Genomic DNA, 72,089 nt, shown 5'->3' on the forward strand with positions numbered 1-72,089 from the left:
ACTGGGTAGCATATGGACATTATTAAGTTACAGACTAATAATCACTTCTGAAAATCCAAGAGTTAAAAGAGATGAATTTTACATTTTATCAGGATAATAAATTTCTCAGGGTATCATTCAGTGTAGTACACTGTGTTCTTTGGCATGTATCAAAACCATTAATATTATTTTCCAATCCCAGGTTTTTGAAGTTGATCAAAAAGCTGATCCACAGGAAGAAGTAAACATCAGTGAAGGTACATTTAACTCCAAGAAGTGAATTAAACTGAACTTTATCTTATGTAATGTTACAAATGTAGGATGCAACTCTCCACTGAAGGCATCTGTCTATTGTTGAAGGGATGTGAAGAAAAAAGCCCTTAATGCCACTTTTGATAAAAAAGAGTAAATAAAGTCTGTTTGCAAGCAAAGTGACCCAACTAGTGGGAGATTATTCTGGCTTCCTTAGCATGAAGCAACTAGGAGTTTCACTACTCCCCCCCCTAGATGGGATATCAGCTCATCACAAGGTTACCCCCCCCCCCAGCATTTCATCAGGCTTCCCTGAAAATTATCCGGTACCCAGTTATACTCCTCTCACTTTCAATTTAATGCTACATGACTTTGTATATTCTCCATCAAAATTGCAAGTATTCCTCCAACAAAAGTCTGGGAGAAAATTATTATCAATTGCATTAATGGTTACATAGCCAGGGCTCATGTTAAATTTTTATTTCATTTAGTAGATGAAAGCAGATCAAAGAAGTGCTTGAAAGATTTAAATGAGGAGCTACTTTGTTGTATCTGTCGTGAACTGATAGTATTGGCACACACTTTGCCTTGCTCACACACTTTCTGTTTTGGTTGTATCAGGGACTGGCTTTGGTAAGACATATCACAGAGCATTTTTTTAGTTCTAAAGTCATCTTAACCCATAACCTTTTAACCCCTAAGGGTGATTAGCATCTAATTTCTCCTTACAATATCACCCTTAAATCACACATTAAAGTTGTGAGAATAAGGAAACAACCAGCAACGTAAGAAGTATTTGATTGTGAAACAAATTCTCCTTGTCAGCACCTTTGGGAATGTATAGAGAACAGTATGGAGAATATACACAGTGATGTAAGGGTGTAAAGGTTTAAGGTAAATCTGTTTGGTCATGTGAAATGATTTGACAGCACATTATTCAACCACACACAATAGTAGAATGTTTGATTCAGAAATAACAAAATATTCATAGGTCAAACAGAGTCATTATTTCATAAAAACTTATTAGTTCACTTGTTTTTGCAAAGAAAAGAACCTTCATACAATTGATGTGTAATCTTGAATTGCAAAGGCATAATTTGTGGACTCTATCCTATTGGTTCTTAAATTGAGCTTCTAACCAATCACATTTGTGAATTTTATTTCAGTTTAATTCACTAATGTGAATGTATTCATTGATATAATTGAAAGAGTGCTTAGAAGAATAAAATGGAATGTTAATGGAGCAAAAAGTATTAAAGTTATTTTTCTTGTTTTTTACCTAGTCATTCAAAAGACTGTCCAAACTGTAGAGCAAAGGCTCAACTCAAGTCTGCTGTACCAGTGAAGGTGATTGAATCCTTTACACCCTAACATCAGTATGCATATTCTCCATACTGTTTGCTCTACATTTCCTAAAGTGCTGACAAGGCGAAATTGTTGAACAATCAGAAGGGCTTCCTTAGTCAGTGATTATTTCCTGTATTTTCAAGACCTTAATGTGTGATTCAGAGGTGATATTGTAAGGAGAAATTAGATGCTTGTTACTCCTAGGGTTCTAAGGGTTATCAGTTGGAGGGGTGATTAGAAAAGAGCCTTAAGGTTATTTTTTATGGAACACCAACTTCTTCTTTCTTTTTTGTGAGGTAATAAAAAACAATGTGGAAGGAGAATCTTTTAGTTCATCACAAGTCATTTAAGGCTTTTTTTTCTCTCCACCTCTTCAATTTTGCTTGCGCAGTTAGTGAAAGTTAAGGTGAATTGTATTCTATTAGACTTTCTCACATTATTTAAGGGTCATGTTTTGACAGATTGTGACATCCTAGAATAGGGGTGGATTTTAAACACTGTACTTGAGATGTATTTGCTTGTCTGTCAAGACCAGTCTGTGTCAGGTCTAGATGCATTCTCTACAAGTTTAACATGCATATTTTTGTGCTCTTATCAGTGAACTGCTCTATAAACTTACTCAATGACTCAATTCTTATTCACATGTAAACAATTTTTTTTTCATTTCTGTGACATGCCCTGTGTTTTGCATATCAGAGACAAGAATTTAATTGTAATGATAATGAGTAAGTGCTAAGCTTTCTGTTTGACCTTCCAGGTGCTAGACAATACAATAAACAAAGTAGCAGAAGAAGTTCTTTCTCCAGAGGAACTAGAAGAAAGGCAGCTGAAAATTCAGGTGAGCAGTGATTTGAAAAAAAACCTTCCACTTTTATTGTTGCAGTTAAGTTTTGTATTTGATCTTTTAATAAACAAATTCTTATGAACTGAACATATCATTCCTATAACATTTTTCTTGTCTTTCTAACATAATTAAAACAAGTAATTAACAATAATTATTGTATTTCACCTCAGTGGAGATGAACAATGGTGGATATTTACCTTGCCATTTTGTGGCTCAGTTAATATCCACCAATATTCACCAACACTTTGGTGAATAACTGTTTTGATATATACCATACAGAAACCAAAAAAAATTAGTTCATTTCTGTCAATATAACGAAAAATGGTTGAAATTAATTTTGTCTCTTCACCTGCTTGGCAGTGAATAGTACTTGCTGATCTCTTCTGAACAAAGGAATCAGTACACATGAAAAGCACTATTCACCTGTGTGATATTTTCTGACAAGTGATGTTTGCATGTGTAAGATTCTTTGCGAACTGCTGTGTACAAAAGATTAAAAAAGCAAAATCAAATTTACCAGTATCGCTTTTTCATGTCATTTCACTTTTGGTTATAGAAAATTGCATGTAATATTTTTTTTGTCAATTCTCTGAAACATATCAGATATTTTTGTCTTCAAGATTGTTCTTGTTTGTTTGTTTTTAATTTTTAGCTGCTTAACCCTTTCACTCCCAAGATCTAATTAGTAATTCTCCTTACTATACGCCATACAATTCTTATGACGTTACCGTAATTTCCGGTCGTTTACCCGCGGGTAATCTGTTGATTTTGCATTAAACGCGCGCCACTGCGGGTAATAGGGAGGTGCGGGTTATGTGATAATTTTAAAATCCAGTGGTAGTTGAATTAAAAAAATTATCACCAACATGCGTTTCCACCTCTCAAATGAATTTTATTGTATTAAGAGTGCCGCAAAGCGGCACGAAAACATGATGCCGACTCGAGTTTATTTCACGCATAATTAGTTGCGCGACGAACAAATTGCTATCGGCACGCGTGAAAACAAAACCTTGATGGTGACAAAAATAATCCAAAGATATCCGGCGCATCAGTAACAAATTTCCATTTAACACTAGCTTGAGCTAAGGAGAGAATTTTCCCGTTTTAAGGGACTTTTTAGGCCCAATAGAACCGAAGATATCGATTTTTTTCAGAAATCGCCGACAGTACTTTATAATTCAAGTTTTAATATTCACCCAGCTTTTTTTCAACAAATCAAAATGACGCTGAACGATCGCTCGCACAAAATGTGGCCACAAATTCGCATTCTGTCAAGTATGAAACGTTGAGATTTGGGCATGGGCCGCTAGTGTTTTTACTGTCTTATCAATAAAGTACATGCTAATATTGACACAGAATTGTGCACGCGTCTGAATTTCTTTGACCTTTAAACTCGACAGAGACGCTTTCAAGTTTTCGAAAGTTGGATCAGACAACTTTTAAAAGACTGAAATGTATCACCTTAATGTCACGTTTTCGCCACCAAAAAGTTGAATAACATAACGTGCGGGTTATCCACCAGTGCGGGTAATCTGTTGACTTTTTTTTTCGCCGTATGCAATAATCGGCCGGTGCGGGTAATCGGCCGTGCGGGTAAACGACCGGAAATTACGGTAGTTCAGAGAATTTGGTACTGGATCAACTAATAATCCCATGATTGACATTCTTCTCTATTCTCATCACTTCCCTGCTTGATATTGTATTGATATTGTAAGGAGAAATTCTGTCTTGGTCACTTGTGGGAGTGAAAGGGTTGAGCCTCCTACATGTGACTGGTAGTGTGTTAAATAGCTTTTTGTGATGCTTTCAGTGCTACTGACTCCCACAGAAAAAGAGCAGCATCCCCATCTGTACCTACACCCCATACTCATGACCCCCTCTAAGGACTGCACCCAAAGAGGCTGCTCCCAAGGTAAGTCTGGACAATCTGTGAATTCATCAAATAGGAAATTATAAGATTAAATAAGAAGATTAAATATGAGATGGCAGCTTAACCTGTTCTCTTAAGAGTGACAAGCATCTAATTTCTCCTTTCAATATCACCCCTGAATGAAACATTAAGGTCATGAGAAAGTAGGAAATGATCACAAACTAAAAAACCCTCTTGATTGTTAATCAAATTCTCCTTGTCAGCACCTAAGGAAATGTTTAGAGAACAGTAGGGAGAATATGTATGCTAATGTTAGGGAGTGAGGGGTAAATGTCTAGAGCTCTGAGTTCAAGACTTGGACATGTTGCTGTGTTGTGTTCTTGGGTGAGACACTTTACTTTCACAGGGTTCTTTCCACCCAGGATTATATATGGATACTGCTGTCAAGGAAACCTGATGAAATGCTGGGGGGTAACCTGCAATGGACTGACATCCCATCTGGGGACAACGGGGGGGGGGGGGGGAATGTAAAACCAAAACCTAAAACATCTCATCGACCAACCAGATGAAAAGAAAATAACACAAGCAGCTAATAAGAACTGACAGTGAAAACAAACAAACTGGCTGAGGGGCAAGAAAATGAGAGTGATCAAGATGAGAGCGATATTTTTTTATCCCTCTTCTCATTAGCAGTCAATTTACTATAGTCCACTTTAATCATCATCGGCAGTCCATTGCAGGTGATGTTGACTGAGAAACAGTCACCACAGTTGCTCTTTCTCTCTCCCCCCTCCCCCTGGAAAAAGGAATACCTGATCGCAAGATGGAGCTCATTTCTGAAACAGCGACTGGTGATCAAATCCGTGGCCCTCGTCGGGAAAAGGTCATGAACAGTCTAATATGAGGTTTTTGTTGTACAGAGACGAGGCAAAGATTTCATGCAACATGGAGATGTATTAGCTTATGCTGAAACGCAAGATATTTTTTTAGTGTAAGGGAGAGACTCTTATATTCGTTGCGCGACCTTTTGTTGCAGACGGTTTCAATTTTGGAACAAAGGCTGACGATGACTGAGAATAAACTACGAGAATGCCTGGATAACCAACTGAAAATAACTCTACAGATCAGACCTAACGAGTAGCGCTATGCGGCGTCAGTATAAAGAGACTTGATCATTAGACATGTTCAGAATTCTTTTAAAACTAGTCTTTTTAAGGTAATATTGTAAACTATGAAAGAAATTTTCAATTGAGAGTCGAAAATAGTCATGGATATAGTCATGGGCATTGGTTTAGCTTGACTGTAGTCTGTTATTGGTTTAGCGAGCCTATGCCGCCCTCTTGACCAATCAGGTACGAGCCTCATCAAGATCGAGTGTGTAGTAGGGCCATTCGCATATTTCCAGCACTTCAGGCTTTTCTTTGAGTTATCTTTGGCATTTTGTTATATTTCCTTTATTGGAGCAGTTTCCAGCTGAGTATCAAAAGTGATGCTGGATTGCTTTACTTCGTTATGTGATTGGTCCAGGAAACTCGCGTCACAATCTTAACCAATCAAATGTAAAACTAAAACCAACTACGACTTGGTCACTCGCGTTTTCCCGCGCTTTAAGGAGGTTGCCTGTTTCTACTCTGTGTTCTCATTGGCTTATAATCACGATAACCTTTTTTCTGATTGGCAGTTGTCATCACTTTGGATTTGGTTTTTCGATACTCAGTTGAAAAGTGCTCGACGATTGGCAATTGTGATAAATTTGGATTTGGTCGTAGGACACTTAGTTGAAATTCACTTTTTGAGAATACAGTGGTTTATATCTATGTGTAAATATCATAAAAAGTTACTAAAGCAATATCAGAACTACAAGGAGGTAAATAAACTATTTATACCAACCTTTGCTGTATGTTTGGAATGAGAACTTGTTTTACATTTAGTCAGAGGTTGAAGTAGCTTTTTTGTGAGCTGATTTTATGTGCTGGTGTTCTCTACATTCGATGTTCTTTTGTGTTTTAAATTGTTTTAAGTTCAAATACGTATTCAGTAACTATAGATCTAGACTAAAGAGAACATTATATGTCCGCTGGTGGATACAAGTCAATAATATTTCTCACGAGTGAGAGATATTGTCGACACTCGAGGATAAATTTGTATCAACCTGCAGCTAAGTGATGCCTTCGAAGGGTTGTCAAAAAGATTTGGAGTGACTGGACTGTGATAAAAAGAAAGCAGCACTAAAAAGTTTTATTCCATCATTGTCATGCTTCCTTACCAGTTACTGGCTTAATGTAACAAACCTGCCTTCTGTGTAGAAAGGGCTTATCTAGAGTTGTGACGTATAGGTTTTACATCAAACTGAATGATTCTGCAAAGTAAATGATTCTGAATGAGGTGGGTTCCGTTAGGGAAGGAACAAGCGATGAAAGCTAGTATCACCAAGTGAAGTACTAAGGTATGGGTACATGACATAGAGATAAGGGTAGTAAAGGTGGAGATAGTTCTATTGGACTCAGAAAAAGGAGTGCAGGGTGCTAGACAGTGAGGTCAGTACTCGGGAAAAATTTTTTAAGGGGGTCGTGTGGGTTTGGATCATAGAACGATGCCGAAATAAACAACAACACCTCATGCCTCTTTCACCTTCTTAGCGGATACTATTTTGTCTCTAAGTCCTAAGCAGGACCAGGAACAAACCCCAGTTTTTCATTACTGATTTTGCATCAAGACTATCATCTTTCTGCCAAGGGTCAAAAAGAAATCTTCGCCAAAGTTGTGGGGCCATCTTCATATATCAAATTCAGGTGCTTGTTTCTTAAAAGTACCGGTAACTTAACGGGCCACAAAACCTGTTTTATAGTTAATATTTAAAATATAGAGAAGCGGGTTTGGATACCCTGACCAGTCCATTTTTAATATTTTGCTGATAGCCGGTTAAACTGTATAATTTTCAAACTTCTTTATAGCCCATCTTGATTTTAAACAGAACTGCTCTACAGGCCTCTTAAGTTACCGGGCCTTTCAAGGAAAAGGCCCCCAATCATTACACGTCTTAAACTTATCAATTAGACTAGCAAACCCATTTTGTAGTACTTGTTCCTACAATCAAGTACCAGACTGCAACAATTGAGACCAAGTGTCAAAGACTTTATTAAACTTCCTACTGAATGCTGATAGACCTGTCAATCTTGTGATATTTTTTAAATTTTTAGTTCACCCAGAAGTGGTGGTAGTTGCATAGGTCATGTTTTTTTTTTCCCCAACCCCCATCGATTAATAACAACTGCTCCCTCAGTTAGATTGATTTCCCCTTTCTCAAACTTAACCTCTCTGAATGCGCTGCTTCTATTACTTTCCGTTTAAGGAGGTAAAAGTGTAGCGTTTACCTTTCAAGTAGCCTTCCTAAGTTTGTTATCGGAGCTTAGTTAAGTGGGCGACTCCTCCATCTCTTGTCCCTCTTTTTTGACCCATTATTCCCATTAATTTTTTTCTTCACTGATATTTTTCGATTCGCTGGACGGACTTTGCCGAAAATGAGGGACTGCCCGTAGTCTAGTGCTGTTATCGCCGGTTACACTAAATAAAATGCTGTAGTTTGGTGTGAAATTTTCATAAAGGTTTGAACTAGTTTAAGTTCTCTGAACTCAAATATAAAAGAACATAAACCAATGTTTAAAAAAAAAGTTAATCGTTAACACAGTGACCGAACACAAATCAACGTGATATTCGTTGCGTTTCGTTTACCTTTTTCGTCACGAGACAAAATCATTTTCCAGATTTTAGCCGTTTAAAATGTTTAGAGTATCAATCGATGTATTCTAAAAGCTCCGTCCTGCCATCTTTTCTTTTTAAAATGGTTCAAATCTAAGATTTATAAAGCAACCAGTATAAAACGGTCGGCGATTACTCGACAGATAATTTGCACAATTTACTGTCACGCTAGCAAAATCACCAAAAGTTTGAAGTCCCTACGGCGGAGGAAATTAGGAAGGAACATGCAAGATGTTTTTGTATTTCTATGCTTTCGAACCTCTTACTAATGGAATCAGCCGGAGTTTTTAATGGTCTGGTCTGCACTTGAGAAATATCACCCAAGTAAGAAAGAGTACCTTTAACCAATTTCAGAAAGCTTTCTGACAGGTGCTTTAAATAAATTATGGCGAACCTCTGAATAAACACCTATCAAAATTGAAATCCTTTCCCAACCCTTTAGATATCCGGCACACAAGTTAGGAATACAAACGATTTCTTGCAGCATGCAGTGTGTTACGAGGAGCAAGCTTGTCACCTATTCAAATTTTCGATGTCGCAAGAGGTCAAAAAGAGGAATTCTACAGCTTTGATTATTGAGATGTCTCAATTGTTTTTAAAGGTATTTCCAGAAACCAATGTGGTTTTATTTACTTACTTAAAAAGATAGTAAATGGGCAAAATTTGAGGCAAAACTCTTCTCCGATGCAAAATGCCCTGGACCGCTGTTACATAGACTGCCACTTATTGAAAATAGTGTGGCAGAGGAGAATCGCAACTGAGCGTTTTTTTTTCCCCCTTTAACTTTCACCTAAATTTACTTGACACAATAACTGCAACAATTGGTTGTCTATGTGACCAACTGTGCACCTACCCCTCCCCTAACCCAACATTAACCCCAACTTGTTATTCGTTGACTGTTTTTGGGTTAGGGGAGGGGTAAGGGCGCAATTCCTTTAACATTGATCTTGGTCCACGAGCCGCACCAAATGCGATACGCAAACGAATCAAAATAGGTTACAACCTTTAGAGAGCTAGTTTCCCTTAATATAGGGAAGCAGATTTTACCTTTTCGTTAGTCTCTCGTCACAGCACATGAAAACCAAACATCCGTTAATTGTTTCTCTCACACTTCCTTAGAAACATTGAAATCCAGAGCTGAAGCTATTAAATGCCGCTCTAGAGAACACAAGATCTCTTCTGAATAGATCCGATTCGCTTCTTTTCATAGAATACTGATTATTTCTCGTGTGGTGTCAAAGACGTTTCTCGGAATCCCGAACTCACTAAACGGTGGTAAATGTAGCGATGATAAAATGAGGTAGATGATTTATTTCCAAACCTTCGTAGCATGTTGTTTTTCATGATACAGCGGGTAGAGCGACACATTCCGTCACGCTATGAAATCGATTTTACTACGCAGTGACAGAGAAAGTAGACAAAAGGTGGATAAAATTCCAATGTAAAACTGTCAATCTCTGCGCGAAGATCACGCGATCCTACAGAGATCTGATTCGCTGCTTTAAATAGAATGCTAATACAAGTTCAGTTTCTCAGAATCTCAAACAAAACAGGGCTGTGTTTTTCTCAGCAATTCGTGATGGAGTCGCTTCTAAAAAACCTCAAAGAGCACGTAACATGTTCGATTTGTTTGGATACTTACACCAAACCCAAGACCATTGCTTGTCTTCATACGTTCTGCTGTGAATGCCTGGAGAGACATGCACTAGCGAGACAAAAACAAGGGTTTTATCCATGCCCCGAGTGTCAGGCACAAATTGGCATCCCTGAAGGAAAGCGTTTTGATAATCTGCCGAGCAGTTTTCTGCACAACAGTTTGTTGAGTCTTCTTGCAGTTCGACGCAGTGGCGAAGGAAATGAGATCAGCTGTAGTACATGCCAGAAGAAGAGCGCTGAGATCAACTACTGCTTTGATTGCGAGAAGTTTATGTGCCCTGACTGTGTGAAAGCACACGAAGTGTTTCGAGAAACTATGTTTGAGGGACACAAAGTCACACCAGTGCGACAGTTTCAAGCTTCAGAATACGAGGCCTTGTTGAAAAGGCAGTCATTTTGCTCAGAGAATTACCACAAAAAAGATGTGATTCGCTTTTTTTGCGTTGACTGTCAAAGGTGTGTATGTCAAGTTTGCATCGCCACTGATCACAAAAGCCACGATGTTGTTCCGCTTGAAAAGGCAGCGGACGATGAAAAAGCAAACATCATTGCCCGAGCTGAGCTCGTAAAAGAGAAGAAAGAGGTCTGCCGAGATGTTATTCGTGAATTTGAGAACACGGAACATGAGTTGGAAACAAATATTACCATAGCTAAACGCCAAGTCTCTCAAGCAACCGAACAGATGATGGGAAAGCTTCGCCAACTGGAGCGTGAAGCCATTACTGCCCTCGAGAAGTCTCGCGTGTCAAGGATTGAGAAATTACATTCTGGAAAAGCATCGGTTGTGTCTTTTGAAAAGCAACTTGACCAAGCATTTGAGTTCAGTAACAACCTGGTTGAGAGAAGCTCAAGTTCAGACATAATGCAAAACAAGAAAAATGTTGAAGAACGAATCGAAGACCTCATCAAGACCACAATGCCAGCACTTCCGGTTAGTTCGTTTGTAGAATTTGTGACGACATGTAAACCAGAGAGTTTTAGTCTGGGATTTACGAAATTCTGCGAAACTGATGTGCAAGGATCGGCCGTGGAAGGACTGGATCAGAATTTACAAGCTGGTGAAGAGGCAGAGCTATTAATTTGTCTCAAATCAAGCGAAGGAGAAATCAGAAACACTCAGCACACAGATCGCGTTGAAATACACATAGACCCTGCGGATCAGGTGAGGAGCTTGGTCACGAGTGAAAAAGAAGATGGAAATTTCCAAGCCAAATTTATAACGAAAGTACCAGGTACATATAAAATAGAAGTAAAGATAAATGGACAGAAACTTGCCAAGAGTCCATTTTCTATTCTGGTCAAAGCACGAGAGTTAAATGTTATAGGCAAGTTAGACTTACATGGAGAAATGCTGCAAGGTCCTGCCGGCATTGCAGTGAACAGTAAAGGTGTTATTGCTGTGGCTGATTATCAAGGTCACTGTATCCTAGTATTTGATGAGACAGGAAAGTTTGTGCGAAAACTTGGTTCTTATGGAGACAAGGAAGGACAGTTAAACAGACCAGACGACGTCACGTTCCTAAACGATGACGAGATTCTGGTGGCGGATCAATTTAATCACCGAATACAGCAATTGAATGTACAGACAGGGAACTTTGTGAAAAGCTTTGGAAAAAAGGGAAGTGGAGATGGAGAGTTTAAGAATCCTGCAAGTGTTTGTATTACAAGTGATGGACGTTTTATCGTTGTAGCGGATTTAAATAACAGCAGAATTCAGTTGTTTACAATGGATGGTGAACCTGTGTTTGAGTTTGGAAACAGCGGTCCAGAAAGGCTGGATCATCCACTCAGCTGCGTTTGTTACGAGGAAAAGGTCATTGTAACTGACCGCGATAATAACTGTGTGAAAGTGTTTGATGAGAGAGGACAGTTTTTGTACAAGTTTGGAGAAAAAGGAAACTGTAATGGACAGTTATATCGGCCGTATGGCTTATGTGTTGACAAACATAATAACGTTTTCATATGTGATGGGGAAAATAATCGAGTTCAACAGTTTATATTGGAAGGAACTTTCACTGGAAAGACAAGTACTAATAATCAATTTGGATGGCCCTGGGGTGTTACCACAATGCTCGATGATCGAATTTTGGTCACAGACTTCAGAAAGAAAGAAGTTTACATTCTGAAATGAATGCCCATTTTTGAAAGTAACTATCAATTCTTCGTAAGCAAACCTTTTGCGAATATCTGTAAGTTTTATTGTTTTACTAATTTACGGAAAACTGTGACATGTCACGTGTCACAAGAGAACTTTAAAGAAAATGGCTAGAATCAGCAACTTGCCTTCTAATTTTTTCAAGGACACTTTCAAAGAATTGTTGATTCATCACTTCAGGAATGTGATTGTGTGAGCTTTTATTAAATTATAGTAATAGGACTGAGTGGAGTCCAATTCGGTCTGTAATCATACGAGTAATTGAAAAAATCGGAGGACCGCGAAGGGGGAGTCCCATTTTTCAATCACGAGTTTAAGAAAGAAACTAGAAATCGGTTATACATTTTCATGAAAAGATCAGAAGAAAGGTTCAGTTGCCGAAATGCGCGACAACAGCGCATGCATATGACACGCACTGTCCACTTACACAGGCATGACATGTCAACTGTTCTATTCAATTGTCCAGTTACATGGATGACACCTGCACTGTCCAATTGGTGCTCAAATCGAGCTGGTGATAACCAATCACATGCAAGAATTTTGTTCTAGTTTTGATCGACCACGAAATTGATTTCAAACGAGATTAAGCTTTGTAACCGCTTAAAGATGTAGGAGTATTGTAAAGGCAAAAAAATCACATTTCTGCCAAATAAATCTACAGTGGCACTGATTAATGTTAATTGTTGTTGATAATTTTTACTTATCAACTTTTTTCATCATGTTTAAGTCGATCTTTCCGTGAGCATATTTCGGTAGACTTTTAGTTAAGTTTAATGATGGTAATTTTCTCATCAGATTGAGCATGCTTTTGTATCAATTTTTTTTAATTAACACATTGAGAGTAGCTTGTATGATTAAGCTGTAAACAATTTGACAATTTCATAGTACTTAGTTGCTTTTGGAGGAATTACATTTAATATGTGATGAGAAACCGTGTAATAACTGAGGAGTGTTTTTGATGCATTAAGTTAGCATTTATATTTAGATACTTTATACATGGAGGAGTTTTCATGAATAAGTTCCTTTAAGTATTATGAAAATGTAAATTGATTGAATGAATTACTGATATTATAGGATATTTTCTACTGTATTCATGAATTGTTCTACAGTGCTTATCCTTTAAGTTTGTATAACATTGACCATTGTTAAAACAAATATCTTATTGGATGCATTGGGAAAGAATTTACTTGTTTGATTTTCAAAAGTGTATTACTGTGCAACAAGAATGGCTGCATGAGTAATAGATAAATTTTCTTTTTTTTCTTTGTACTAAAAACTCTTCTTTGGATGAAGTGGGCTATTGTGAATTATTTTTTGACTGTGCCAGCATCAGTTGAGAGCTAAGATGTGAAGTTCACGAGAAACCCTTTCGCATAGCTTGGTTCAGTTTAAGAGCAAAGTTAACCAAAATGTTTTCTTGCAAATTTTCATTCTTCAGAGACAGAGCAAAAATTAGATGAGGTAAAAGGGAGGACCAGGGAGGCTGATGGTTTGGGAGGCATTCCAGCTACACAGCCTCCCCTCGCCACACCCCTAGAAAGAAGAGATATTCCCTCACAACTGAGCATGACACTGGAGCTCATTGTCGGCCAGCTGGATGTGCTAGCACATTTTTGGTGCGCAAACATTTCTGAACAGGGAAGTATTGTAGAAACCAAGAACCTTGGGGGTGGGCTGGGATGTACTCCTGTTGATGATCCCATCATGCTGCCACACATTGAGGAGGTTGAAGAGGGACCCATGTTAGGGGGAAAGAAGCAAAAGAGTTTGTCCCATTCAAAAGTTTACACATATAAGCCACGAATCAATATCCATTTTAAAACACCCTTCCTCAAACAAGACAAGTCTTAGAAACGGGGGGCACGGCTTTTGGGTACCCAGTTTTTGCTACTATCTTTTACCAGTCTCTGAGAAGCATGGACTCCTTTAGCTTGAATCAGGCAGTTTCTTTTGGAGGGAGGGGATGGTAGGGAAGCACTACAATTGCTCTTTCTCGTTCTTCCCCCTTCCCTTAAAAAGGAACACTTGATCGTAGCATGGGGCTTAGTCGGGAAAGAGGTCATGAAAGACGTCATGAACAGTCTTGTATGATTTTTTTTCGTACAGAGACGAGGCAAACATTTCGTGCAACGTGGAGATGTATTAGCTTACGCTTGAACGCAGTGATATTTTATTTTTTTAAAGACATTTTTCAGTGAAGGGGAGAGACTTTATTTTTCATCGAACCCTTTTCCTTGCAGACAGTTTCGATTTTGTAACAAAGGGTGACGATGACGGAAAATAAACCACGAGAATGCATGGATAACCAGCAGAAAATAACTCTACATATCAGACCTAACAAGTACCGCAATACTTTGTCGAAAATAGTCAATGATTCTATTGGTTTAAATTAACTTTAGTCTGTTATTGGTTTAGAAAAGCTGTGCCGCCCTTTTGACCAGGAAAGAGCATTCACATATTTCCAACGCTTCAGGCTCTTTGCCAGTTTTTTTCTTTGAGTTATCTTTGGTTTTTTGCTAATTTCTTTTGTTAGAGCAGTTTCCAACTGAGAATCAAAAGTGATGCTGGATTGTTTTCATACCATATAAAGTTACTACGGCAGCACAAGAACCGCAACTAGATGAATTAACCAATTTATTTACTATTTATACCGACATTTGCTGTATATTCAAACTTTCAAAACGCGCACAACGACAGCATCAAGGAGCAAAATTCCCTATTTTGTGCAAACACTGTCCGAACAGACTGAGTTCCGAAACGTCTAAATTCAGTTAAAAGTTCAAAACTTTGCATGCTGATCAACACAGTTCGCGTGTTTCCAGTCGAGGAGCGATGTAAGCGTGAGAATGGTCCGCAATAAAACAAAACATCACTTCCCTTTCATTCCTGATTTCCGTTTTCCTTTTCCTTATTCCTGATTTTGCCAACGAAAAGCTACACCCGAGTTTGTCCGATCTTGTGCGAAAGATTTCCGAATATCGTGTCGTACTGTTAAAATGGCCGCTTGGAGAGTACTTCAAGAACACTGGAAGAATCTTGAAGTGGTATAAGAGGCTTTTGCACACTGAAACAGAGGAGAAAAATGCTCTGTCTGCAGTGGGTCGAAGGGAATTGCTATGATCCATCTCTACAACCAGAAAAAATTTTGCTAAAACCGACTGTCACTCGTCTCGGACGCAGTAATGAATATTCAGATGTTGTTATTGACAGTGTGATATCTCCTTTAATGATCAGTCGTGTTCACGCTAAACTTCATTTCAGCAATGGAAAACTCAGAATTGATTGTAAAGGACTGAACGGGCTGCTAGTCAACAAAACAAAGCGTAGCTCTGCTGTCCTATGCGATGGTGATGTTGTTGTCTTTGGAGGTGCTGGCGTTAAAACGAAAGAAGGACAGAGTTTGTCAGCTTACGATTCGGAGCTTGTGTATGTTTTTAATGAGGTCTGCCAGAATGATTCTGAAGAAGTGGGCTCCCTTGGGGAAGGAACATTAGCGATGGAAGCGTGCGAAGGCGAAGCAAACGGAAAAAGCCCGCATCACTAAGTGAAGGAGTGAGGTATGGGTACATAACACTCAGAAGTAGGGGTAGTAATGATGGAGAGCAGGGTCACTTGACCTAGAAAAGGAGTGTAGGGTACTAGACAGAGAAATAAATACTCTGGAAAAAAATTTCAAGGGGGTGGTGTGGGTTGAGATCATAGAAATTACAACAACCTCTTGTCTCTTTCGCTTCCTTAGCAGATACTATTTTGTCTGTAACTCTTAAGCAGGATCAAGATCATACCCCAGTTTTTTATTATTTTGTGATTTTGCATGAAGACTATCATCTTTCTTCCAAGGGTCAAATACACATTTTCCCCAAAGGTGTAGGGGCATCTTCATATCTTAAGTTGGGGGGCCTGTTTCTTGAATTACTGTCCCAGTAACTTAACAGGCCCCAAACCATATTTTAAAGTCAATATTTAAAGCCAATAGAGAAGCAGATTCTAACAACCCTAACCAGTTCATTTTTAATATTTTGTTGATAGTTGTATTGTATAATTTTCACAACTTTTGAAACCCTCACCTTGAATGAAAACAGACAGCTGTACAGGCCTCTTAAGTTACCAGGATCTTCCAGAAACAGGTTCCCACTCATTTCACCTCCTTAACATAACCATTTTGTTGTATGTGTTCCTAAAATCAAGTTCCAGTCTGCTACAAGTAAGACCAAGTGTCAAGACCTAATCTGAACTTCCTATTGAATGCTGATAAGCCTGTCAAACTTCTAATATTTTTGAAATTTTCAGCTCTCCATGTGAAAAGAAGACTAAGGCAACATGGAAGAGAAACAGGTAGATAAACTTGGGCTTCTGATTTAATGATTATCAAGCGGCAAATTACTATTTTTTTATATCATTTTTAAAGAAAAGGCAAAGAGAAAACAAATTTACCTTATATCTTTACCACTGAAATTAAATTTATAGGGTTATGACCCCAAGGACAGGTTATTTTCAGAGATCTAACCCAAACCATGGTTTTACACATTCAGTGGATTCAAGGCTTTCTCTATAACAGGGTTGTTGATTTTATTAAATTGTCATCTATATCTACTGTTAGCTTTTGGCCCTCTTGACAATGTTCACAAAAATAAATGTTCAGATGAAAGTTCCAGCTATAGTAAATTGAATATTATTTAGGATGAGGTCTTGTGAAATAATGGCTAAACTTTGTTTAAATAATTAGATCAAGAAAGCAACTTCTATAGATAAGTTTTAGTACCATGTAATTCTAATATTTACCTGGTAGCATATGGACATTATTAAGTTACAGACTTAATCACTTCTGAAAATCCAAGAGTTAAAAGAGATGAATTTTACATTTTATCAGGATAATCAATTTCTCAGGGTATCATTCAGTGTAGTACACTGTGTTCTGTGGCATGTATCAAAACCATTAATATTATTTTCCAATCCCAGGTTTTTGAAGTTGATCAAAAAGCTGATCCACAGGAAGAAGTAAACATCAGTGAAGGTATATTTAACTCCAAGAAGTGAATTAAACTGAAATTTATCTTATGTAATGTTACAAATGTAGGATGCAACTCTCCACTGAAGGCATCTGTCTATTGTATTGATGTGAAGAAAAAAGCCCTTAATGCCACTTTTGATAAAAAAGAGTAAATAAAGTCTGTTTGCAAGCAAAGTGACCCAACTACTGGGAGATTATTCTGGCTTCCTTAGCATGAAGCAACTAGGAGTTTCACCACTCCCCCCCCTAGATGGGATATCAGCTCATCACAAGGTTACCCCCCCAGCATTTCTTCAGGCTTCCCTGAAAATTATCTGGTACCCAGTTATACTCCTCTCACTTTCAATTTAATGCTACATGACTTTGTATATTCTCCATCAAAATTGCAAGTATTCCTCCAACAAAAGTCTGGGAGAAAATTATTATCAATTGCATTAATGGTTACATAGCCAGGGCTCATGTTAAATTTTTATTTCGTTTAGTAGATGACAGCAGATCAAAGAAGTGCTTGAAAGATTTAAATGAGGAGCTACTTTGTTGTATCTGTCATGAACTGATGGTATTGGCACACACTTTGCCTTGCTCACACACTTTCTGTTTTGGTTGTATCAGGGACTGGCTTTGGTGAGACATATCACAGAGCATTTTTTCAGTTCTAAAGTTATCTTAACCTGTAACCTTTTAACCCCTAAGAGTGATTAGCATCTAATTTCTCCTTACAATATCACCCTTAAACCACACAGTAAAGTTGTGAGAGTAATAGAAACAACCAGCAACTTAAGAAGTCCTTGATTGTGAAACAAATTCTCCTTGTCAGCACCTTTGGGAATGTATAGAGAAACGTATGGAGAATATGCACAGTGATGTTAGGGTGTAAAGGTTTAAGGTAAATCTGTTTGGTCATTTGAAATGATTTGACAGCACATTATTCAACCACACACAATAGTAGAATGTTTTGATTCAGAAACAACAAAATAGTCATAGGTCAAACAGAGTCATTATTTCATAAAAACTTGTGTAATCTTGAATTGCAAAGGCATAATGTGTGGACTCTATCCTATTGGTTCTTAAATTGAGCTTCTAACCAATCACATTTGAGAATTTTATTTCAGTTTGATTTACTAATGTGATTATATTGATTGATATAATTGAAAGAATGCTAAGAATAAAATGACATGTCAATGGGGCAAAAAGTATTGAAGTTATTTTTCTTGTTTTCTACTTAGTCATTCAAAAGACTGTCCAAACTGTAGAGCAAAGGCTCAACTCAAGTCTGCTGTACCAGTGAAGGTGAGTGAATCCTTTACACCCTAACATCAGTATGCATATTCTCCATACTGTTTGCTCTACATTTCCTAAAGTGCTGACAAGGAGAAATTGTTGAACAATCAGAAGGGCTTCTTTAGTCAGTGATTATTTCCTGTATTTTCATGACCTTAATGTGTGATTAGAAAAGAGCCTTTTAATTAAAGGTTATTTTTTATGGAACACCAACTTCTTCTTTCTTTTTTGTGAGGTAATACAAAACAATGTGGAAGGAAAATCTTTTAGTTCATCACAAGTCATTTAAGGCTTTTTTTTTCTCTCCACTTCAATTTTGCTTGTGCAGTTAGTGAAAGTTAAGGTGAATTGTATTCTATAAGACTTTCTCACATTATTTAAGGGTCATGTTTTGACAGATTGTGACATCCTAGAATAGGGGTGGATTTTAAACACTGTACTTGAGATGTATTTGCTTGTCTGTCAAGACCAGTCTGTGTCAGGTCTAGATGCATTTTCTACAAGTTTAACATGCATATTTTTGTGCTCTTATCAGTGAACTGCTCTATAAACTTACTCAATGACTCAATTCTTATTTGCATGTAAACAATTTTTTTTTCATTTCTGTGACATGTCCTGTGTTTTGCATATCAGAGACAAGAATTTAATTGTAATCATGATAATGAGTAAGTGCTAAGCTTTCTGTTTGACCTTCCAGGTGCTAGACAATACAATAAGCAAAGAAGCAGAAGAAGTTCTTTCTCCAGAGGAACTTGAAGAAAGGCAGCTGAAAATTCAGGTGAGCAGTGATTTGAAAAAAAACCTTCCACTTTTGTTGTTGCAGTTAAGTTTTGTATTTGATCTTTTAATAAACAAATTCTTATGAACTGAACATATCATTCCTATAACATTTTTCTTGTCTTTCTAACATAATTAAAACAAATAATTAACAATTGTATTTCACCTCAGTGGAGGTGAACAATGGTGGATATTTACCTTGCCATTTTGTGGCTCAGTTAATATCCACCAATATTCACCAACACTTTGGTGAATAATTGTTTTGATATATACCATACAGAAACCAAAAAAAATTAGTTCATTTCTGTCAATATAACGAAAAATGGTTGAAATTAATTTTGTCTCTTCACCTGCTTGGCAGTGAATAGTACTTGCTGATCTCTTCTGAACAAAGGAATCAGTGCACATGAAAAGCACTATTGACTTGAGTGTGTGATATTTTCTGACAAGTGATGTTTGCATGTGTAAGATTCTTTGTGAACTGCTGTGTACAAAAGAATAAAAAAGCAAAATCAAATTTACCAGTATTGCTTTTTCATGTCATTTCACTTTTGTCTATAGAAAATTGCATTTATTATTTTTTTCGTCAATTCTCTGAAACATATCAGATGTTTTTGTCGTCAAGATTGTTCTTGTTTGTTTGTTTTTAATTTTTTAGCTGCTTAACCCTTTCACTCCCAAGATCTAATTAGTAATTCTCCTTACTATACGCCATACAATTCTTATGATGTTAGGTCAGAGAATTTGGTATTGGATCAACTAATAATCCTATGATTGACATTCTTCTCTATTCTTGTCACTTCCCTGCTTGATATTATATTGATATTGTAAGGAGAAATTCCGTCTTGGTCACTTGTGGGAGTGAAAGGGTTAAGCCTCCTACATGTGACTGGTAGTGTGTTAAATAGCTTTTTGTGATGCTTTCAGTGCTACACTCCCACAGAAAAAGAGCAGCATCCCCATCTGTACCCACACCCCATACTCATGACCCCCTCTAAGGACTGCACCTGAAGAGGCTGCTCCCAAGGTAAGTCTGGACAAGCTGTGAATTCATCAAATAGGAAATTATAAGATTAAATAAGAAGATTAAATATGAGATGGCAGCTTAACCTGTTCTCTTAAGAGTGACTAGCATCTAATTTCTCCTTTCAATATCACCCCTGAATCAAACATTAAGGTCATGAGAAAGTAGGAAATGATCACAAACTAAAAAACCCTCTTGATTGTTAATCAAATTCTCCTTGTCAGCACCTAAGGAAATGTTTAGAGAGTAGTAGGGAGAATATGTATGCTAATGTTAGGGAGTGAGGGGTAAAGGTCTAGAGCTCTGAGTTCAAGACTTGGACATGTTGCTGTGTTGTGTTCTTGGGTGAGACACTTTACTTTCACAGGGCCCCTCTCCACCCAGGATTATATATGGATGCTGCTGTCAAGGAAACCTGATGAAATGCTGGGGGGTAACCTGCAATGGACTGACATCCCATCTGGGGACAAGGGGGGGGGGGATGTAAAACCAAAACCTAAAAAATCTCATAGACCAACCAGATGAAAACAAACAAACTGGCTGAGGGGCAAGAAAATGAGAGTGATCAAGATGAGAGCGATATTTTTTTATCCCTCTTCTCAATTAGCAGTCAATTTACTATAGTCCACTTTAATCATCATCGGCAGTCCATTGCAGGTGATGTTGACTGAGAAACAGTTAAGTGCTTTAGAGGCATTGATGCACTGCAAGTTCAGCATGTGAGCAGCACAGTCTACTGCAATGGTTGCATTTAAGACTGTCAGTTGTTGGTGTGCCTCCTTTTGTGAGCTGCTTGAAACTCTTTTGGAGACAGCTGATTCCCCCCCTCTATATCCAACCCCATTGATAAATAACATTTGTCACCTTAGTAAGATTTTTCAGTGATTTTTACTTTCCCAAACTTCAATTGCCCTGAATGCACCGCTTTTATTAGTTTCCATTTAAGGAGATTAAAGTATAGCATCTACCCACCTTATTTGCTTTTGCAGGAATTGCATTTGATATGTATTTAGAAACCGTCTATAGACTGAGGAGTGTTTTGATTGCATCAAGTTGCAATTGCTATTTAGGTATTCCATGCAGGCAGGAGTTTTCATGAACAAGTTCCTTTAAATAGTATGAAATATAAATTGATTGAATGAATTACTGATATTATAGGATACTTTTCACTGTACTCATGAACTGAGTACAGTTCTCCTTTAGGTTCAAATAGTGTTGACCATTGTTGAAATGATATCTTACTGAATGCATTGTGAATAAATTTTACTTGTTTGATTTGCAAAAGTGTGGTACTCTTCAACAAGAATGGCTGCATGAGTAATGGTAAGTTATCTTTTTTGTTGTATTAAAATCTCATCTTTGGCTGAAGTAGGCTATTTAGGATTATTTTTTTGACTTTGCCAGATTGCATCAGTTGATAGCTAAGATGTAAAGTTCATGAGAAACCCTTCCACCTTACTTGGTTTAGTTTAAGAGCCAAGTTAACCAAGATGTTGTCTTGCAAATTCTCATTCTTCAGAGACAGAGCAAATTAGATGAAGTAGCAGGAAGGAATGGGGAGACTGACTCCCCTCACCACACCCCTGGAAAGAATAGATATTTCTCCACAGTTGAGCATACTCTGGAGCACATTGTTGGCCAGCTGGATGTGCTCACACAGGTTAGTTGCGGAAAAAAAATTGTGAACAGGGAATTGTTTTGGTAACCAAGAGCCTTGGGGGGTGGGGACAGGGGATACACTCCTGTTAATGACCCCACCACGCTGCCATTCATAGGGGAGAATACCAGGGGTTGAAGAGGGACCCATGTTAGGAGGAAAGGGGCAAAAGGTGTGGCCCGATGAAAAGCTTACTCGTATCAACAATAATCAATATCCATTTTAAAACACCCTTCCTTTAACAAGACACAAGACTTAGAAACGGGGGACACAGCTTTCATGTACTCAATTTTTGCTAGTTCCTTTTACCAGCCTTTGAGAAGCATAGATTCATTTAGCCTGAATCAGGCAGTCTTCTTCTTTGTTTGGGGAGGGGGGGAGGGGGGGAGGGAGGGGGATGGTATGGAAGCACCACAGTTGCTCTTTCTCTCTCCCCCCTCCCCCTGGAAAAAGGAATACCTGATCGCAAGATGGAGCTCATTTCTGAAACAGCGACTGGTGATCAAGTCCGTGGCCCTCGTCGGGAAAAAGGTCATGAACAGTCTAATATGAGGTTTTTATTGTACAGAGACGAGGCAAAGATTTCATGCAACATGGAGATGTATTAGCTTATGCTGAAACGCAAGATATTTTTTTACTGTAAGGGAGAGACTCTTATATTCGTTACGCGACCTTTTGTTGCAGACGGTTTCAATTTTGGAACAAAGGCTGACGATGACTGAGAATAAACTACGAGAATGGCTGGATAAACAACAGAAAATAACTCTACAGACCAGACCTAACAAGTAGCGCAATGCGGCGTCAGTATAAAGAGACTTGATCATTAGACATGTTCAGAATTCTTTTAAAACTAGTCTTTGTAAGGTAATATTGTAAACTATGAAAGAAACTTTCAATTGAGTGTCGAAAATAGTCATGGATATAGTCATGGGCATTGGTTTAGCTTGACTTTAGTCTGTTACAATGAGGCGCTTCTTTTGACTGGTCTAGTTCCCTTACACAACCGCCGCGAGTTCTTATGTGATAAGCTTTTTAATTCCATCCTGTCTAATCCCTCGCACAAGCTCTATAGCTTACTACCTCCCAAGAATGAGTGCGAAGTCAATTTAAGGAGTCAGCACTCTTTTACTACACGGCGCCTCCACACCATTCGTACTCGAAATAGTTTTATCCATCACTATGTCCATAAAGCAATGATGTAATATTGTTTTTCTCTTAATTATATATTTTTGTCTTTTTAATTAGTTCTTCTTAGCCATGTATTTTTTGTAGTATACATTTTATTGTAAATCAAACGTAATTCAGCCTGTGGCTGCAAGGTTCTTGATAATAAACTATCTATCTATCTAACTGTTATTGGTTTAGCGAGCCTATACCGCCCCCTTGACCAATCAGGTACGAGCCTCATCATGATCGAGTGTGGAGTAGGGCCATTCGTATATCCAGCACTTCAGGCTTTTCTTTGAGTTATCTTTGGCATTTTGTTATATTTCCTTTATTAGAGCAGTTTCCAACTGAGTATCAAAAGTGATGCTGGATTGCTTTGGTTTTGCTTTACTTCGTTATGTGATTGGTCCAGGAAACTCGCGTCACAATCTCAACCAATCAAATGTAAAACTAAAACCAACTACGACTTGGTCACTCGCGTTTTCCCGCGCTTTAAGGAGGTTGCCTGTTTCTACTCTGTGTTCTCATTGGCTAATAATCATGGTAACCTTTTTTCTGATTGGCAGTTGTCATCACTTTGGATTTGGTTATTCGATACTTAATTGAAAAGTGCTCGACGATTGGCAATTGTGATAAATTTGGATTTGGTTGTAGGACACTCAGTTGAGTCGCTTTTTGAGAATACAGTGTTTTATATCTGTGTGTACATATCATATAAAGTTACTAAGGCAATATCGATCAGAACTACAAGTAGGTAAATAAACTATTTATACCTACCTTTGCTCTATGGTTGGTATGAGAACTTGTTTTACATTTAATCGGAGGTTGAAGTAGCTTTTTGGTGAGCTGATTTTATGTGCTGGTGTTCTCTGTATTTAATGTTCTTATGTGTTTTAAAATTGTTTTTGGCTTAAATACGTATTCAGTAACTATAGATCTAGACCAAACAGAACATTATTTGTCCTCTGGTGGATACGAGTTTATAATATCTCTCACTAAAGAGAGGTATTGTCGACACTCGAGGATAAATTTGTATTAACCCACAGCCAAGTAATGCCTCCTCAGGGTTGTCAAAAAGATTTTGTGTAGCAGCCGTCAATTCAGTGTCAATTCCACGTTTTATTCGATCCGATTAACTACGCTCAGCACACTCGAATACAATACAGTATGAGAAATCCTTAAAAACAAGCAAGTGTCCTTTTCCGTAACCTTGAACAGTGGTATAATATCCGTAATGGTTCCGTAATGTTCTTTTTCTTCGATGTAAGTCTAGTTAAACGATCCTCATCCGAAAAATAAAGGCGAAAATAACATGCCATGAAAACACATGTGCGCCGAGGTTTAACGTAGTGTCGAATGGCAAAACCTCGGTAGAGACTGGGCCTAGTGCTCAGGGAACCTACCATTTACATTTAGAGTAACTGAACTGTGATACAAATAAGGCCGCAAAAAAATTTTTTATTTACACCATTGTCATGCTTCCATGCCTGTTACTGGCTTAATTTAATAAACCTGCCTTCTATATAGAAAGGGCTTATCTGGAAATGTTAAGTACCCCCTTAATACTCTGTTGGCGAGGGCTGATTCCCATCACTATATTCCCCCCGCCTCTCCCCACCATCGATTAATAACGACCACACCCTTAGTTAGATTTTTCATTGATTTTCCCTTTCCCAAAGTTAATTTCCCAGAATGCGCTGCTTCTATTACTTTCCGTTTAAGGAGGTAAAAGTATAGCGCCTACCTTTCAAGTAGCCTTCCTAAGTTTGCTATGGGAGGAGATGGTAAGGAGAAGAAATTGCGCATGTGTTGGTTTGTGTTGCACAAAAACCTTGTAGGCTGCAAGGAAAAATCAAAGTGTCCATAGAAATAATGGGCTTTCAGATTCTATGCCATTTTCAGACTTTGTATTGTATCTTTAAGCACCGTTCAGAGCGTTAGAAAAGGAAAGAGCCGCGGGGTATTTAAAGAACATGAACTCTATTCAAACAGCTATGAACAGAGGGCGAGACCACACCAGCTTCACCCTCTGTTAGGCTGTCACCGTCACTCTTGAAAAGAGAAAAGCTTAGTTAAGAAGGTGACTCCTTCATCTCCTTTCAATTGAGTCCCTTTTTTTCAGCCATTATCCCTTCCCCCCATTCTCTCACTCCGTTCACATTTGTTGAACCGGAAGGCAGATGTTTGACAGTTGCATGGTCACAAGAATGAAGTGAAAATAGTGTGGCTGAGGAGAATTGCAGCCGAGCGTTTTTTTTTCCTTTTGGGCGAAGTCCGTCGCGCAAGTCGAAAAAAAACTAGTAAGAGCTACAAAAAAAAAAAAAAAGATAAAGATGTTCACGCGCCGGTCTGAGCCCTCGGAGTGAGCACTAACTTTAATTTTTTCTTCACTGATGTTTTTCGACTCGCGCGACGGATTTTGCCGAAAAGTGGGGACTGCCCGTAATATAGTGCTGTATCGCCGGTTACGCTAAATAAAATCCTGTAGTTTGGTTTAAAATGTTCATACAGGTTTGAACTAGTTTGAACTCTGTTAACTCAAATATAAAAGAGCAGAAACCAATTTTTAAAAAAGAGTTAATTATTCACACGTTGACCGAACGCTAACAATGTGATATTCGTTACGTTTTGTTCACCTTTTTCGTCACGAGACAGAATCATTTGCTAGATTTTAGCAGTTTAAACTGTTTAGAGTATCAATCTGTGTATTCTAAAAGTTCTGTCCGACTATCTTTTCTTTTCAAATGGTTCAAATCTAAGATTTTTGACGCTACTAACTGAGAACAGTTGGGGTCAGTCAAGGTCGGAGTTTGCTCAACAGACTAATTTGCATAATCTGCTGTCACGCTAGGAAAACAAAAATTTGAAGTCACGACGGCGAAGGAAATTAGGAAGGAAATTGCATGATGTTTTTATATTTCTATGCTTTCGGACATCTTATCAGAGGAAATCAGCCAAAGTTTTTATTGGTCTAGTCTGGAATTGAGAAATATCACCTAAGAAAGAAAGAGTACTTTTGACCAATTTCAGAAAGCTTTCTAAAGGCCCGTTTAAACAGTTTCAACATTTGACAAACATTCGTTCAACAAAAGGGCCTTCTGCAGCTTTGAATAGTGAGAGCTCTCAATAATCCTCAGTCCTCAACCCTCAATCCTCGAGAACGAGGTATCGAGGTATCGAGGGCCTCAGTTTTAGTGTTTACTTATGCTAATCAGAAAATCAGCCTCGAAACTGCTGTGTTCAGAGTGTACAGAGAAGGTTTACGAAGAGAGTGGATTGAAAATACCTTTCCACAAGTTCCCAGAAGACAGAGATCTGTTCACAAAATGGATAGTCGCGATACGGAGAGATGTTGGACGAGATGGGAAATATCTGCTTCCACGCAGTCCTTCACTCTGAGAGAGAACAAACCCCATGAGCTGCAAGGCCATGACAATCATTGTTTTCAAACCATAAATCCGAAAGATTTCTTACCGTTTGCAAAGTTGCGCTTTTGTGGAGGATCCTTTGCAGTTATTACCTCGACATTGCAGCAAAAACTTCAATTCTGAATTTTTCAATCGACTGGGATCTTAGTTTTTAAGTGAAGACGATATTCCTGATTCCAGCAGTTTTGAGGCATGATTTTCTTATTAGCATAACTAAAAACTAAAATCGTGGCCCTTAATGCCTACCTTACCCTCCCTAATCCACGATCCACACCAAATGCGACACACAAACGAATTAAAATAGGTTATAACCTTTAAGCTAGTTTCCGTTCTCAGAAGAAAGTAGATTTTACCTTTCCGTTTATCTCTCGTGACAGCACATGAAAACCAGACATCTGTTTATTGTTACTTTCTCACGCTTCCCTAGAAACATTGAAATCCAAAACTGAAGCTATCAAATGGCGCTCTGGAGAACACGAGATCTCTTCTGAAGAGAGCCAATTCGCTGCTTTTAATAGAATACTGCCTATTACTCGTGTGGTGTCAAACAAGTTTCTCGGAATCCCAAACTCACTAAACGCCGGTAAATGTAATGACGATAAAATGAGGTTGATGGTTTATTTCCAAACCATCGTAGCATGTTGTTTTTTGTGATACAGTGGCTACTGCGACATATTCGGTCACGCTATGAAATCGATTTTACTACGCAGTCACAGAGAAAGTTCACAATAGGTGGATAAAATTGCAATGTAAAACTGTCAATCTCTGCGCGAAGATCACGCGATCCGACAGAGATCTGATTCGCTGCTTTAAATAGAATGATAATCCAAGTTCAGTTTCTCGGAATCTCAAACAAAACAGGGCTGTATTTTTCTCAGCAATTCGTGATGGAGTCGCTTCTAAAAAACCTCAAAGAGCATGTAACATGTTCGATTTGTTTGGATACTTACACTAAACCGAAGACCATTGCTTGTCTTCATACGTTCTGCTGTGAATGCCTGGAGAGACATGCACTAACGAGCCAAAAACAAGGGTTTTATCGATGCCCCGAGTGTCAGGCACAAATTGGCATCCCTGAAGGAAAGCGTTTTGATAATCTACCAAGCAGTTTTCTGCACAACAGTTTGTTAAGTCTTCTCGCCGTTCGACGCAGCGGCGAGGGAGATGAAATCTGCTGTAGTACATGCCAGAAGAAGAGCGCTGAGATCAACTACTGCTTTGATTGCGAGAAGTTTATGTGCCCAGACTGTGTGAAAGCACACGAAGTGTTTCGAGAAACTTTGTTTCAAGGACACAAAGTCACACCAGTGCGACAGTTTCAAGCTACAGACTACGAGGCGTTGTTGAAACGGCAGTCGTTTTGCTCCGTTAAGTATCACGAGAAAGAAGTGACAAAGTTTTTTTGTGTGGGCTGTCAAAGCTGCGTGTGTCAGGTTTGCATCGCCATTGATCACAAGAGCCACGATGTTGTTCCGCTTGAAAAGGCAGCGGACGATGAAAAAGCAAACATCATTGCCAGAGCAAAGCTGGTCAAAGAGATGAAGGAGGTCTGCCGAGGCGTTATTCGTGAATATGAGAAAACGGAACATGAGTTGGAAACGAACATTACCACAGCTAAACGCCAAGTTTCCCAAGCAACCGAACAGATGATGGGAAAGCTTCGCCAACTACAACGTGAAGCCATTACTGCCCTAGAGAAGAGTCGCGTGTCAAGGATTGAGAAATTACATTCTGGAAAAGCATCGGTTGTCTCTTTGGAAAAGCAACTTGACCAAGCATTTGAGTTCAGTAACAACCTGGTTGAAAGAAGCTCAAGTTCAGACATAATGCAAAACAAGAAAAATGTAGAAGAACGAATCAAAGACCTCATCGAGACCACAATGCCTGCACTTCCGGTTAGCTCGTGTGTGGAGTTTGTGTCGACATGTGAACCAGAGAGTTTGAGTCTGGGATTATTTACGAAGTTCAGCAAGACAGATGTGCAAGGATCGACCGTGGAAGGACTGGATCAGAATTTCCAAGCTGGTGTAGAGGCAGAGCTACTAATTTGTCTCAAATCAAGCGAAGGAGAAATCAGAAACACTCAGCACACAGATCGTGTTGAAATACACATAGACCCTGCGGATCAGGTGAGGAGTTTGGTGAAGAGTGAAAAAGAAGATGGAAATTTCCAAGCAAAATTTGTAGCGAAAGTACCAGGTACTTATAAAATAGAAGTAAAGATAAATGGACAGAAACTTGCCAAGAGTCCATTTTCTATTCTGGTCAATGCACGAGAGTTAAATGTTATAGGCAAGTTGGACGTTCAGGGAGAAATGCTTCAAACTCCTGCCGGTATTGCAGTGAACAGTAAAGGTTTTATTGCTGTGGCTGATTATCGAGGTCACTGTATCCTGGTATTTAACGAGACAGGAAAGTTTGTGCTAAAACTTGGTTCTTATGGAGACAAGGATGGACAATTAAACAAACCAGACGGCGTCACGTTCCTAAACGATGACGAGATTCTGGTGGCAGATGAAGGTAATCACCGAATACAGCAGTTGAATGTTCAGACAGGGAACTTTGTGAAAAGCTTTGGAAAACGGGGAAGTGGAGATGGAAAGTTTAAGAATCCTGCAAGTGTTTGTACAACCAGTGATGGATGTTTTATCGTTGTAGCGGATTTTAATAACAGCAGAATTCAAGTGTTTACCATGGATGGTGAACCTGTGTTTAAGTTTGGAGACAGCGGCCCAGGAAGGCTGGATCATCCACTCAGCTGCGTTTGTTACGAGGAAAAGTTCATTGTAACTGACAAGAATAATAACTGTGTGAAAGTGTTTGATGAGAGAGGACAGTTTTTGTACAAGTTTGGAGAAAAAGGAAACGGTGATGGACAATTAAATCAGCCGCATGGCTTATGTGTTGACAAACATAACGTTCTCATATGTGATGGGAAAAATAATCGAGTTCAACAGTTTACATTGGAAGGAACTTTCACTGGAAAGACAAGTACTAATATTCAATTTGGATGGCCCTGGGGTGTTACCACAATGCTCGATGATCGAATTTTGGTCACAGACTTCAGAAAGAAAGATGTTTATATTCTGAAATGAATTTCCATTTTTGAAAGTAACCATCAATTCTTCGTAAGCAAGCCTTTTGCGAATATCTTAAAGTTTTGCTATTTTATTAATTTACGGAAAGTTGTGACATGTCACGTGTCGGAAGAGAATTCGAAAGAAAATGGCTAGAATCAGCAACTTGCTCTCTAATTTTTCAAGGAGAGTTCAAAGAATTGTAGACTAATCACTTCAGTAATGTGATTGTTTGTACTTTTAATTAATTATATAGTAATAGGACTGAGCGGTGTCCAATTTGGTCTGTAATCATACAAGTAATTGAAAAAATCGGACGACCGCGAAGGGGGAGTCCCATTTGTCAATCACGAGTTTAAGAAAGAAACTAGACATCGGTTATACGTTTTCATGAAAAGACCACGGTTCAGTCGCCGAAATGCGCGACAACAGCGCATGTATATGACACGCACTGTCCACTTATTCAGGCATGACATGTCAACTGTTCCATTCAATTGTCCAGTTACAGGCATGACACCTGCACTGTCCAATTGGTGCTCAAATCGAGCTGGTGATAACCAATCACATGCAAGAATTTTGTTCTAGTTTTGATCGACCACGAAATTGATTTCAATTGAGATTAAGCTTTGTAACGGCTTAAAGATGTAGGAGTATTGTAAAGGCAAAAAAACACATTTCTGCCAAATAAATCTACAGTGGCACTGATTAATGTTAATTGTTGTTGATTATTTTTACTTATCAACTTTACATTTTTTCATCATGTTTAAGTTGTTTAAGTCCGTGAGCATATTTCGGTAGACTTTTAGTTAAGTTTAATGATGGTAATTCCCTCATCAGATTGAGCATGCTTTTGTATCAATCTTTTTTAATTAACACATTGAGAGTAGCTTGTATGATCAAGCTGTAAACAATATGACAATTTCATAGTAATTAGTTGCTTTTGGAGGAATTACATTTAATATGTGATGAGAAACCGTGTAATAACTGAGGATTGTTTTGAATGCATTAAGTTAGCATTTCTATTTAGCTATTTTGTACATGGAGGAGTTTTCATGAATAAGTTCCTTTAAGTATCATGAAAATGTGAATTGATAGATTGAATTACTGATATTATAGGATATTTTACACTGTATTCATGAATTGTTCTACAGTGCTTATCTTCTAAGTTTGTATAACATTGACCATTGTTAAAACAAATATCTTATTGGATGCATTGGGAATGAATTTTCTTGTTTGGTTTTCAAAAGTTTAGTACTGTGCAACAAGAATGGCTGCATGAGTAATAGATAAATTTTCTTTTTCTTTTTTGTACTAAACACTCTTCTTTGGATGAAGTGGGCTATTGTGAATTATTTTTTGACCATGCCAGATAGCATCAGTTGAAAGCTAAGATGTGACGTTCACGAGAAACCCTTTCGCATAGCTTGGTTCAGTTTAAGAGCAAAGTTGACCAAAATGTTTTCTTGCAAATTTTCATTCTTCAGAGACAGAGCAAATTAGATGAGGTAACAGGGAGGACCGGGGAGGCTGATGGTTTGATAGGTATTCTAGCTACACAGCCTCCCCTCACCACATCCCCAGAAAGAAGAGATATTCCCCCACAACTGAGCATGACACTGGAGCTCATTATTGGTCAGCTGAATGTGCTAGCAAAAATTTCTGAACAGGGAAGTATTGTAGAAACCAAGAGCCTTGGGGGTGGGGTGGGATGTACTCCTGTTGATGATCCCATCATGCTGCCACACATTGAGGAGGTTGAAGAGGGACCCATGTTAGGGGGAAAGAAGCAAAAGGGTTTTTCCCATTCAAAAGTTTATACATATAAGCCACGAATCAATATCCATTTTAAAACACCCTTCCTCAAACAAGACAAGTCTTAGAAACGGGTACCCAGTTTTTGCTACTACCTTTTACCAGTCTCTGAGAAGCATGGACTCCTTTAGCTTGAATCAGGCAGTTTCTTTTGGAGGGAGGGGATGGTAGGGAAGCACTACAATTGCTCTTTCTCGTTCTTCCCCCTTCCCTTAAAAAGGAACACTTGATCGTAACATGGGGCTTAGTCGGGAAAGAGGTCATGAAAGACGTCATGAACAGTCTCGTGTGATTTTCTTTTTTGTACAGGGACGAGGCAAACATTTCGTGCAACGTGGAGATGTATTAGCTTGCGCTTGAACGCAGTGATATTATATTTTTTTAAAGATATTTTTCAGTGAAGGAGAGAGACTGTAATATTCATCGAACCCTTTTCCTTGCAGACAGTTTCGATTTTGTAACAAAGGGTGACGATGACGGAAAATAAACTACGAGAATGCATGGATAACCAACAGAAAATAACTCTACATATCAGACCTAACAAGTACCGCAATACTTTGTCGAAAATAGTCAATGATTCTATTGGTTTAAATCAACTTTAGTCTGTTATTGGTTTCGAAAGCCTATGCCGCCCTTTCGACCAGTCAGGTAAGAGCATTCACATATTTCCAACGCTTCAGGCTCTTTGCCAGTTTTTTTCTTTGAGTTATCTTTGGTTTTTTGCTAATTTCTTTTGTTAGAGCAGTTTCCAACTGAGTATCAAAAGTGATGCCGGATTGTTTTGGTTTTGATTTACTTCGTTGTGTGATTGGTCCTGAAAACGTATGTCACAATCTTAACCAATCAGATGTAAAACTAAAACTAAACACAATTTGGTCACCCGCGTTTCCCGCGCTTCAAGGAGGTTGCCAGTTTCTACTCTGGGTTCTCATTGGCTAATGATGATGGTAACCTTTTGTTCTGATTGTCACTTTTGACCATTTTGGTTCAGGTTTTTCTATACTTAATTAAAAAGTGCTCGATGATCAGCAGTTGCCATCACTTTAGATTTGGTTTCAGGACACTTAGTTGAATTGTGCTCTTTGAGAATACAGTTTTTTATATCCGTGTGTATATACCATATAAAGTTACTACGGCAGCACAAGAACCGCAACTAGATGAATTAACTAATTTATTTACTATTTATACCGACATTTGCTGTATATTCAAACTTTCAAAACGCGCACAACGACAGCATCAAGGAGCAAAATTCCCTATTTTGTGCAAACACTGTCCGAACAGACTGGGTTCCGAAACGTCTAAATTCAGTTAAAAGTACAAAACTTTGCATGCTGATCAACACAGTTCGCGTGTTTCCAGCCGAGGAGCGATGTAAGCGTGAGAATGGTCTGCAATAAAACAAAACATCACTTCACTTTCATTCCTAATTTCCGTTTTCCTTTTCCTTATTCCTGATTTTGCCAACGAAAAGCTACACCCGAGCTTGTCCGATCTTGTGCGAAAATTTCCGAATATCGTGTCGAACTGTTAAAATGGCCGCTTGGAGAGTACTTCAAGAACACAGTCAAGAAGAATCTTGAAGTGGTATGAGAGGCTTTTGCACACTGAAACAGAGGAGAAAAATGCTCTGTCTGCAGAGGGTCGAAGGGAATTGCTATGATCCATCTCTACAACCAGATAAAATTTTGCTAAAACCGACTGTCACTCGTCTCGGACGCAGTAATGAATATTCAGATGTTGTTATTGACAGTGTGATATCTCCTTTAATGATCAGTCGTGTTCACGCTGAAATTCATTTCAACAATGGAAAATTCAGAATTAATTGTAAAGGACTGAACGGGCTGCTAGTCAACAAAACAAAGCGTAGCTCTGCTGTCCTATGCGATAGTGATGTTGTTGTCTTTGGAGGTGCTGGCGTTAAAACGAAAGAAGGACAGAGTTTGTCAGCTTACGATTCGGAGCTTGTGTATGTTTTTAATGAGGTCTGCCAGAATGATTTTGAAGAAGTGGGCTCCCTTGGGGAAGGAACAAGCGATGGAAGCGTGCGAAGGCGAAGCAAACGGAAAAAGCCCGCATCACTAAGTGAAGGAGTGAGGTATGGGTACATAACACTCAGAAGTAGGGGTAGTAATGATGGAGAGTAGGGTCACTTGACCTAGAAAAGGAGTGTAGGGTACTAGACAGAGAAATAAATACTCTCGAAAAAAATTTCAAGGGGGTGGTGTGGGTTGAGATCATAGAAATTACAACAACCTCTTGCCTCTTTTGCTTCCTTAGCAGATACTATTTTGTCTGTAACTCTTAAGTGGGATCAAGATCATACCCCAGTTTTTTATTATTTTATGATTTTGCATGAAGACTATCATCTTTCTTCCAAGGGTCAAATACACATTTTCCCCAAAGGTGTAGGGGCATCTTCATATCTTAAGTTGGGGGGCCTGTTTCTTGAATTACTGTCCCAGTAACTTAACAGGCCCCAAACCATATTTTACAGTCAATATTTAACACCAATAGAGAAGCAGATTCTAACAACCCTAACCAGTTCATTTTTAATATTTTGTTGATAGTTGTATTGTATAATTTTCACAACTTTTGAAACCCTCATCTTGAATGAAACAGACAGCTGTACAGGCCTCTTAAGTTACCAGGATCTTCCAGAAACAGGTTCCCACTCATTACACCTCCTTAACATACCCATTTTGTTGTATGTGTTCCTAAAATCAAGTTCCAGACTGCTAAAAATAAGACCAAGCGTCAAGACCTAATCTGAACTTCCTATTGAATGCTGATAGGCCAGTGTCAAACTTCTAATATTTTTGTAATTTTCAGCTCTCCATGTGAAAAGAAGACTAAAGGCAGCATGGACGATAAGCAGGTAGATAAACTTGGGCTTCTGATTTAATGATTATCAAGTGGCAAATTACTTTTTTTATATCATTTTTAAAGAAAAGGCAAAGAGAAAACAAATTTACCTTATAAAATTCTTTACCACTGAAATTAAATTTATAGGGTTATGACCCTAAGGACAGGTTATTTTTAGAGATCTAACCCAAACCATGGTTTCACACATTCAGTGGATCCAAGGCTTTCTCTATAACAGGGTTGTTGATTTTATTAAATTGTCATCTCCATCTACTGTTAGCTTTTGGCCCTCTTGACAATGTTCACAAAAACAAATGCTCAGATGAAAGTTCCAGCTAAACTGAAGATTATTTAGGATGAGGTCTTGTGAAATAATGGCTAAACTTTGTTTAAATAATTAGATCAAGAAAGCAACTTCTGGATAAGTTTTAGTACCGTGTATTCTAATATTTACTGGATAGCATATGGACATTATTAAGTTACAGACTTAATCACTGCTGAAAATTTAAGAGTTAAAAGAGATGAATTTTACATTTTATCAGGATAATCAATTTCTCATGGTATCATTCAGTGCAGTACATTGTGTTCTGTGGCATGTATCAAAACCGTTAATATTATTTTCCAATCCCAGGTTTTTGAAGTTGATCAAAAAAGCTGATCCACAGGAAGAAGTAAACATCACTGAAGGTACATTTAACTCTAAGAAGTGAATTAAACTGAACTTTATCTTGTGTAATGTTACAAATGTAGGATGCAACTCTCCACTGAAGGCATCTGTCTATTGTAGGGATGTGAAGAAAAAAGCCCTTAATGCCACTTTTGATAAAAAAGAGTAAATATAAAGTCTGTTTGCAAGCAAAGTGACCCAACTACTGGGAGATTATTCTGGCTTCCTTAGCATGAAGCAACTAGGAGTTTCACCACTCCCCCCCTAGATGGGATATCAGCTCATCACAAGGTTATCCCCCCCCTCCCCCCCCAGCATTTCATCAGGCTTCCCTGAAAATTATCTGGTACCCAGTTATACTCCTCTCACTTTCGATTTAATGCTACATGACTTTGTATATTCTCCATCAAAATTGCAAGTTTTCCTCTAACAAAAGTCTGGGAGAAAGTTATTATCAATTGCATCAGAGGTTACATAGCCAGGGCTCATGTTAAATTTTTATTTCATATAGTAGATGACAGCAGATCAAAGAGATGCCTAAAAGATTTAAATGAGGAGCTACTTTGTTGTATCTGTCGCGAACTCATGGTATTGGCACACACTTTGCCTTGCTCACACACTTTCTGTTTTTGTTGTATCAGGGACTGGCTTTGGTGAGACATATCACAGAGCATTTTCTTAGTTCTAAAGTCATCTTAACCTGTAACCTTTTAACCCCTAAGGGTGATTAGCATCTAATTTCTCCTTACCATATCACCCTTAAATTACACATTAAAGTTGTGACAATAAAGGAAACAATCAGCAACTTAAGAAGTCCTTGATTGTGAAACAAATTCTCCTTGTCAGCACCTTTGGGAATGTATAGAGAACAGTATGGAGAATATACATAGTGATGTTAGGGTGTAAAGGTTTAAGGTAAATCTGTTGGGTCATTTGAAATTATTTAACAGCACATTATTTAATTCAGAAACAACAAATTAGTCGTAGGTCAAACAGAGTCATTATTTTATAAAAACTTAATAGTTCACTTGTTTTTGCAAAGAAAAGAACCTTCATACAATTGATGTGTAATCTTCAATTGCAAAGGCATAATGTGTGGACTCTATCCTATTGGTTCTTAAATTGAGCTTCTAACCAATCACATTTGAGAATTTTATTTCAGTTTGATTCACTAATGTGATTGTATTGATTGATATAATTGAAAGAGTGCTAAGAATAAAATGACATGTCAATGGAGCAAAAAGTGTTAATTAAAAGTTATTTTTCTTGTTTTCTACTTAGTCATTCAAAAGACTGTCCAATCTGTAGAGCAAAGGCTTAACTCAAGTCTGCTGTACCAGTGAAGGTGAGTGAATCCTTTACACCCTAACATCAGTATGCATATTCTCCATACTGTTTGCTCTACATTTCCTAAAGTGCTGACAAGGAGAAATTGTTGAACAATCAAGGGCTTCTTTAGTCAGTGATTATTTCCTGTATTCTCAAGACCTTAATGTGCGATTCAGGGGTGATATTGTAAGGAGAAATTAGATGCTTGTTACTCTTAGGGTTCTAAGGGTTATCAGTTGGAGGGGTGATTAGAAAAGAGCCTTAAGGTTATTTTTTATGGAACACCAACTTCTTCTTTCTCTTTTGTGAGGTAATACAAAACAATGTGGAAGGAGAATCTTGTAGTTCATCAGAAGTCATTTAAGGCTTTTTTTTTCTCTCCACCTCTTCAATTTTGCTTGGGCAGTTAGTGAAAGTTAAGGTGAATTGTATTCTATAAGACATTCTCATGTTATTTAAGGGTCATGTTTTGTCAGATTGTAGCATCGTAGAATAGGGGTGGATTTTAAACACTGTACTTGAGATGCATTTCCTTGTCTGTCAAGACCAGTCTGTGTCTGGTCTAGATCCATTCTCTGCAAGTTTAACATGCATATTTTTGTACTCTCATCTGTGAACTGCTCTGTAAACTTACTCAATGACTCAATTCTTATTCACATGTAAACAATTTTTTTTAAATTTCTGTGACATGCCCTGTATTTTGCATATCAGAGACAAGAATTTAATTGTAATGATAATAAGTAATTGCTAAGCTTTCTGTTTGACCTTCCAGGTGCTAGACAATACAATAAACAAAGTAGCAGAAGAAGTTCTTTCTCCAGAGGAACTTGAAGAAAGGCAGCTGAAAATTCAGGTGAGCAGTGATTTGGAAAAAAAAACCTCCCACTTTTGTTGTTGCAGTTAAGTTTTGTGTTTGATCTTTTAATAAACAAATTCTTAATGAACTGAACATATCATTCCTATAACATTTTTCTTCTCTTTCTAACATAATTAAAACAAATAATTAACAATTGTATTTCACCTCAGTGGAGGTGAACAATGGTGGATATTTACCTTTGCCATTTTGTGGCTCAGTTAATATCCACCAATATTTAACAACACTTTGGTGAATAATTGTTTTGATATATACCATACAGAAACCAAAAAAAATGAGTTCATTTCTGTCAATATGACGAAAAATGGTTGAAATTAATTTTGTCTCTTCACCTGCTTGGCAGTGAATAGTACTTGCTGATCTCTTCTCAACAAATGAATCAGGGCACATGAAAAGCACTATTCACCTGTGTGATATTTTCTGACAAGTGATGTTTGCATGTGTAAGATTCTTTGTGAACTGCTGTGTACAAAAGATTAAAAAAGCAAAATCAGTATTGCTTTTTCATGTCATTTCACTTTTGTTTATAAAAAATTGCATGTAATATTTTTTTTGTCAATTCTCTGAAACATGTCAGATATTTTTGTCTTCAAGATTGTTCTTGTTTGTTTGTTTTTAATTTTTTAGCTGCTTAAGCCTCCTACATGTGACTGGTTGTGTGTTAAATAGCTTTTTGTGATTCTTTTTAGTGCTACTGACTCCCACAGAAAAAGAGCAGCATCCCCATCTGTACCCACACCCCATACTCATGACCCCCTCCAAGGACTGCACCCGAAGAGGCTGCTCCCAAGGTAAGTCTGGACAAGCTGTGAATTCATCAAATAGGAAATTATAAGATTAAATAAGAAAATGAGATGGCAGCTTAACCTGTTCTCTTAAGAGTGATTAGCATCTAATTTCTCCTTTCAATATCACCCCTGAATCAAACATTAAGGTCATGAGAAAATAGGAAATGATCACAAACTAAAAAAACCCTCTTGATTGTTAATCAAATTCTCCTTGTCAGCACCTAAGGAAATGTTTAGAGAGCAGTAGGGAGAATATGTATGCTAATGTTAGGGAGTGAGAGGTAAATGTCTAGAGCTCTGAGTTCAAGACTTGGACATGTTGCTGTGTTGTGTTCTTGGGTGAGACACTTTACTTTCACAGGGTTCTCTCCACCCAAGATTATATATGGATACTGCTGTCAAGGAAACCTGATGAAATGCTGGGGGGTAACCTGCAATGGACTGACATCCCATCTGGGAAGGGGGGGGGGGTGTAAAACCAAAACCTAAAAAATCTCATAGACCAACCAGATGAAAAGAAAATAACACCAGCAGGTGATAAGAACTGACAGTGAAAACAAACAAACTGGCTGAGGGGCAAGAAAATGAGAGTGATCAAGATGAGAGCGATATTTTTTTTATCCCTCTTCTCATTAGCAGTCAATTTACTATAGTCCACTTTAATCATCATTGGCAGTCCATTGCAGGTGATGTTGACTGAGAAACAGTTAACTGCTTTAAGGGCATTGATGCACTGCATGTGAGCAGCACATTCTACTGCAATGGTTGCATTTAAGACTGTCAGTTGTTGGTGTGCCTCCTTTTGTGAGCTGCTTGAAACTCTGTTGGCAACAGCTGATTTCCCCCCCCCCCCTCTATATCCAACCCCATTGATAAATAACGATTGTCACCTTAGTAAGATTTTTCAGTGATTTTTACTTTCCCAAACTTCAATTTCCCTGAATGCACCGCTTTTATTAGTTTCCGTTTAAGGAGATAAAAGTATAGCATCTACCCACCTTATTTGCTTTTGCAGGAATTGCATTTGATATGTATTTAGAAACCGTCTATAGACTGAGGAGTGTTTTGATTGCATCAAGTTGCAATTGCTATTTAGGTATTCCATGCATGCAGGAGTTTTCATGAACAAGTTCCTTTTAATAGTATGAAATATAAATTGATTGAATGAATTACTGATATTATAGGATACTTTTCACTGTACTCATGAACTGAGTACAGTTCTCCTTTAGGTTCAGATAGTGTTGACCATTGTTGAAGTGATATCTTACTGAATGCATTGTGAATAAATTTACTTGTTTGATTTGCAAAAGTGTGTTACTGTGCAACAAGAATGGCTGCATGAGTAATGGTAAGTAATCTTTTTTTTTGCATTAAAATCTCATCTTTGGATGAAGTAGGCTATTTAGGATTATTTTTTTGACTTTGCCAGATTGCATCAGTTGATAGCTAAGATGTGAAGTTCATGAGAAACCCTTCCACCATACTTGGTTCAGTTTAAGAGCCAAGTTAACCAAGATGTTGTCTTGCAAATTCTCACTCTTCAGAGACAGAGCAAATTAGATGAAGTAGCAGGGAGGATTCAGGGGAGGCTGATGGTTTGGGAGGCATTCCAGCTACACAGCCTCTGCCAGGGCCCTCACCACACCCCTGGAAAGGAGAGATATTCCTCCACAGTTGAGCATAACTCTGGAACACATTGTTGACCAGCTGGATGTGCTCACACAGGTTAGTTGTGGAAAAATTTGTGAACAGGGAATTGTTTTGGAAACCAAGAGCCTGGGGGGGGGGGTGGGGACGGGGATGCACTCCTGTTAGTGACCCCATCACGCTGCCATTCATAGGGGAGAATACCAGGGGTTGAAGAGGGACCCGTGCTAGGGGGAAAGGAGCAAAAGGTGTGGCCCAATGAAAAGCTTACACATATCACCTATCGATCAATATCCATTTTAAAACACCCTTCCTTTAACAAGACACAAGACTTAGAAACGGGGGACACAGCTTTCGCGTACTCAATTTTTGCTAGTTCCTTTTACCAGTCTTTGAGAAGCATAGATTCATTTAGCCTGAATTAGGCGGTCTTCTTCTTTGTTTGGGGGGGGGGGGAGAGGGAGGAAGGGGGATGGTATGGAAGCACCACAGTTGCTCTTTCTCTCTTCCCCCTCCCCCTGGGAAAAGGAATACCTGATCGCAAGATGGAGCTCATTTCTGAAACAGCGACTGGTGACCAAGTCCGTGGCCCTCGTCGGGAAAAAGGTCACGAACAGTCTAATATGGGTTTTTATTGTACAGAGACGAGGCAAAGATTTGATTCAACACGGAGATGTATTAGCTTATGCTGAAGCGAAAAATATTTTTTAGAGTAAGGGAGATACTCTAATATTCATTGCGCCGCCTTTTGTTGCAGACAGTTTCAATTTTGGAACAAATGCTGACGATGACTGAGAATAAATTACGAAAATGCCTGGGTAATCAACAGAAAATAACTCTACAGATCAGACCTAATGAGTAGCGCGATGCGGCGTCAGTATAAAGAGACTTAATCACTAGACATGTTCAGAATTCTTTTAAGACTAGTCTTTGTATGGTAATATTGTAAACTATGAAAGAAATTTTCAATTGAGTGTCGAAAGTAGTCATGGATATAGTCATGGGCATTGGTTTAGCTTGACTTTAGTCTGCTATTGGTTTAGAGAGCCTATGCTGCCCTCTTGACCAATCAGGTACGAGCCTCATCAAGATCGAGTGTGGAGTAGGGCCATTCGTATATTTCCAACGCGTCAGGCTCTTTGCCAGTTTTTTTCTTTGAGTTATCTTTGGCATTTTATTATATTTCCTTTATTAGAGCAGTTTCCAACTGAGTATCAAAAGTGATGCTGGATTGCTTTGGTTTTGCTTCACTTCGTTGTGTGATTGGTCCAGAAAACTCGTGTCACAATCTCAACCAATCAAATGTAAAACTAAAACCAAACACGACTTGGTCACTCGCGTTTTCCCGCGCTTTAAGGAGGTTGCCTGTTTCTACTCTGTGTTCTCATTGGCTAATAATCATGGTAACCTTTTTTCTGATTGGCAGTTGTCATCACAACTGGATTTGGTTTTCGATGCTCAATTGAAAAGTGCTCGACGATTGGCAGTTGTGATCAATTTGGATTTGGTGATCCAGTTGTGATCAATTTGGATTTGGACACTCGATTGAAATTCGCTTTTTGAGAATACAGTGTTGTATATCTGTGTGCATGTACATATCATATAAAGTTACTAAGGCAATACCAGAACTACAAGTAGATTAATAAACTATTTATACCTACCTTTGCTGTATGTTTGGAATGAGAACTTGGTTTACATTTAGTCGAAGGTTGAAATAGCTTTTTTGTGAGCTGATTTTATTTTCTGGTGTTCTCTGTATTCAATATTCTTATATGTTTTAAAATTGTTTTTGGTTTAAATACGTAGTCAGTAACTATAGATCCACGGCCAAGTAATGGCTTCTCAGGGTTGTCAAAAAGATTTTGTGTAACAGCCGTCAATTCAGTGTCAATTCCACGTTTTATTCGATCCGAACAAATACGCTCAGCACACTGTTTGAATACAATACTGAATGAGAAATCCTTTCAAACAAGCAAGTGTCCTTTTCCGTAACCTTGAAAGGTGCTACAATATCCGTAATGATTTCGTAATGATCTATTTCTTCGATGTGAGTCTAGTTGAACGATCCTCATCCGAAAAATAAAGGCGAGAATAACAAGCGATGAAAACACACGTGCGCCGATGTTTAACGTAGTGTCGAATGGCAAAACCTCGGCAGAGACTGGCCCTTGTCCTCAGGGAAGATACCACTGACATTTAGAGTAACTGGACTGTGATACAAAGAAGGCCGCACTAAAAAGTTTTATTTCCACCATTGTCATGCTTCTATGCCTGTTACCGGCTTATTGTAACAAACCTGCCTTCTATGTAGAAAGGGCTTATCTAGATTGTTACGTGTTATCTTTTTCAAACTTTTAAATGCCGATTAACAACAGCATTAGGGGTCAAAATCTCATATTTGATGCATACACTGTATTCAAACAGCCTTGGACCGAAGGCGAGACCACATCAGCTTCACCCTCTGTTAAGCTGTCACCGAGCGCTTGAAAAGAGAAGAACTTAGCTAAGAAGGTGACTCCTCCATCTACTTTCAACTGAGTCTCTTTTTTTTTCGCTCATCATCCCCCCTCCCTTCCCCCGTTCTGTTCGCATGTGTTGAACCGGAAGACTGATGTTTGAAAGTTGCATGGTCACAAGAATAAAATGAAAATAGTGTGGCAGAGAAGAACTGCAGCAGAGCGTTTTTTTTTTAACTTTCACCTACATTTAGTTAACACTATTTCTGCAAAAAGTGGTTGGCTTTCCGAGTATCTGTGTACCTACCCCTCCCCTAACTCAACATTAACCCGGACTTATTATAGGTTGACTGTTTTGGGGTGAAGGGAGGGGTAGGTTCGTTGTTTCTCTGACGTTGATCCTAATCCATGATCCGCACCAAATGCGACACGCAAACGAATCAAAATAAGTTATAACCTTTAGAGAGCTAGTCTCCCTTCTCATAAGAAAGCAGATTTTAGTGACCTTTCCGTCAATGTCACGGAATTTCTAATCGTGACTGCACATCTGCTTAGTGTTACTCTCTCGCGCTCCCTTTCAAAAAGTTGAGAAACATCGAAATAAAAAACTGAAGCTAGCAAATACCGCTCGGTAGAGCACGAGATTCCTACCAAAGAGATCCGATTCGCTGCTTTTTAATAAAAAACTGTGCCAAACAAGTTTCTTGGAATCTCAACTCACTAAACGGCGATAAATATAGCCATGATAAAATGAGGTGGATGGTATAATTTTAAACGTTCGCAGCGTGTTCTTTTCGTGATACAATGGCTAGAGCGACACATTCGGTCGCGCTCTGAAATCGATATAATTACGCAGTGATAGAGAAAGTAGACAGTTGGTGAATAAAATTGAAATGCAAAACTGTCAATCTCTGCGAGAAGCTCACATAATTCTTAAGAGATCTAACTCGCTGCTTTAAATAGAATTCAGTTTCTTGAAATCTCAAACAAAACAGGGTGTGTTTCTCTCTGCAATTCGTGATGGAGACGCTTCCACAAAACCTCTCTGATAATTTTCGTGTGGAATCAAAAAAGTTTCTCGGAATCCCAAATTCACTAAACTACGGTAAATGTAGCTTTGATAAAATGAGGTTGATGGTACATGAACAAACGTTCCCAGCGTAGTGTATTTCGTGATACAGTGGCTAGAACGACACATTCGGTCACGCTATGAAATCGATTTTACTACGCAGTGAGAGAGAAAGTAAACAATGGGTGAATAAAATTGTAATTAAAAACTGTCAATCACGCGATCCTACAGAGATCTGCTTCGCTGCTTTAAATAGAATGCTAATCCAAGTTCAGTTTCTCGGAATCTCAAACAAAATAGGGCTGTGTTTTACTCAGCAATTCGTGATGGAGTCGCTTCTAAAAAACCTCAAGGAGCATGTAACATGCTCGATTTGTTTGGATACTTACACCAAACCGAAGACCATTGCTTGTCTTCATACGTTCTGCTGTGAATGCCTGGAGAGACATGCACTAACGAGCCAAAAACAAGGGTTTTATCGATGCCCCGAGTGTCAGGCACAAATTGGCATCCCTGAAGGAAAGCGTTTTGATAATCTGCCGAGCAGTTTTCTCCACAACAGTTTGTTGAGTCTTCTCGCCGTTCGACGCAGCGGCGAGGGAAATGAAATCAGCTGTAGTACATGCCAGAAGAAGAGCGCTGAGATCAACTACTGCTTTGATTGCGAGAAGTTTATGTGCCCAGACTGTGTGAAAGCACACGAAGTATTTCGAGAAACTTTGTTTCAAGGACACAAAGTCACACCAGTGCGACAGTTTCAAGCCACAGACTACGAGGCGTTGTTGAAACGGCAGTCATTTTGCTCCGTTAAGTATCATGAGAAAGAAGTGACAAAGTTTTTTTTGTGTGGGCTGTCAAAGCTGCGTTTGTCAGATTTGCATCGCCACTGATCACAAGAGCCACGATGTTGTTCCGCTTGAAAAGGCAGCGGACGATGAAAAAGCAAACATCATTGCCCGAGCTGAGCTCGTAAAAGAGAAGAAAGAGGTCTGCCGAGATGTTATTCGTGAATTTGAGAACACGGAACATGAGTTGGAAACAAATATTACCACAGCTAAACGCCAAGTCTCTCAAGCAACCGAACAGATGATGGGAAAGCTTCGCCAACTGGAGCGTGAAGCCATTACTGTCCTCGAGAAGACTCGCGTGTCAAGGATTGAGAAATTACATTCTGGAAAAGCATCGGTTGTGTCTTTTGAAAAGCAACTTGACCAAGCATTTGAGTTCAGTAACAACCTGGTTGAGAGAAGCTCAAGTTCAGACATAATGCAAAACAAAAAAAATGTAGAAGAACGAATCGAAGACCTCATCAAGACCACAATGCCAGCACTTCCGGTTAGCTCGTATGTAGAATTTGTGACGACATGTGAACCAGAGAGTTTGAGTCTGGGATTTACGAAATTCAGCGAAACTGATGTGCAAGGATCGGTCATGGAAGGACTGGATCAGAATTTTCAAACTGGTATAGAGGCAGAGCTACTAATTTGTCCCAAAACAAGCGAAGGAGAAATCAGAAACACTCAGCACACAGATCGTGTTGAAATACACATAGACCCTGCCGATCAGGTGAGGAGTTTGGCGACGAGTGAAAAAGAGGATGGAAATTTCCAAGGAAAATTTGTAGTGAAAGTACCAGGTACTTATAAAATAGAAGTAAAGATAAATGGACAGAAACTTGCCAAGAGTCCATTTTCTATTCTGGTTAAAGCACGAGAGTTAAATGTTGTAGGCAAGTTAGACTTTCAGGGAGAAACGCTCCAAGCTCCAGCCGGCATTGCAGTGAATAGCAAAGGTGTTATTGCTGTGGCTGATCATAGAGGTCACAGTGTCCTGGTATTTGATGAGACAGGAAAGTTTGTGCGAAAACTTGGTTCCTATGGAGACAAGGATGGACAATTAAACAAACCAGACGATCTCACGTTCATAAACGATGACGAGATTCTGGTGGCGGATCAATTGAATCACCGAATACAGCAGTTGAATGTACAGACAGGGAACTTTGTAAAAAGCTTTGGAAAAAAGGGAAGTGGAGATGGAGAGTTTACGAATCCCGTAAGTGTTTGTACTACAAGTGATGGATGTTTTATCGTTGTAACAGAGTATGTTAACAGCAGAATTCAGGTGTTTACGATGGATAGTGAACCTGTGTTTAAGTTTGGAGACAGCGGCCCAGAAAAACTGGATCATCCAATCAGCTGCGTTTATTGCAAGGAAAAGTTCTTTGTAACTGATCTCAGAAATAACTGTGTGAAAGTGTTTGATGGGAAAGGGCAGTTTTTGTACAAGTTTGGAGAAAAAGGAAACGGTGATGGACAGATTTATTCCCCTTATGGCTTATGTGTTGACAAAGATAACAACATTTTCTTATGTGAGAAGGGAAATAATCGCGTTGAACAGTTTACATTGGAAGGAACTTTCATTGGAAAGACAAGTACTAATATTCAATTTGGATTGCCCTGGAGTGTTACCCCAATGCTAGATGGTCGGATTTTAGTCACAGACTTCAAAGAGAAAGAAGTTTACGTTCTGAAATGAGTACCCAATTTTTGAAAGGAACAATCAATTCTTCGTAAGCAAACCTTTTGCGAATATCTTTAGGTTTTTATTACTTTCAATTATTAATTTACGGAAAATTGTGACCTGTCATGTGTCGCAAGAGAATTCGAAAGAAAATGGCTAGAATTGGCAAATTACCTTCTTATTTTTCTTAGAGATTGTCGATGCGTCACTTCATTAATGTAATTTTTTGTGTTGTAAGTTGATTATAGCGAAAGGATTGAGTGGAGTCCAATTGTTGGAAACTGTACGATACGTTAATTATTCCTATTTGATTGACATTTATGAGTGATTTCGTTTATCTACACATAACCAATATGTATGCGGCACGAGTTTTATCGCCCCATATATGGCACTGTTCTACGTGTTTACAACGGGACGTTGAGTGTGTGTTTCCTTCGAATAAGTCGAGAGTTGTGAGTGGGAGTTAACCGAAGCATTTTAGTAAAATCTTCAAATCAAGTGAATAACTCGTGAGTTAATAAGGAAGCATGGTACAGCTTTTTCACGTTTTCGACACAATTCGGTCTCTAATCATTCTGGAGAGTGACAAAATCGGACAACTGCAAAGCGGGAATCCGATTTGTCAATCACGAGTTAGAAAGCAAGCAGACATCAGTTATACGTTTAGTATCTGTAATCACATAGGCTCGAGGGCACTTATGATTACTTTTTTATCACATTAAGTGCTAAATTTTTGAGGGAATTGCATTCACGCACGATTTCCGTGGAATGAAGCCCTTTCAATACCGCTACAAATGTCAAAACACTGATCAATAGACTCGATGAACATTTTATTCTCAAAATATAGTTAACAACGGCTTCACTCAGTTAAGCCAATCAATACCTAGTTGCCGCTAACAGCAAAGAGGTTCAATCAGCAGCAAGTGACTAAGAAAAGATTCCCTTTTCCTCAGCCAATCAGCATTCAGTAATTTTGCCCCGCACGTGATACGTAAAACATAAAAAAAAAAAAACAGTTAACTCGCCGAAATGCGCGACGACAGCGAGTGCATATGATGTGCGCTGTCCACTTACACAGGCATGATGTGTCAACTGTTCTATTCAATTGTCCAATTACAAGCATGACACCTACGCTGTTCATACATTATAAATTAATTGAATAAATTACTAATATTGTAGGCTATTTTCCACTGTATTCATGAACTGTTCTACAGTGCTCACCCATTAGGTTTGTATAGTGTTGGCCATTGTTGAAACAAATATCTTACTGAATCCATTGTGAATAAATTTACTCGTTTGATTGGCAAAAGTGTGTTACTGTGCAACAAGAATGGCTGCCTGAGCACTAGATAAATTTTCTTGTTTTTTTGCACTAAAATCTCTTCTTGGATGAAGTAGCCTATTTAGGATTTTATTTTGACTTTGCCAGATTGCATTAGTTGAAAGCTAAGATGTGATGTTCACGACAACCCCTTCCGCCTGACTTGGTTCGGTTTAAGTGCAAAGTTAACCAAGATGTTTTGTTGCAAATTTTCATTGTTCAGAGACGGAGCAAATTAGATGAAGTAACAGGGAGGACTGGGGAGGCTGATGGTTTGGGAGGCATTCCAGCTACACAGCCTCCCCTCACCACACCCCTGGAAAGACGAGATATTCCTCCACAACTGAGCATGACACTGGAGCACATTATGGGACAGCTGGATGTGCTAACACAGGTTGGTCGTGAAAACATATCGGAACAGGAAATTATTTGTAGAAACCAAATTGCATCAGTTGAAAGTGGGTGTGGGGTGGGGATGCACTTCTGTTAATAACCCCATCACGCTGCCATGCATTGGGGAGAATACCAGAGGTTGAAGGGGGACCATGTCAGGGGAAAAGGAGCGAAAGGGTGTGGCCCGATGAAAAGCTGACACATATCAATTACGAATCAATATCCATTTTAAAACATCCTTAAACAAGACAAGAGACTTTGAAACGGGGGGCGTGGCTTCCATACTGTATTCAATTTTTGTTAGTTCCTTTTACCAGCCTTTGAGAAGCATGGTCTCTTTTATCTTGAATCAGGAATTTTTTAAGGGGGGGGGGTGGGTGGTGGGAAAGCACTACAATCGTTCTCTCTCTACCCTCCCCCTTGAAAAAGGACCACCTGATAGCAAGATTGAGCTCATTTCTCCAACAGCAATTGGCTGTCAAGTCCATAACCGCCTTCGGGGAAAAAGGTCATGGACAGTCTCGTATGATTTTTTTTCTTCTACAATTAAGAGGCAAACTTTTGTGCAACGTGGAGATGTATTAGCTTTAGCTTGTACGAAATGATATTTGATTTTTTAAAAACATTTTTCATTGTAGGGGAGAGATTGTCATATTCAGTGAGCCACTTTTTCTTACGGACGGTTTCAATTTTGGAACAAAGGCTGACGATGACTGATAATAAACTGTGAGAATGCCTGGATAACCAACAGAAAATAACTCTACAGATCAGACCTAACGAGTAGCGCAATACAGCACCAGAATCTAGAGACCTAATCTTTAGACATGTTCAGAATTATTTTAAGACTAGTCTTTGTATGGTAAAATTGTAAACTATAAAAGAAATTTTCAGTTGAGTTTCGAAAATAGTCATGGATATAGTCGTAGGCATTGGTTTAGCTTGACTTTAGTCTGTTATTGGTTTCGAAAGCTTATGCCGCCCTCTTGACCAATCAGGTACGAGCCTTATCAAGATCAAGGGTTGGAGTTGGGCCATTCGGACTGGACTGAAAAAGAAGATGGAAATTTCCAAGGAAAATTTGTAGCGAAAGTACCAGGTCCTTATAAAATAGAAGTAGAGATAAATGGAGAGAAACTTACCAAGAGTCAATTTTCTATTCAGGTCAAAGCACGAGAGTTAAATGTTGTAGGCAAGTTGGACTTACATGGAGAAATGCTCCAAGGTCCAGTCGGCATTGCAGTGAACAGTAAAGGTGTTATTGCTGTGGCAGATTTGGATGGTCACTGTATCCTGGTATTTGATGAGACAGGAAAGTTTGTGCGAAAGATTGGTGGTCAAGGGGACAAGGATGGACAATTTAAAAATCCAGTGGACGTCATATTCCTAAACAATGATGAGATACTAGTGGTAGATGGAGGTAATAACCGAATACAGCAATTGAATGTATAGACAGGGAACTTTGTGAAAAGCTTTGGAAAAAAGGGAAGTGGAGATGGAGAGTTTGAGGATCCTACAAGTGTTTGTATTACAAGTGATGGATGCTTTATCGTTGTAGTGGAGTATGTTAACAGCAGAATTCAGGTGTTTACAATGGATGGTGAACCTGTGTTTAAGTTTGGAAACAGTGGCCCAGAAAGGCTAGATCATCCACTCAGCTGCGTTTGTTATGAGGAAAAGTTCATTGTAACTGATTGCAATAATGACTGTGTGAAAGTGTTTGATGAGAGAGGACGGTTTTTGTACAAGTTTGGAGAAAAAGGAAATGGTGATGGACAGATGAATGAGCCGTATGGCTTATGTGTTGACAAACATAACAACGTTTTCTTATTTGATGGGGAAAATAATCGCATTCAACAGTTTACATTGGAAGGAACTTTCACTGGAAAGACAAGTACTAATATTCAATTTGGATGGCCCTAGAGTATTACCACAATGCTCGATGATCGGATTTTGGTCACAGACTTCAAAGAGAAAGAAGTTTACATTCTGAAATGAACGCTCTTTTTTGAAAGTAACAATCAATTCTTTGCAAGGAACCTTTTGCAAATATCTGTAAGTTTTCTTGTTTTATATGTTTGCGGAAAATTGTGACATGTCACGTGTCGCAGGAGAATTTGAGAGAAAATGGCTAGAATCAGCAACTTGCCTTCTAATTTTTCAAGGAGAGTTCAAAGAATTGTTGATTCGTCACTTCAGAAATGTGATTGTTTGTGTTTTTAATTAATTATAGTTATAGGACTGAGTGGAGTCCAATTTGGTCTGTAATCATACGAGTGATTAACAAAATCGGACGACCACAAAGGGGTAGTCCCATTTGCCAATTACAAGTTTATGAAAGAAACTAGACATCGGTTATTTGTTTTCATGAAAAGATAACGGTTCAGTCGCTGAAATACGTGACAACAGCGAGTGCTCATGACACGCACTGCCCACTTACGCAGGTATGACATGTCAAGTGTTCCATTCAATTGTCCAGTTACAAGCATGACACCTACACTGTCAAAATGGTACTCAAATTGAGCTGGTGATAACCAGTCACATGCAATAATTTTGTTATAGTTTTGATTGACCACTAAATTGATTTCAAACGAGATTAAGCTTTGTAACCACTTAAAGATGTAGGACTATTGTAAAGGCATATCAACTTTACATTTTTTCAGAATATTTAAGTAGAATTTTCCATGAGCATATTTTGGTAGAGTTTTGGCTAAGTTTGATAATAGTAATTCTCTCATCAGATGGAGCGTGCCTCTGTATCAAATTTTTAAATTAACACATTGACAGCAGTTTGCATGATTAAGCTGTAAACAATTTAACAATTTCATAATACTTCATTACTTTTGGAGGAATAACATTTAAAATGTTATTAGAAACCGTCTAAAGACTGAGGAGTGTTTTGAATGCATCAAGTTTGCATCTCTACTTAGCTATTTAATACATGGAGGAGTTTTCATGAATAAGTTCCTTTAAGTATTATGAAAATGCATATTGATTGAATGAATTTCTGATATTACAGGATATTTTCCGCTGTATTATAGACTGTTCTACAGTGCTCATCCTTTAAGTTTCTATAGCATTGACCATTTATAAAACAAATATGTTATTGAATGCATTGTGAATAAATTTACGTGTTTGATTTGCAAACATGTGTTACTGTGCAACAAGAATGGCTGCATGAGTAATAGATAAATTATCTTTTTTTTGTACAAAAAACTCTTCTTTGGATGAAGTAGGCTATTGTGAATTATTTTCTGACTTTGCCAGATTGCATCAGTTGAAAGCTAAGATGTAAAGTTCATGAGAACCCCTTTTGCATTGCTTGGTTCAGTTTAAGAGCAAAGTTAACCAAGATGTTTTCTTGCAAATTTTCATTCTTTAGAGACAGTGCAAATTAGATGAGGTAACAGGGAGGACTGAGGAGGCTGATGGTTTGGTAGGCATTCCAGCTACACAGCCTCCCCTCACCACATCCCTAGGAAGAAGAGATATTCCTCCACAACTGAGCATGACACTGGAGCTCATTGTCGGCCAGCTAGATGTGTTAACACATTTTTGGCGCGCAAACATTTCTGAACAGGGAAGTATTTTAGAAACCAAGAGCCTTGGGGGTGGGGTGGGATGGACTCCTGTTAATGACCCCATCATTGTGCTACCACACTTTGAGGAGAATACCAGGGGTTGAAGAAGGACCCATGTTAGGGGGAAAGAAGCAAAAGAGTTTGGCCCATTGAAAAGTTTACATATATCAGCTATGAATCAATATCCATTTTAAAACACCCTTCCTTAAACAAGACACAAGTCTTAGAAACGGGGGGCACGGCTTTTGGGTACCCAGTTTTTGCTACTACCTTTTACCAGTCTTTGAAAAGCATGGACTCTTTTAGCTTGAATCAGGCAGTTTTTTTTGGAGGGAGGGGATGGTAGGGAAGCACTACAATTGCTCTTTCTCGTTCTTCCCCCTTCCCTTAAAAAGGAGCACTTGATCGTAACATGGGGCTTAGTCGGGAAAGAGGTCATGAAAGACGTCATGAACAGTCTCGTATGATTTTTTTTGTACAGAGACGAGGCAAACATTTCGTGCAACGTGGAGATGTATTAGCTTACGCTTGAACGCAGTGATATTTTATTTTTTTAAAGACATTTTTCAGTGAAGGGGAGAGACTTTATTTTTCATCGAACCCTTTTCCTTGCAGATAGTTTCGATTTTGTAACAAAGGGTGACGATGACGGAAAATAAACCACGAGAATGCATGGATAACCAGCAGAAAATAACTCTACATATCAGACCTAACAAGTACCGCAATACTTTGTCGAAAATAGTCAATGATTCTATTGGTTTAAATTAACTTTAGTCTGTTATTGGTTTAGAAAAGCTGTGCCGCCCTTTTGACCAGGAAAGAGCATTCACATATTTCCAACGCTTCAGGCTCTTTGCCAGTTTTTTTCTTTGAGTTATCTTTGGTTTTTTGCTAATTTCTTTTGTTAGAGCAGTTTCCAACTGAGAATCAAAAGTGATGCTGGATTGTTTTCATACCATATAAAGTTACTACGGCAGCACAAGAACCGCAACTAGATGAATTAACCAATTTATTTACTATTTATACCGACATTTGCTGTATATTCAAACTTTCAAAACGCGCACAACGACAGCATCAAGGAGCAAAATTCCCTATTTTGTGCAAACACTGTCCGAACAGACTGAGTTCCGAAACGTCTAAATTCAGTTAAAAGTTCAAAACTTTGCATGCTGATCAACACAGTTCGCGTGTTTCCAGTCGAGGAGCGATGTAAGCGTGAGAATGGTCCGCAATAAAACAAAACATCACTTCCCTTTCATTCCTGATTTCCGTTTTCCTTTTCCTTATTCCTGATTTTGCCAACGAAAAGCTACACCCGAGTTTGTCCGATTTTGTGCGAAAGATTTCCGAATATCGTGTCGTACTGTTAAAATGGCCGCTTGGAGAGTACTTCAAGAACACTGGAAGAATCTTGAAGTGGTATAAGAGGCTTTTGCACACTGAAACAGAGGAGAAAAATGCTCTGTTATGATCCATCTCTACAACCAGAAAAAATTTTGCTAAAACCGACTGTCACTCGTCTCGGACGCAGTAATGAATATTCAGATGTTGTTATTGACAGTGTGATATCTCCTTTAATGATCAGTCGTGTTCACGCTAAACTTCATTTCAGCAATGGAAAACTCAGAATTGATTGTAAAGGACTGAACGGGCTGCTAGTCAACAAAACAAAGCGTAGCTCTGCTGTCCTATGCGATGGTGATGTTGTTGTCTTTAGAGGTGCTGGCGTTCAAACGAAAGAGGGACAGAGTTTATCAGCTTACGATTCGGAGCTTGTGTATGTTTTTAATGAGGTCTGCCAGAATGATTCTGAAGAGGTGGGCTCCCTTGGGGAAGGATCAAGCGATGGAAGCGTGCGAAGGCGAAGCAAACGGAAAAAAAGCCCGCATCACTAAGTGAAGGAGTGAGGTATGGGTACATAACACTCAGAAGTAGGGGTAGCAATGATGGAGAGTAGGGTCACTTAACCTAGAAAAGGAGTGTAGGGTACTAGACAGAGAAATAAATACTCTGGAAAAAAATTTCAAGGGGGTGGTGTAGGTTGAGATCATAGAAATTACAACAACCTCTTGCCTCTTTCGCTTCCTTAGCAGATACTATTTTTTCTGTAACTCTTAAGCGGGATCAAGATCATACCCCAGTTTTTTATTAGTTTGTGATTTTGCATGAACACTATCATCTTTCTTCCAAGGGTCAAATACACATTTTCCCCAAAGGTGTAGGGGCATCTTCATATCTTAAGTTGGGGGGCCTGTTTCTTGAATTACTGTCCCAGTAACTTAACAGGCCCCAAACCATATTTTAAAGTCAATATTTAAGCCAATAGAGAAGCAGATTCTAACAACCCTAAGCAGTTCATTTTTAGTATTTTGTTGATAGTTGTATTGTATAATTTCATAACTTCTGAAACCCTCATCTTGAATGAAAACAGACAGCTGTACAGGCCTCTTAAGTAACCAGGATCTCCCGAAACAGGTTCCCACTCATTACACCTCCTTAACATAACCATTTTGTTGTATGTGTTCCTAAAATCAAGTTCCAGACTGCTAAAAATAAGACCAAGTGTCAAGACCTAATCTGAACTTCCTTTTGAATGTTGATAGGCCTGTCAAACTTCTAATATTTTTGTAATTTTCAGCTCTCCATGTGAAAAGAAGACTAAAGGCAGCATGGACGATAAGCAGGTAGATAAACTTGGGCTTCTGATTTAATGATTATCAAGCGGCAATTATTACTATTTTTTTATATCATTTTTAAAGAAAAGGCAAAGAGAAACTGACTTTTAATCCTTAGCATAGTTATACACAAATTTACCTTATATCTTTACCACTGAAATTAAATTTATAGGGTTATGACCCTAAGGACAGGTTATCTTCAGAGATCTAACCCAAACCATGGTTTTACACATTCAGTGGATCCAAGGCTTTCTCTATATATAACAGGGTTGTTGATTTTATTAAATTGTCATCTCCATCTACTGTTAGCTTTTGGCCCTCTTGACAATGTTCACAAAAACAAATGTTCAGATGAAAGTTCCAGCTAAATTGAAGATTATTTAGGATGAAGTCTTGTGAAATAATGGCTAAACTTTGTTTAAATAATCAGATCAAGAAAGCAGCTTCTATAGATAAGTCATCTTAACCCGTAACCTTTTAACCCCTAAGGGTGATTAGCATCTAATTTCTCCTTACCATATCACCCTTAAATCACACATTAAAGTTGTGAGAGTAAAGGAAACAACCAGCAACTTAAGAAGTCCTTGATTGTGAAACAAATTCTCCTTGTCAGCACCTTTGGGAATGTATAGAGAACAGTATAGAGAATATGCACAGTGATGTTTGGGTGTAAAGGTTTCAGGTAAATCTGTTTGGTCATGTGAAATGATTTGACAGCACATTATTCAACCACACACAATAGTAGAATGTTTTGATTCAGAAACAACAAAATAGTCATAGGTCAAACAGAGTCATTATTTCATAAAAACTTGTGTAATCTTGAATTGCAAAGGCATAATGTGTGGACTCTATCCTATTGGTTCTTAAATTGAGCTTCTAAACAATCACATTTGAGAATTTTATTTCAGTTTGATTCACAAATGTGATTGTATTGGTTGATATAATGGAATGTTAATGAAGCAAAAAGTATTGAAGTTATTTTCTTGTTTCTACTTAGTCATTCAAAAGACTGTCCAAACTGTAGAGCAAAGGCTCAACTCAAGTCTGCTCAGTACCAGTGAAGGTGAGTGAATCCTTTACACCCTAACATCAGTATGCATATTCTCCATACTGTTTGCTCTACATTTCCTAAAGTGCTGACAAGGAGAAATTGTTGAACAATCAAGGGCTTCTTTAATCAGTGATTATTTCCTGTATTTTCATGACCTTAATGTGTGATTCGGGGATGATATTGTAAGGAGAAATTAGATGCTTGTTACTCTTAGGGTTCTAAGGGTTATCAGTTGGAGGGGTGATTAGAAAAGAGCCTTAAGGTTATTTTTTATGGAACACCAACTTCTTCTTTCTTTTTTGTGAGGTAATACAAAACAATGTGGAAGGAGAATCTTTTAGTTCATCACAAGTCATTTAAGGCTTTTTTTTTCTCTTCACTTCTTCAATTTTGTTTGCACAGTTAGTGAAAGTTAAGGTGAATTGTATTCTATAAGACATTCTCATGTTATTTAAGGGTAATGTTTTGTCAGATTGTAGCATCGTAGAATAGGGGTGGATTTTAAACACTGTACTTGAGATGCATTTCCTTGTCTGTCAAGACCAGTCTGTGTCTGGTCTAGATGCATTCTCTACAAGTTTAACATGCATATTTTTGTGCTCTTATCAGTGAACCGCTCTATAAACTTACTCAATGACTCAATTCTTATTCACATGTAAACAATTTTTTTTTTCATTTCTGTGACATGTTCTGTATTTTGCATATCAGAGACAAGAATTTAATTGTAATGATAATGAGTAAGTGCTAAGCTTTCTGTTTGACCTTCCAGGTGCTAGACAATACAATTAAGATTAAAAAAGCAAAATCAAATTTACCAGTATTGCTTTTTCATGTCATTTCACTTTTGTTTAAAGAAAATTGCATGTAATATTTTTTTTGTCAATTCTCTGAAACATATCAGATATTTTTGTCTTCAAGATTGTTCTTGTTTGTTTGTTTTTAATTTTTTAGCTGCTTAACCCTTTCACTCCCAAGATCTAATTAGTAATTCTCCTTACTATACGCCATACAATTCTTATGATGTTAGTTCAGAGAATTTGGTATTGGATCAACTAATAATCCCATGATTGACATTCTTCTCTATTCTTGTCACTTCCCTGCTTGATATTGTATTGATATTGTAAGGAGAAATTCTGTCTTGGTCACTTGTGGGAGTGAAAGGGTTAAGCCTCCTACATGTGACTGGTAGTGTGTTAAATAGCTTTTTGTGATGCTTTCAGTGCTACTGACTCCCACAGAAAAAGAGCAGCATCCCCATCTGTACCCACACCCCATACTCATGACCCCCTCCAAGGACTGCACCCGAAGAGGCTGCTCCCAAGGTAAGTCTGGACAAGCTGTGAATTCATCAAATAGGAAATTATAAGATTAAATAAGAAGATTAAATATGAGATGGCAGCTTAACCTGTTCTCTTAAGAGTGATCGACTAGCATCTAATTTCTCCTTTCAATATCACCCCTGAATCAAACATTAAGGTCATGAGAAAATAGGAAATGATCACAAACTAAAAAACCCTCTTGATTGTTAATCAAATTCTCCTTGTCAGCACCTAAGGAAATGTTTAGAGAGCAGTAGGGAGAATATGTATGCTAATGTTAGGGAGTGAGGGGTAAATGTCTAGAGCTCTGAGTTCAAGACTTGGACATGTTGCTGTGTTGTGTTCTTGGATGAGACACTCTACTTTCACAGGGTTCTCTCCACCCAGGATTATATATGGATACTGCTGTCAAGGAAACCTGATGAAATGCTGGGGGGTAACCTGCAATGGACTGACATCCCATCTGGGAAGGGGGGGGGGAGGGGTGTAAAACCAAAACCTAAAAAATCTCATAGACCAACCAGATGAAAAGAAAATAACATGAGCAGGTGATAAGAACTGACATTGAAAACAAACAAACTGGCTGAGGGGCAAGAAAATGAGAGTGATCAAGATGAGAGCGATATTTTTTTATCCCTCTTCTCATTAGCAGTCAATTTACTATAGTCCACTTTAATCATCATTGGCAGTCCATTGCAGGTGATGTTGACTGAGAAACAGTTAACTGCTTTAGGGGCATTGATGCACTGCAAGTTCAGCATGTGAGCAGCACAGTCTACTGCAATGGTTGCATTTAAGACTGTCAGTTGTTGGTGTGCCTCCTTTTGTGAGCTGCTTGAAACTCTGTTGGAGACAGCTGATTCCCCCCCCCCCCTCTATATCCAACCCCATTGATAGATAACGATTGTCACCTTAGTAAGATTTTTCAGTGATTTTTGCTTTCCCAAACTTAATTTCCCTGAATGCACCGCTTTTATTAGTTTCCGTTTAAGGAGATAAAAGCATAGCATCTACCTACCTTATTTGCTTTTGCAGGAATTGCATTTGAGATGTATTTAGAAACAGTCTATAGACTGAGGAGTGTTTTGATTGCATCAAGTTGCAATTGCTATTTAGGTATTCCATGCATGCAGGAGTTTTCATGAACAAGTTCCTTTAAATAGTATGAAATATAAATTGATTGAATGAATTACTGATATTATAGGATACTTTTCACTGTACTCATAAACTGAGTACAGTTCTCCTTTAGGTTCAAATAGTGTTGACCATTGTTGAAATGATATCTTACTGAATGCATTGTGAATAAATTTTACTTGTTTGATTTGCAAAAGTGTGTTACTCTTCAGCAAGAATGACTGCATGAGTAATGGATAAGTTATCTTTTTTGTTGTATTAAAATCTCATCTTTGGCTGAAGTAGGCTATTTAGGATTATTTTTTTGACTTTGCCAGATTGCATCAGTTGATAGCTAAGATGTAAAGTTCATGAGAAACCCTTCCACCTTACTTGGTTTAGTTTAAGAGCCAAGTTAACCAAGATGTTGTCTTGCAAATTCTCATTCTTCAGAGACAGAGCAAATTAGATGAAGTAGCAGGAAGAAATGGGGAGACTGATGGTTTGGGAAGCATTCCGGCTACACAGCCTCCCCTCACCACACCCCTGGAAAGAAGAGATATTTCTCCACAGTTGAGCATACTCTGGAGCACATTGTTGGCCAGCTGGATGTGCTCACACAGGTTAGTTGCGGAAAAAATTTGTGAACAGGGAATTGTTTTGGAAACCAAGAGCCTTGGGGGGTGGGGACGGGGGATACACTCCTGTTAATGACCCCACCACGCTGCCATTCATAGGGGAGAATACCAGGGGTTGAAAAGGGACCCATGTTAGGGGGAAAGGGGCAAAAGGTGTGGCCCGATGAAAAGCTTACTCGTATCAACAATAATCAATATCCATTTTAAAACACCCTTCCTTTAACAAGACACAAGACTTAGAAACAGGGGACACAGCTTTCATGTACTCAATTTTTGCTAGTTCCTTTTACCAGCCTTTGAGAAGCTTAGATTCATTTAGCCTGAATCAGGCGGTCTTCTTCTTTGTTTGGGGAGGGGGGAGGGAGGGAGGGAGGGGGATGGTATGAAAGCACCACAGTTGCTCTTTCTCTCTCCCCCCTCCCCCTGGAAAAAGGAATACCTGATCGCAAGATGGAGTTCATTTCTGAAACAGCGACTGGTGATCAAATCCGTGGCCCTCGTCGGGAAAAGGTCATGAACAGTCTAATATGAGGTTTTTGTTGTACAGAGACGAGGCAAAGATTTCATGCAACATGGAGATGTATTAGCTTATGCTGAAACGCAAGATATTTTTTTAGTGTAAGGGAGAGACTCTTATATTCGTTGCGCGACCTTTTGTTGCAGACGGTTTCAATTTTGGAACAAAGGCTGACGATGACTGAGAATAAACTACGAGAATGCCTGGATAACCAACAGAAAATAACTCTACAGATCAGACCTAACGAGTAGCGCAATGCGGCGTCAGTATAAAGAGACTTGATCATTAGACATGTTCAGAATTCTTTTAAAACTAGTCTTTGTAAGGTAATATTGTAAACTATGAAAGAAATTTTCAATTAAGTGTCGAAAATAGTCATGGATATAGTCATGGGCATTGGTTTAGCTTGACTGTAGTCTGTTATTGATTTAGCGAGCCTATGCCGCCCTCTTGACCAATCAGGTACGAGCCTCATCAAGATCGAGTGTGTAGTAGGGCCATTCGCATATTTCCAGCACTTCAGGCTTTTCTTTGAGTTATCTTTGGCATTTTGTTATATTTCCTTTATTGGAGCAGTTTCCAGCTGAGTATCAAAAGTGATGCTGGATTGCTTTGGTTTTGCTTTACTTCGTTAAGTGATTGGTCCAGGAAACTCGCGTCACAATCTTAACCAATCAAATGTAAAACTAAAACTAACTACGACTTGGTCACTCGCGTTTTCCCGCGCTTTAAGGAGGTTGCCTGTTTCTACTCTGTGTTCTCATTGGCTAATAATCATGGTAACCTTTTTTCTGATTGGCAGTTGTCATCACTTTGGATTTGGTTTTTCGATACTTAATTGAAAAGTGCTCGACGATTGGCAATTGTGATAAATTTGGATTTGGTCGTAGGACACTCAGTTGAAATTCGCTTTTTGAGAATACAGTGTTTTATATCTGTGTATACATATCATATAAAGTTACTAAGGCAATACCAGAACTACAAGTAGATTAATAAACTATTTATACCTACCTTTGCTGTATGTTTGAAATGAGAATTTGTTTTACATTTAATCGGAGGTTGAAGTAGCTTTTTGGTGAGCTGATTTTATGTGCTGGTGTTCTCTGTATTTAATGTTCTTATGTGTTTTAAAATTGTTTTTGGCTTAAATACGTATTCAGCAACTATAGATCTAGACCAAACAGAACATTATTTGTCCGCTGGTGGATACGAGTTTATAATATCTCTCACAAAAGAGAGGTATTGTCGACACTCGAGGATAAATTTGTATTAACCCACGGCCAAGTAATGTCTCCTCAGGGTTGTCAAAAAGATTTTTTGTAGCAGCCGTCAATATAGTGTCAATTCCACGTTTTATTCGATCCGATCAACTACGCTCAGCACACTGTTCGAATACAATACTGTATGATAAATCATTTTAAACAAGCTAGTGTCCTTTTCCGTAACCTTGAAAAGTAGTACAATATCCGTAATGGTTCCTTAATGTTCTTTTTCTTCGATGTAAGTCTAGTTAAACGATCCTCATCCGAAAAATAAAGGCGAAAATAACATGCCATGAAAACACATGTGCGCCGAGGTTTAACGTAGTGTCGAATGGCAAAACCTCGGTAGAGACTGGGCTTAGTGCTCAGGGAACCTACCATTTACATTTAGAGTAACTGAACTGTGATACAAAGAAGGCTGCAAAAAAATTTTTTATTTACACCATTGTCATTCTTCCATGCCTGTTACCGGCTTAATTTAATAAACCTGCCTTCTATATAGAAAGGGCTTATCTGGAAATGTTAAGTGCCCCCTTAATACTCTGTTGGCGAGAGCTGATTCCCATCACTATATTCCCCCCACCTCCCCCCCACCATCGATTAATAACGACCACACCCTTAGTTAGATTTTTCATTGATTTTCCCTTTCCCAAAGTTAATTTCCCAGAATGCGCTGCTTCTATTACTTTCCGTTTAAGGAGGTAAAAGTATAGCGCCTACCTTTCAAGTAGCCTTCCTAAGTTTGCTATGGGAGGAGATGGTAAGGGGAAGAAATTGCGCATGGGTGGTTTGTGTTGCACAAAAACCTTGTAGGCTGCAAGGAAAAATCAAAGTGTCCATAGAAATAATGGGCTTTTAGATTCTATGCCATTCACAGACTTTGCATTTTATCCTTAAGCACCGTTCAGAGCGTTAGAAAAGGAAAGAGCCGCGGGGTATTTAAAGAACATGAACTCGATTCAAACAGCTATGAACAGAGGGCGAGACCACACCAGCTTCACCCTCTGTTAGGTTGTCACAGTCACTCTTGAAAAGAGAAAAGCTTAGTTAAGAAGGTGACTCCTTCATCTCCTTTCAATTGAGTCCCTTTTTTTCAGCCATTATCCCTTCCCCCCATTCTCCCACTCCGTTCACATTTGTTGAAACCGGAAGGCAGATGTTTGACAGTTGCATGGTCACAAGAATGAAGTGAAAATAGTGTGGCTGAGGAGAATTGCAGCCGCGCGTTTTTTTTTTTCCTTTTGGGCGAAGTCCGTCGCGCAAGTCGAAAAAAAACTAGTAAGAGCTACCAAAAAAAAAAAAGATAAAGATGTTCACGCGCCGCTCTGAGCCCTCAGAGTGAGCACTAACATTAATTTTTTCTTCACTGATGTTTTTCGACTCGCGCGACGGATTTTGCCGAAAAGTGGGGACTGCCCGTAATATAGTGCTGTATCGCCGGTTACGCTAAATAAAATCCTGTAGTTTGGTTTAAAATGTTCATACAGGTTTGAACTAGTTTGAGCTCTGTTAACTCAAATATAAAAGAGCAGAAACCAATTTTTAAAAAAGAGTTAATTATTCACACGTTGCGTTGACCGAACGCCAACAATGTGATATTCGTTACGTTTTGTTCACCTTTTTCGTCACGAGACAGAATCATTTGCTAGATTTTAGCAGTTTAAACTGTTTAGAGTATCAATCTAAAAGTTCTGTCCGACTATCTTTTCTTTTCAAATGATTCAAATCTAAGATTTTTGACGCTACTAACTGAGAACAGTTGGGGTCAGTCAAGGTCGGAGTTTGCTCAACAGACTAATTTGCATAATCTGCTGTCACGCTAGGAAAACAAAAATTTGAAGTCACGACGGCGAAGGAAATTAGGAAGGAAATTGCATGATTTTTTTATATTTCTATGCTTTCGGACATCTTATCAGAGGAAATCAGCCAAAGTTTTTATTGGTCTAGTCTGGAATTGAGAAATATCACCTAAGAAAGAAAGAGTACTTTTGACCAATTTCAGAAAGCTTTCTTAAGGCCCGTTTAAACGGTTTAAACATTTGACAAACATTCGTTCAACAAAAGGGCCTTCTGCAGCTTTGAATATTAAGAGCTCTCAATAATCCTCAGTCCTCAACCCTCAATCCTCGAGAACGAGGTATCGAGGTATCGAGGGCCTCAGTTTTAGTGTTTACTTATGCTAATCAGAAAATCAGCCTCGAAACTGCTGTGTTCAAAGTGTACAGAGAAGGTTTACGAAGAGAGTGGATTGAAAATACCTTTCCACAAGTTCCCAGAAGACAGAGATCTGTTCACAAAATGGATAGTCGCGATACAGAGAGATGTTGGACGAGATGGGAAATATCTGCTTCCACGCAGTCCTTCACTCTGAGAGAGAACAAACCCCATGAGCTGCAAGGCCATGACAACCATTGTTTTCAAACCATAAATCCGAAAGATTTCTTACCGTTTGCAAAGTTGCGCTTTTGTGGAGGATCCTTTGCAGTTATTACCTCGACATTGCAGCAAAAACTTCAATTCTGAATTTTTCAATCGACTGGGATCTTAGTTTTTAAGTGAAGACGATATTCCTGGAAGTTCCATAAATGGAAGAGATTCCACCAGTTTTGAGGCATGATTTTCTTATTAGCATAACTAAAAACTAAAATCGTGGCCCTTAATGCCTACCTTACCCTCCCTAATCCACGATCCACACCAAATGCGACACACAAACGAATTAAAATAGGTTATAACCTTTAAGCTAGTTTCCGTTCTCAGAAGAAAGTAGATTTTACCTTTCCGTTTATCTCTCGTGACAGCACATGAAAACCAGACATCTGTTTATTGTTACTTTCTCACGCTTCCCTAGAAACATTGAAATCCAAAACTGAAGCTATCAAATGGCGCTCTGGAGAACACGAGATCTCTTCTGAAGAGAGCCAATTCGCTGCTTTTAATAGAATACTGCCTATTACTCGTGTGGTGTCAAACAAGTTTCTCGGAATCCCAAACTCACTAAACGCCGGTAAATGTAGGGACGATAAAATGAGGTTGATGGTTTATTTCCAAACCATCGTAGCATGTTGTTTTTTGTGATACAGTGGCTACTGCGACATATTCAGTCACGCTATGAAATCGATTTTACTACGCAGTCACAGAGAAAGTTCACAATAGGTGGATAAAATTGCAATGTAAAACTGTCAATCTCTGCGCGAAGATCACGCGATCCTACAGAGATCTGATTCGCTGCTTTAAATAAAATACTAATCCAAGTTCAGTTTCTCGGAATCTCAAACAAAACAGGGCTGTATTTTTCTCAGCAATTCGTGATGGAGTCGCTTCTAAAAAACCTCAAAGAGCATGTAACATGTTCGATTTGTTTGGATACTTACACTAAACCGAAGACCATTGCTTGTCTTCATACGTTCTGCTGTGAATGCCTGGAGAGACATGCACTAACGAGCCAAAAACAAGGGTTTTATCGATGCCCCGAGTGTCAGGCACAAATTGGCATCCCTGAAGGAAAGCGTTTTGATAATCTACCAAGCAGTTTTCTGCACAACAGTTTGTTGAGTCTTCTCGCCGTTCGACGCAGCGGCGAGGGAGATGAAATCAGCTGTAGTACATGCCAGAAGAAGAGCGCTGAGATCAACTACTGCTTTGATTGCGAGAAGTTTATGTGCCCAGACTGTGTGAAAGCACACGAAGTGTTTCGAGAAACTTTGTTTCAAGGACACAAAGTCACACCAGTGCGACAGTTTCAAGCTACAGACTACGAGGCGTTGTTGAAACGGCAGTCGTTTTGCTCCGTTAAGTATCACGAGAAAGAAGTGACAAGGTTTTTTTGTGTGGGCTGTCAAAGCTGCGTGTGTCAGGTTTGCATCGCCATTGATCACAAGAGCCACGATGTTGTTCCGCTTGAAAAGGCAGCGGACGATGAAAAAGCAAACATCTTTGCCAGAGCAAAGCTGGTCAAAGAGATGAAGGAGGTCTGCCGAGGCGTTATTCGTGAATATGAGAAAACGGAACATGAGTTGGAAACGAAGATTACCACAGCTAAACGCCAAGTTTCCCAAGCAACCGAACAGATGATGGGAAAGCTTCGCCAACTACAACGTGAAGCCATGACTGCCCTAGAGAAGACTCGCGTGTCAAGGATTGAGAAATTACATTCTGGAAAAGCATCGGTTGTCTCTTTCGAAAAGCAACTTGACCAAGCATTTGAGTTCAGTAACAACCTGGTTGAAAGAAGCTCAAGTTCAGACATAATGCAAAACAAGAAAAATGTAGAAGAACGAATCAAAGAGCTCATCGAGACCACAATGCCTGCACTTCCGGTTAGCTCGTGTGTGGAGTTCGTGTCGACATGTGAACCAGAGAGTTTGAGTCTGGGATTTACGAAGTTCAGCAAGACAGATGTGCAAGGATCGACCGTGGAAGGACTGGATCAGAATTTCCAAGCTGGTGTAGAGGCAGAGTTACTAATTTGTCTCAAATCAAGCGAAGGAGAAATCAGAAACACTCAGCACACAGATCGTGTTGAAATACACATAGACCCTGCGGATCAGGTGAGGAGTTTGGTGAAGAGTGAAAAAGAAGATGGAAATTTCCAAGCAAAATTTGTAGCGAAAGTACCAGGTACTTATAAAATAGAAGTAAAGATAAATGGAGAGAAACTTGCCAAGAGTCCATTTTCTATTCTGGTCAATGCACGAGAGTTAAATGTTATAGGCAAGTTGGACGTTCAGGGAGAAATGCTTCAAACTCCTGCCGGTATTGCAGTGAACAGTAAAGGTGTTATTGCTGTGGCTGATTCTGTAGGTCACTGTATCCTGGTATTTGATGAGACAGGAAAGTTTGTGCGAAAAATTGGTTCTTATGGAGACAAGGATGGACAATTAAAGAATCCAGTCGACGTCACATTCGTAAACGATGACGAGATTCTGGTGGCCGAGCAATTTAATCACCGAATACAGCAGTTGAATGTACAGACAGGAAACTTTGTGAAAAGCTTTGGAAAAAAGGGAAGTGGAGATGGAGAGTTTATGTTTCCTATAAGTGTTTGTATTACAAGTGATGGACGTTTTATCGTTGTAGCGGATTTTAATAGCAGCAGAATTGAAGTGCTTACCATGGATGGTGAACCTGTGTTTAAGTTTGGAGACAGCGGCCCAGAAAGGCTGGATCATCCACTCAGCTTCGCTTGTTACGAGGAAAAGTTCATTGTAGCTGACAAGAATAATAACTGTGTGAAAGTGTTTGATGAGAAAGGACAGTTTTTGTACAAGTTTGGAGAAAAAGGAAAAGGTGATGGACAGATGGATCAGCCGTATGGGTTATGTGTTGACAAACATAATAACGTTTTCTTATGTGATTGGGGAAATAATCGAGTTCAACAGTTTACATTGGAAGGAACTTTCACTGGAAAGACAAGTTCAAATATTCAGTTTAGATGGCCATGGAGTGTCATCCCAATGCTAGATGATCGGATTGTGGTCACAGACATCAGAAAGAAAGAAGTTTACATTCTGAAATGAATGCCCATTTTTGAAAGTAACTATCAATTCTTCGTGAGGAAACCTTTTGCGAATATCTGTAAGTTTTATTGTTTTGTTAATTTACGGAAAATTGTGACATGTCACGTGTCACTAGAGAACTTGAAAGAAAATGGCTAGAATCAGCAACTTGCCTTCTAATTTTTCAAGGACAGTTTCAAAGAATTGTTGATTATATTCATCGCTTCAGAAATGTGATTGTATGAGCTTTATTAAATTATAGTAATAGGACTGAGTGGAGTCCAATTCGTTCTATAATCATACGAGTGATTGACAAAATCGGACGACTACGAACGGGGAGTCCCATTCGTCAATCACTAGTTTAAAAAAGAAACTAGACATCGGTTATACGTTTTCAAGAAAAGACAACGGTTCAGTCGCCGAAATGCGCGACAACAGCGCTTGCATATGACACGCATTGTCCATTTACACAGGCATGACATGTCAACTGTTCTATTCAATTGTCCAGTTACAAGCATGACATCTGCACTGTCCAATTGGTACTCAAATCGAGCTGGTGATAACCAATCACATGCCGGAATTTTGTTATAGTTTTGACAGACCACAAAATCGATTTCAAACGAGATTAAGCTTTGTAACCGCTCAAAGATTTAGGAGTATTATTAAGACAAAAAAAAAACACACATTTCTGCAAAATAAATGTACAGTGGCATTGATTAACGTAAATTGTTGATGATAAATTTTACTTATCAACTTAACATTTTTCCAGCATGTAGTAGACTTTTCCGTGAGCATATTTTGGTAGAGTTTTGGTTAAGTTAAATAATAGTAATTCTCTCATCAAATGAAGCATACCTTTGTATCAAATTTTTAAATTAACACATTGACAGCAGCTTGCATGATTAAGCTGTAAACAATTCAACAATTTCGTAGTGCTTCATTACTTTTGGAGGATCAGCATTTAAAATGTTATTAGAAACCGTCTAAAGACTGAGGAGCGTTTTGAATGCATCAAGTTTGCATTTCTATTTAGACATTTTATGCATGCAGGAGTTTTCATTAATAAGTTCCTTTAAGTATTATGAAAGTGTCGATTGATTGAATGAATTACAGATATTACAGGATATTTTCCACTGTATTCATGAACTGTTCTAAATTGCTTATTCTTTAAGTTTCTATAGCATTGACCATCGATAAAACAAATATCTTATTGAAAGCATTGTGAATAAATTTACTTGTTTGATTTTCAAACGTGTGTTACTGTGCAACAAGAATGGCTGCATGAGTAATAGATTAATTATCTTTTTGCTGTCCTAAAAACTCTTCTTTGGATGAAGAAGGGTATTTAGGATTATTTTTGACTTTGCCAGATTGCATCATTTGAAAGCTAAGATGTAAAGTTCACAAGAACCCCTTCTATCTTACTTGGTTCAGTTTAAGAGCCAAGCTAACCAAGATGTTGTCTTGCAAACTTCATTGTTCAGAGACAGAGCAAATTAGATGAAGTAACAGGGAGGACTGGGGAGGCTGATGGTTTGGGAGGCATTCCAGCTACACAGCCTCCCCTCACCACACTCCTAGAAAGAAGAGATATTCCTCTACAACTGAGCATGACACTGGAGTAAATTGTTGGCCAGTTGGGTATGCTTACACAGTCTTTTTTCATGGAAACATATCTGAACAGGGAATTATTTTAGAAACCAAGAACCTTGGGGGTGGGGACGGGGGATACACTCCTGTTAATGACCCCATCACGCTGCTATTCATTGGGGAGAATACAAGGGGTTGAAGGGGACCCATGTTAGGGGGAAAGGAGCGAAAGGGTGTGGCCTGATGAAAAGTTTACACCTATCATCGATTAATCAATAAAACACCCTTCCTTTGGCCAGGGGGGGGGTGGGAGGGAAGAGATGGTGGGGAAGCACTATAGTTGCTCATTCTCTTTCCCCATCCCCCTAGAAAGAGGAATACCTGATCGCGAGATGGGGTTCATTTCTGAAACAGCAATTAGCTATCAAGTCCACGGCTTCCGTCGTTAAAAAGGTCATGAACAGTCATATGATTTTTTTGACGAGAGACGAGGCAAAGATTTCGTGCAACATGGAGAGGCCTTGATTAGCTTACGCTTAAACTCAATGACATTTGACTTTTTTACGACATTTTTTGGAGTTGGGGAGAGATTGTCATATTCATCGAGCCACTTTTTGTCGCAGACAGTTTCAATTTTGGAACAAAGGCTGACGAGGACTGAGAATAAACTACGAGAATGCCTGGATAACCAACAGAAAATCACTTTACAGATCAGACCTAACGAGTAGCGCAATACAGCAACAGAATCTAGAGACCTAATCATTAGACATGTTCAGAATTATTTTAAGACTAATTTTTGTATGGTAATATTGTAGACTATAAAAGAAATTTTCAATTGAGTGTCGAAAGTAGTCATGGATATAGTCATGGGCATTGGTTTAGCTTCACTGTAGTCTGTTATTGGTTTAGAGAGCCTATGCCGCCCTCTTGACCAATCAAGTACGTGCCTTATCATGATCGAGTGTTGGAGTTGGGCCATTCGTATATTTCCAGCGCTTCAGGCTCTTTGCTAGTTTTTCCTTTGAGTCAAATCAATCAAATGTAAAACTAAAACCAAACACGACCTGATCACTCGCGTTTTCCCGCGCTTCAAGGAGGTTGGCTGTTTCTACTCTGAGTTCTCATTGGTTAATAATCATGGCAACTTTTTTTCTGATTGGCAGTTGTGATTACTTTGGTTTTGGTTTTTCGATACTGAATTGAAAACATGGTGCTCGATGATTGGCAGTTGTGATCACTTTGGATTGGGTTGTAGGACACTTAGTTGAAATGCACTTTTTGACAATACCGTATTTTATATCCGTGTGTAAATATCATGTAAAGTTACTAACTTAAAGGCAATGTCAGAACTACAGGCAGGTAAATAAACTATTTATGCCTACCTTTGCTGTATGTTTGGAATGAGAACTTGTTTTTCATTTAGTCGGAGGTTGAAGTAGCTTTTCTATTAGTTGATTTTATTTGCTGGTGTTCTCTGTATTTAATGTTCTTATGTGTTTTAAAATTGTTTTTGGCTTAAATACGTATTCAGTAACTATAGATCTAGACTATGCAGAACATTATTTGTCTGCTGGTGGATACGAGTTTATAATATCACTCACAAGAGAGAGATATTGTCGACACTCGAGGATAAATTTGTATTAACCCACGGCCAAGTAAAGCCTCCACAGGGTTTAAAAAAGATTTTGTGTAGGAGCCGTCAATTCAGTGTCAATTCCACGTTTTATTCGATCCGATCAACTACGCTTAGCACACTGTTCGAATACAATACTGTAAGATAAATCCTTTCAAACAAGCAAGTGTCCTTTTCCGTAACCTTGAAAAGTGCCACAATATCCGTAATGGTTTCGTAATGTTCTTTTTCTTCGATGTAAGTCTAGTTAAACGATCCTCATCCGAAAAATAAAGGCGAGAATAACAAGCGATGAGAACTCATGTGTGGCGTGGTTTAACGTGGTGTCGAATGGCAAAACCTCGGCAAAGACTGGGCCTAGTGCTCAGGGGACCCACCATTTACATTTAGAGTAACTGGACTGTGTGAGAAGGCCGCACTAAAAGTTTTATTTCCACCATTGTCACGCTTCCATGCCTGTTACCGGCTTAATGTAACAAACCTGCCTTCTATGTAGAAAGGGCTTATCTAGAATTGTTACGTATTATCTTTTTCAAACTTTCAAATGCCGAACAACAACAGCATTAGGGGGCAAAGTCTCTTATTTGGTACATACACTTTCCGAACTGACTGGTTTCCGAAACGCAAAATGATTCTGAATGAATTGGGTTCCCTTGGGGAAGGAACAAGCGATGGAAGCCTGTATCAGCGAGTGAAGTACTATGGTATGGGTACATGATAGAGAGGTAGGGGAAGTAAAGATGGAAATAGGGCCACTTGACCCAGAAAAAGGGGTGCAGGGTACTAGACAGAGAGGTCAATACTCTGGGAAAAATTTTTAAGTGGGCGGTGTGGGTTTAGATCAAAGAAATATGCACAAATAAACAACAACAACATCAACACCTGATGCCTCTTTCGCCTACTTAGCAGATAACATTTTGTCTGTAACTCTTAATTTTTAAGCAGGATCAAGATCAAAGCCCAGTCTTGTATAACTGATTTTGCATGAAGACTATTATCTCGCTAACAAAGGTCAAAAGGAAATTTTCGCCGTAGGAGTAGGGCCATCTTCATAGATTAAGTTCAGGGACCTGTTTCTTGAAAGTACCGGTAACCAGGAGCCCATCAGTGATGGCTCCCGCGGTAACTTAGCGGGCCCAAAACGATATTTTAAAGTTATTATTTAAAGAATAGAGAAGCAGGTTCAGATACTCTAACCAGTCCATTTTCTATCTTTTGCTGATAGTTTTAGTTTCGATTTTTCAAACTTTTAAGAAGCCCATCAAAATTGCTTAACAGGTCTCTTAAGTTACCAGGACATTTGAGAAAAAGTCCCCCACTCCTTACACTTCTTAAACTTGTCAATAAGACAAACAAACCCATTTTGTAATACTTGTTCCTACAATCAAGTTAGTACCAGACTGCGACAAAAAAGACCAAGTGTCAAGACTTTATCTGAACTCCCTACTGAATGCTGATAGACCTGTCAATCTTGCAATATTTCATTAATTGTTAGTTCACCCAGAAGTGGTGAAAGTTGGGCTGGCGATGTTTTTAATGCCTCAGGTACCCTTTTAATAGTTATTCCCCTAAGGCCAGTCGTTTAGCAGGGGGGAGAGGACTGTCAATTTTCCAAAGTCCCCCTTAATACTCTGTAAGCGAGAGCCAATTCCCACCACCATATCCCCCCCCCCCCCACCATCGATTAATAACAACCACACCTTAAGTTAGATTTTTCATCGATTTTCCCTTTCCCAAAGTTAATTTCCCTGAATGCGCTGCTTCTATTACTTTCCGTTTAAGGAGGTAAAAGTATAGCGCCTACCTTTCAAGTAGCCTTCCTAAGTTTGCTATGGGAGGAGATGGTAAGGGGAATAAATTGCGCATGGGTGGTTTGTGTTGCACAAAAACGGTGTAGGCTGCAAGGAAAAAATAAAATTACCCGTAGAAATAATGGGATTTCAGATTCTATGCCATTCACAGACTTTGCATTTTATCCTTAAGCACCGTTCAGAGCGTTAGAAAAGGAAAGACCCGCGGGGTATTTAGACAACATGAACTCCATTCAAACAGCTATGAACAGAGGGCGAGACCACACCAGCTTCACCCTCTGTTAGGCTGTCACCTTCACTCTTGAAAAGAGAAAAGCTTAGTTAAGAAGGTGACTCCTTCATCTCCTTTCAATCGAGTCCCTTTTTTTCAGCCATTATCCCTTCCCCCCATTCTCCCACTCCGTTCACATTTGTTGAACCGGAAGGCAGATGTTTGACAGTTGCATGGTCACAAGAATGAAGTGAAAATAGTGTGGCTGAGGAGAATTGCAACGGAGCGTTTTTTTCCTTTTGGACGAAGTCCGTCGCGGAAGTCGAAAAAAAAAGATAAAGATGTTCACGCGCCGCTCTGAGCCCTTGGAGTGAGCACTAACATTAATTTTTTTCTTCACTGATTTTTTCAAATCGCGCGACGGATTTTGCCGTACTGCCCGTAATCTAATACTGTATCGCCGGTTACGCTAAGTAAAATCCTGTAGTTTGGTTTAAAATGTTCATACAGGTCTGAACTAGTTTAAGCTCTGTTAACTCGAATATAAAAGAGCAGAAACCAATTTTTAAAAAAGAGTTAATTATTCACACTTTGACCGAACCCTAACAATGTGATATTCGTTACGTTTTGTTCACCTTTTTCGTCACGAGACAGAATCATTTGCTAGATTTTAGCAGTTTAAACTGTTTAGAGTATCAATCTGTGTATTCTAAATGTTCTGTCCGACTATCTTTTCTTTTCAAATGGTTAAAATCTAAGATTTTTGACGCTACTAACTGAGAACAGTTGGGGTCAGTCAAGGTCGGAGTTTGCTCAACAGACTAATTTGCATAATCTGCTCTCACGCTAGGAAAACAAAAATTTGAAGTCACTACGGCGAAGGAAATTAGGAAGGAAAGTGCAGGATGTTTTTATATTTCTATGCTTTCGGACATCTTATCAGAGGAAATCAGCCAAAGTTTTTATTGGTCTAGTCTGGAATTGAGAAATATCACCTAAGAAAGAAAGAGTACTTTTGACCAATTTCAGAAAGCTTTCTAAAGGCCCGTTTAAACGGTTTCAACATTTGACAAACATTCGTTCAACAAAAGGGCCTTCTGCAGCTTTGAATATTGAGAGCTCTCAATAATCCTCAGTCCTCAATCCTCAATCCTCGAGAACGAGGTATCGAGGGCCTCAGTTTTAGTGTTTACTTATGCTGATCAGAAAATCAGCCTCGAAACTGCTATGTTCAGAGTGTACAGAGAAGGTTTACGAAGAGAGTGGATTGAAAATACCTTTCCACAAGTTCCCAGAAGACAGAGATCTGTTCACAAAATGGATAGTCGCGATACGGAAAGATGTTGGATGAGATGGGAAATATCTGCTTCCACGCAGTCCTTCACTCTGAGAGAGAACAAACCCCATGAGCTGCAAGGCCATGACAACCATTGTTTTCAAACCATAAATCCGAAAGATTTCTTACCGTTTGCAAAGTTGCGCTTTTGTGAAGGATCCTTTGCAGTTATCACCTCGACATTGCAGCAAAAACTTCAATTCTGAATTTTTCAATCGACTGGGATCTTAGTTTTTAAGTGAAGACGATATTCCTGGAAGTTCCATAAATGGAAGAGATTCCAGCAGTTTTCAGGCATAATTTTCTTATTAGCATAACTAAAAACTAAAATCGTGGCCCTTAATGCCTACCTTACCCTCCCTAATCCACTATCCACACCAAATGCGACACACAAACGAATTAAAATAGGTTATAACCTTTAGGCTAGTTTCCGTTCTCAGAAGAAAGTAGATTTTACCTTTCCGTTTATCTCTCGTGACAGCACATGAAAACCAGACATCTGTTTATTGTTACTTTCTCACGCTTCCCTAGAAACATTGAAATCCAAAACTGAAGCTATCAAATGGCGCTCTGGAGAACACGAGATCTCTTCTGAAGAGAGCCGATTCGCTGCTTTTAACAGAATACTGCCTATTACTTGTGTGGTGTCAAACAAGTTTCTCGGAATCCCAAACTCACTAAACACCGGTAAATGTAGGGACGATAAAATGAGGTTGATGGTTTATTTCCAAACCATCGTAGCATGTTGTTTTTTGTGATACAGTGGCTACTGCGACATATTCGGTCACGCTATGAAATCGATTTTACTACGCAGTCACAGAGAAAGTTCACAATAGGT

General features: G+C 38.7%; 3 protein-coding genes, 3 long non-coding RNA genes and 2 pseudogenes across 6 annotated transcripts; all 8 read left to right on the forward strand.

Annotated features, from left to right (window-relative positions):
* Positions 1-2,362: 2,362 nt before the first annotated feature.
* Positions 2,363-7,398, forward strand: LOC136284372 (uncharacterized). The gene is made up of 3 exons (XR_010719176.1): positions 2,363-2,416; positions 4,233-4,334; positions 5,329-7,398. It is a non-coding gene; the product is annotated as an uncharacterized lncRNA (long non-coding RNA).
* Positions 7,399-9,616: 2,218 nt separating this feature from the next.
* On the forward strand, positions 9,617-12,932 carry LOC131787471 (E3 ubiquitin-protein ligase TRIM71-like). Its single transcript, XM_066174555.1, has one exon. The coding sequence runs from the start codon at positions 9,631-9,633 to the stop codon at positions 11,836-11,838; it is 2,208 nt and encodes a 735-aa protein (XP_066030652.1). The 5' UTR covers positions 9,617-9,630; the 3' UTR covers positions 11,839-12,932.
* A 5,922-nt stretch (positions 12,933-18,854) lies between these two features.
* Positions 18,855-23,432, forward strand: LOC136284345 (uncharacterized). The gene is made up of 3 exons (XR_010719171.1): positions 18,855-18,932; positions 19,859-21,615; positions 22,297-23,432. It is a non-coding gene; the product is annotated as an uncharacterized lncRNA (long non-coding RNA).
* Positions 23,433-27,061: 3,629 nt separating this feature from the next.
* On the forward strand, positions 27,062-30,416 carry LOC136284331 (E3 ubiquitin-protein ligase TRIM71-like). The gene has a single exon (XM_066174517.1). The coding sequence runs from the start codon at positions 27,095-27,097 to the stop codon at positions 29,300-29,302; it is 2,208 nt and encodes a 735-aa protein (XP_066030614.1). The 5' UTR covers positions 27,062-27,094; the 3' UTR covers positions 29,303-30,416.
* Positions 30,417-36,731: 6,315 nt separating this feature from the next.
* Positions 36,732-41,227, forward strand: LOC136284366 (uncharacterized). The gene is made up of 3 exons (XR_010719174.1): positions 36,732-36,807; positions 37,518-39,341; positions 40,021-41,227. It is a non-coding gene; the product is annotated as an uncharacterized lncRNA (long non-coding RNA).
* A 1,869-nt stretch (positions 41,228-43,096) lies between these two features.
* Positions 43,097-46,375, forward strand: LOC131785282 (E3 ubiquitin-protein ligase TRIM71-like; annotated as a pseudogene).
* Positions 45,836-49,017, forward strand: LOC136284215 (E3 ubiquitin-protein ligase TRIM71-like; annotated as a pseudogene).
* Positions 49,018-62,443: 13,426 nt separating this feature from the next.
* On the forward strand, positions 62,444-65,734 carry LOC136276863 (E3 ubiquitin-protein ligase TRIM71-like). Its single transcript, XM_059112526.2, has one exon. The coding sequence runs from the start codon at positions 62,484-62,486 to the stop codon at positions 64,689-64,691; it is 2,208 nt and encodes a 735-aa protein (XP_058968509.2). The 5' UTR covers positions 62,444-62,483; the 3' UTR covers positions 64,692-65,734.
* Positions 65,735-72,089: the final 6,355 nt, after the last annotated feature.

The sequence above is a fragment of the Pocillopora verrucosa genome, chromosome 11 (assembly GCF_036669915.1).
Source record: "Pocillopora verrucosa isolate sample1 chromosome 11, ASM3666991v2, whole genome shotgun sequence".
Lineage (NCBI taxonomy): Eukaryota > Metazoa > Cnidaria > Anthozoa > Scleractinia > Pocilloporidae > Pocillopora > Pocillopora verrucosa.

Coding starts and splice junctions, on each gene's coding strand:
- LOC131787471 (XM_066174555.1), top strand. CDS start 9,631: ATGGAGTCGCTTCTAAAAAACCTCAAAGAGCACGTAACATGTTCGATT.
- LOC136284331 (XM_066174517.1), top strand. CDS start 27,095: ATGGAGTCGCTTCTAAAAAACCTCAAAGAGCATGTAACATGTTCGATT.
- LOC136276863 (XM_059112526.2), top strand. CDS start 62,484: ATGGAGTCGCTTCTAAAAAACCTCAAAGAGCATGTAACATGTTCGATT.